General features: G+C 43.6%; 3 protein-coding genes across 7 annotated transcripts; 1 reads left to right on the top strand and 2 right to left on the bottom strand.

The window, feature by feature from the left end:
- Window positions 1-299: 299 nt before the first annotated feature.
- On the bottom strand, window positions 300-12,469 carry TMEM109 (transmembrane protein 109). Of its 5 annotated transcripts, none has more exons than XM_089520714.1 (4): window positions 12,404-12,469; window positions 8,541-8,779; window positions 4,796-4,898; window positions 300-1,659 (listed from the first exon to the last, which is right to left on the bottom strand). In XM_089520714.1, exons 2-4 carry the CDS (start codon window positions 8,745-8,747, stop codon window positions 1,277-1,279), a joined length of 693 nt encoding a protein of 230 aa, XP_089376840.1. In that variant the 5' UTR covers window positions 8,748-8,779; window positions 12,404-12,469; the 3' UTR covers window positions 300-1,276. The 5 variants fall into 5 exon arrangements, with proteins under 5 accessions (XP_089376840.1, XP_089376841.1, XP_089376836.1 ...); XM_089520715.1 differs by lacking the exon at window positions 12,404-12,469 and adding an exon at window positions 10,461-10,511; XM_089520710.1 differs by lacking the exon at window positions 12,404-12,469 and adding an exon at window positions 9,768-9,896.
- Window positions 12,470-13,271: 802 nt separating this feature from the next.
- On the top strand, window positions 13,272-27,963 carry PRPF19 (pre-mRNA processing factor 19). The gene is made up of 16 exons (XM_089520708.1): window positions 13,272-13,396; window positions 18,798-18,947; window positions 19,785-19,861; window positions 20,555-20,696; window positions 20,796-20,869; window positions 20,952-21,014; window positions 21,234-21,275; window positions 21,686-21,760; window positions 23,220-23,295; window positions 24,453-24,562; window positions 25,016-25,171; window positions 25,530-25,599; window positions 25,758-25,843; window positions 26,517-26,687; window positions 27,230-27,335; window positions 27,483-27,963. The coding sequence occupies exons 1-16, from the start codon at window positions 13,378-13,380 to the stop codon at window positions 27,578-27,580; spliced, it is 1,515 nt and encodes a 504-aa protein (XP_089376834.1). The 5' UTR covers window positions 13,272-13,377; the 3' UTR covers window positions 27,581-27,963.
- Window positions 27,964-36,928: 8,965 nt separating this feature from the next.
- On the bottom strand, window positions 36,929-43,488 carry ZP1 (zona pellucida glycoprotein 1). Its single transcript, XM_089520707.1, has 10 exons — window positions 43,372-43,488; window positions 42,802-42,945; window positions 41,453-41,637; window positions 41,252-41,349; window positions 40,002-40,129; window positions 39,720-39,909; window positions 39,450-39,600; window positions 38,801-38,885; window positions 37,934-38,056; window positions 36,929-37,080 (listed from the first exon to the last, which is right to left on the bottom strand). The coding sequence occupies exons 1-10, from the start codon at window positions 43,478-43,480 to the stop codon at window positions 36,959-36,961; spliced, it is 1,335 nt and encodes a 444-aa protein (XP_089376833.1). The 5' UTR covers window positions 43,481-43,488; the 3' UTR covers window positions 36,929-36,958.
- Between the last annotated feature and the right edge of the window lie 7,236 nt (window positions 43,489-50,724).

Below are 50,724 nucleotides of genomic sequence, written 5' to 3'. Positions count from 1 at the left end.
AAACACTGCAAAAGTGACAGATCAAATCAGACAACTTCTACTCCCATCCTTTGAAAAGAATTGGGAAACCTCCAGATGTTTTAACTCCAATTGAAATCACCCTTGCCAGCTTAATCAATGGGAAGGTATAATGGGAGCAACCGTGTAACAGATATGGTGAATTGAAGCCTCTTCTTTCCTGCCTTGGAGATGGCTGCTAGACACTGGCTAAGCACACACACTCCTTGTGTCAGACATGCTGCGTGTACATCCTTTCTGTTCAGAATAGGTTGAAATAAAAGAAACCACCAAAGCTAAGAATTGATTAAACAGCCTTTATTTGGAAGGATATAACAAAAATATCCATTTGTTTAAAAGTGGCAGCTTAAAAAATATATATTTGGCAACAGACATGAAGTTCACACCACAGAGTATGTTATGCCTCCTTCCCCAAACAAGAACAATGAGGTTTTGTTACATTTGCTAATGGCACAAATCCCATCTGGAGGGAAGAGATATGGTACATTCACTTTGTCAACCACCTAATTTATTTTATTATTTTATTTCAGTACAGGCATGTGAACACTATCTGTCAAGGCACTATTTAGATACTCCTCTTCCCAAACTGTTTATACAGTATGCATTTGGGGGAAATGCTGAGGTCTTTATTTTAATGGGCATCTTTGGCTTGTAGGAAGGCGGGACACATGTAATCCCGATTTGCTGTGCTGCCACAAGCACAGCCATCTTATTTACTTTCAGAGAGGCACTTGGCTTTACTATCACCTGATATGCAACACTACAGAAAAAGGTACTCAGTTTTTAAAAACAAATTCAGCACCTACAGTTCCATCAGCAGTTCTATCATCCTTAAAAAAAAAAGTAGACTACCATGAGCCCTCTGGGAAATAAGAGTGGGAAGTTGGTAGGTCTAGACTCTAGTACAAAGATGGGAAACACAATCAATGGGGTGGAACCAAGACACCAGACCTGCTGAAATTGCCCACTCCTCCTCTGGAAGAAGGGAGACTGGAAAAAACAACAACAGAAAAGAGACAAAGATAAAGTCTTTTGAATAGTGTACTAGAACATGAATTGGGAAGTTAAACAATCTCCAACATTTTCATTTGCCTTACAGAAGTTTGCTTTAGGGCTTACTTGTTCCAGCACAGTTGTGGATGAAGAGCAACCTGAGAGCATCTACAGTCTAGAAAGCAGTCATATAGTACAAGAGGAAAGGAAGAGAGTGGTTGCCTTTTAGGAAAGATACATGGACATCACAGACTCCTCTTTGAGCTCATTCCTCATCCAGGTGCCTGGCAGACCGCCTGTGCCTGCGCTGCAGCTCCTCCACTTGGCGCTCCAAGCTGCGCACTTTGGCTTCCAGCCGTGCCCCTGAATGGTGGGACCCACTCAGCCAACCCAGGAGGACAAACAGTGTGAGCAGAGCCAACAGAAGCAGTGACTGCACAGAGCGGTCAGGCACAGAAGAGACAATAAACATAAAGCAGGCCCCAAAGAGCACTACCTTGAGTCCCCACATGATGCGGCTCAAGAGGGCAAGCAATAGACTCAGCACCAGTGAGAGCACCCAGTAGCCAACGAGAGCAGCCAAGCCCCAGAGCAGCAGCGTTTGGACTGCGTCAGGGCTCAGTTTCAGGAACTGAGTAAAATCGTCCCCTGGAAGACAAAAGGAGAAAGGCAAGGAATAATGTGGACTTACTTTAGGTGACACTATGGTATTTCATCACAATGGAAGGTTGTGACAAAGCATCACCAACAGCCAGAGGGATAGCTATTGGTGATGCTTTGTTACCAACAAAGCATCACCTATAATGGATTACCTTCTCCCATCTCAGCACTATTATTGGCAGACAGTGGAGGCCCACATCATTCTTTCAAAGGAAGATGGTATGGTCACTTACACTGCCAGACTATCAAACACAGGTGAGAAAAGTTACTTTACTGGACTATAGCTCCCAGAAACTGAGGACCATGGTGGCTGTGGGACTCTGGGAGTTAAGTAACTTTTCCAAGCTGGACATAAAGCGTCTTTGCCTGTGCAAATTTTGTTCTTGGTGCATGGCCCAATATATACAGACCTGGGCCCATTCATGCTACACAAATATAGTGCTATATTCCACTTTAACTGTCATGGCAGCTTCCTATGAAATCTCAGGGCTTGAAGTTTGGTGTGCACTAGCATTGTATGGCTTAGAATTCTAAATACTGCTCCCTAAACTACAAATCCCAGCATTCTATGGCATACTGCCACACACTTAAAGTGCAAAATGTTGGTATAATTGTGTAGTGTGCATGGGCCCCAAGTGCCGTTTCATATATTCTACAGTAGCAAACCTGAGTATAGGATTGAAACTATACATTTAAATTCCAGATCCCTTATTTACTTGTGAAAAACATTCATTGAATAATCACTATTCAGGCATATATTAGAAAACATGCATATCTTGTTTATATGCATAAAGAAACAGGAATAAGGGAAACAGCCCAAAGACTGAAATCAGCCCCAATAGAGGAAATCCCCTCTAGCATTGAACCGCAAATTGGAGGGCAAGACACATACCGTATTTCTATTGAAGAAAGAAAAACACCAAGATATTCAATTTTCTTTGCCACATTAATTCTCACAAAAATACTACAACTATACAAAAGCAACTAATGTTGAAATAATATGTGGTCCAAAATGGGCTAAATTCAACGCTGTATTCAAAATGGAACCTTCCCCTAGTATGGCAGTGCTTGGTGCCTCCTGAAAACCAGTTCCAGAGAACTGCCCAGCCCTCCATAGCTGATTTGGGGGTACGTGAGAGGCTGCCGTGTTGAAGGGGAATGCCTCCCCTTTGTGCTTTTACCATTCTTTCAGCAGCTCAACATTGCCCATTAATTGCTCTTGAGCTATCTAAACAACTTGCTCATCATGCTGCAGTCTGGTTTTTGTGTTATCCCCCACTGTTTGTGTGTGTGTGTGTGTGTGTGTGTAAAATTAAACAATAAATTTAAAAAAACATTAACCCCACTACCTCTGAAAATCTCCACACACACAGGGGCTGGCTTAAAAGAGACACTTAAGGCATCCTTTAGGGAAGAAGTATATGCCTAACTGAAGTCTGGACCTCACAAGACCTTAGAAGGCCACCCGCCTTCACTCTTTATCCCCAATATTTGGGGGAAAGCGGGAAATTAAAGAAAGCTTACTCCCACAAGGTGTCCCCCACATGAAAGGCAATTTTACCATGCTCCTATCCCTTATATTCTTTTAGGTTCAGGAGAAGGCCTTCTCTTTCTCTCGTTTTTGCTTTGTTACATAAGCCAGGAAGTGAACCAGAAGTTACTTCCAGTTTTAAAAAGAGACCACCCCATTCCCAAGATGGGCTCAGACACACATGCCCCACACTCCTGAGAGGAAGATGGGCACTGGAGTACAAAATTGGGGGGGGGGGGAGCTTGAAGATCACAAAAATAGGCTTGGGGGGCTGCATATGACTCACATTGTCCCCATCCCTGCTTCAGGACTTGCTTATGCTTAGTGGGATTTAGCAGCGTTGTCTACCACTATCACAAATAGCATTTAGAAAATCCCTTCAGTCGTGAAAGGAGGTTCTGCTATGCGACAGGGTACTGTTGTTTGAGAATCATAAATACAAAATCCTCTTGAGCAAAATTCAGTAACACATGATGTTTTCCTAAGCCAAGAACATTATTACAAGGAATCCATGGGTAATGATCACAAAGGACATGTACTAACATTGAATTATTGGGAGAATGTCTCTACCAACATCTGAGGAACACTAGCTGGGATGCATACAATTGTGTATGGTGTTGAGGGATAGGAAATGCTGTCCTCTTACCTTGTTGTCCAATGAATCTGAGTGTACATACAGTCACTCTCCACTTTTGCAGACTTGGAATCTGTGTCCCTCGACTGTTCGTGGGTGGCAAACGGAGGGAGACAAAATTGGGGTGCGCACCATTATTCAAGCCAATGCAATAGGGCTTGAATATTGGCCATTTTTTATTTTCGCACGTGCCGGGGGGGGGGGGGGGGGGGGAGGAGAGTCCAGACCAGATTCCCTGCGAAAATGGAGGGGCGACTGTAGTTACACTGTGGAGTTCTCTGCTTCAACATGTAGTAATTGCTATTAACCCTGTCAGTCTTACAGTGGGAGAAATTTTACACAAGGTACTGTAAAGCATCAAAGACTTCTAGATAGGATGGCTGAATATCATCTCTAGTGCTGGAGGCACTGTGCTTCTTCTTATTGATATCTGAGTGGCCAGGGTGACACAGGTGCTGGACTACACAGGATTTTGTCTGATCCAACATAGCTTTTCCAATAACCCTCAAATGTTTATTCAAACACTCTGTGTGAAGCTAGCACAGATATTACTCTAAGCTACTTCCAAGACACTTTTCACTGAATTCAACAGGACAGTTAGTATGCATAGGTTTGCGGTCTATGTTAGGTTTGCACTGCAGCTAAACAAGTGAGTAGAATGCATTGTATCTCCCAGTAGTCTCACTGGGGAAGTGCAGGGGTGCGGACCACACCCCAGAAGGAGGGGTGACATCTGGTTAGCTCCCTCCCCCCATGGTCACTGTTCTGCTCCCCATAGTCACTCTTCAGGCTGGCACGGGCGCTCCTTGGGACTGTGCCAGTGCCCCTCCAGCCTACACAAGTACTCCTGTGCACCCCGGAAACCCCATAAGAAGTTCTAGTCCCGCATGTAGGTGTCACCTGGTGTGGGAACACCACTGGTCTCTCCTTTCTGCTATGTCCACATCTTGGTCACTTACCTGCCATGCCAAAGGAAGTTAAGAATTGCCCTACAATTCGAGCCACAACAAACAAAGCTGAAGAGATCCCAGAGGACACTATCCAGAGGAGGGAAGAGAGATTCTGCAAGGAGACAGACACAGACATGGAAGTTGTCCTTTAGTTTGTCCTGTTACCAGCTCTTTGAATTCACAGGGGCTTTACATACAATAATCTTCTCCAGCAGCAATCAGTTAAGAGAGTCTAGCTACTGAAAGTGTGGAAATTAAGTTAACAAGACAATGTGCAGATCTAACAGGTCAACGTATCATGGTCCTGTAGAGTGAACTTTAATGAGGTTAATGTTTTTGTTCCCCAATTTATAAAAAGAGGAGATGGGAACTTAAGGTAGGTAGGTTCAACTGAGGGGTTTCTGGCTAGTGCTGTGAAATTTAGAAAATAATTATGCAGTTGCCAAAAAGATCTGTCAATCTATCAGTCAAAAAGAATATAAAACACCTGAGAGTCTTCTATCCCTAACAGTCTATACTGATTTAAACAAGCCAATGGCACCTTAAAAGATTAACAAGCTTTATATGCCATCTTTTACAGATTATTCAAAGGTGTCAGCCAGTCAGTGGAATGTCTTCCACAGATAAGATTTCCTGGCATTTACAGTGTTTGTGTGTTTTTTAAAATTCTCCTTGGCAATTCAAGATTGTTTTTATGTCAAAGCACGCTTCTGCTTTGCTTCTGGTTTTACTTGGGGTTTATATTCTGCAACTTTTTTATATTTGCTATTGGTTTTATTATATGAAATTAATTATTGCTAATGGCTTGTGTTTTAAGGGTCTGTATATACACTCATCCCCCCCTATTTGCGGCTTTGATTATTCATGGATTTGATTAATATCTTCTCTCTAGGAATCTCTAGGTCCTCCAGTGCAACTCTATGGTCAACCTTAACTAAAAGTTGCACTGAAAGACCTAGAGATTCCTACAAAGAATACTCTATTAGACATTGGTAGCTCCTCCAGTGCAGTTCTATGATCAGTGTCTGTTGGATGTTGACCACAAAGTTCCACTGGAGGACCTAGAGATTCCTAGAGAGGCGTCCTTTCAGGTAAAAACATGGTGTTTTTGTTATTTGCGGTTTTTCCATATTCACTGTGGTCTTGTGCCCCTAACCCTAGTGAATACGGAGGGACAAACGTAGTTTTATTTTTATTGTCTTAATGTGTTTTAGCATTTGATTGTTTTAACAGATACTGTTTTTAAGTGCTTTAAGTGTTTTCAATTGTATTTTTTCTTTTAATGAGTGATACATTTTAATACTGTTCTACTTAATTCTACTTTAATGCTCACTTTTGTACATTTTAATTGTATTGTTCTTTTAATTTGTAAGCTCATTTGTGTCCCAATCTGGTGAAAAAGTGGAATATAAATAAAAAAAATTTTGTCATGCTTTGCGCAGTGACCAGAGACCTTGTGTTACTGGGAAGTTTAAAAGCACGATAAGTAAGTACAGTCATACTTCAGTTTAAAAAGCCTCTGACAAGGAAGCTCCTTTTTCAAAGTCCTTTTGTCTGCCCAACGCCCTTCCCTCCTTGTCCTCTGTCTAACCTGAGTTTGTTTTAGCAGCACTGATACAGGGAAGGAGGGCTGAAAATACACAGACTTCTGGTGTCAGGTTGTAGCAACATGTTTTCAGGAAACAATGCAATAACCTGCTGGAAAATAATGGAAAGTCTAGCAGGTTCCACTGTATGTGTGCCAGCTTAAACAGGCAAGGTAAACAGCAACTGCTGCCAGAATCCCTTACTGAAAACATACATAAACAGCAAAACAGAGAGGAAAATAGATAAGGCTGCATCACGAGCTACCCTGATCATAGTAATAATAATAATTTCTCCCTAAATGCCATCTTCTTCCTAAATTTTGGAAGAAGCTATCAAATAGCCTAAAAGGTTCAAGATATTTTTATCTATTTATGTAAGGCTTACCCAACCTGAAAGCTTCATTCCACATGTGCATATTATTATGTGTGTGTTTGTGCTTTTTAGTCGCTTGTTGACTTATGACAACCCCATGAATTTTATAGGGTTTTCTTAGGCAAGGAATACTCTGAAGTAGTCTTGCAAATTCCTTCTTCTGAAATCTAGACTACAGCACCTGATATTTGTTGGTGGTGTCCCATCTAAGCAGTAACTAGGCCACTAATTACATAGCTTCCATGACCAGATGGAGATCTAGTGCCTTTAGAGCATCTAGGCCATTGTCCATTGCTAACTTCTGATTAAAAGTCTGCTGAAACATGCTCTTTCCCCCCCTGTAATGTAGGAACTTATCCCTATTATTTCTTCCTCTGGTATCACATTTTCTGTTAAAGCAGTAATGCCCAGGAACACTTCTGCTTTGTTAATTAAAGCATTTTAGTCTTTAAAGCATTATAAGACTATGTTGGTTTTGCTGCAACAAACCAACATGTTTTATTCCTGGAAACTATCCTGACCAGAATGACCTGGAAAATTCTAACCACAAAAGTCCTTTCTTTGTGCAATAAAATGCATGAAGTGAACTTCATGAGATGAGGTGGACTCACATCAATGGACTATAGGACCACAGCTCTGTTTAGTCATCAGCACACTGAGGAACAATATCTTCAAGAGAGATGTTCACAGTCAAGATGGGGTTCACAGTCCTATAGACCTTTGAGAGCAGGGCCATAGAAGGTATGCAACCCTGGGGCTGGGGAAAGTGATGCTCTCCCCTGACCACATGGAGATTGCTTCATACAAATCATCTGTGAAGCAGGCCACAGTCTGATCTTAAACCTGAGATTTGGAAGAGTACACAATGAATGGAAGAGATATATATTCTAAGGTTCCAAAATTACGCTAAGAACATGCTCTTGAAAAATGGAAACTTTAGATTTGACTGCATTCTAAAGACTTTTTATCATTTGGTATTATACAGTATTCTGAAGGTGGCAGTTCTGAAAAATAGAACACTTTATCCATTGATAAGCTAGGAATAGCCTATAGGGAAATATCTGATTAACACTTTCCACTGATGGAATACCTTCCTTCTTCAGAAAAGGGGAAGATTCTTCCCTCTCTTTTCCTGGGTACCCTCAAAATCTTATTAGACCACCATCTGGAGCAATTCTGAGCAGAAGGATGTGGGGTGGGGGTGGGACTACAGAGGGAAGAGATGAAGAGTAAGTCTGCTCATATGATGCTGGAATTTGCCCTTACACTGTAGATAAGCAAATCTAAATATGTTCTACAGCTTTTATTAAATGAAGTGGACTTTTGTAGCAAAACCTTAGCTAATTGGCTTTGCATATTATTGCTTCAGCAGTTGACACTGGATCCCATTTAAAAACAATGTACAAGATTCATGAAATTTTACCTCCTAAGACTGGCTTTGAAAAACCAGATTTGATTGGTAGTAAAAGGTTAATCAACTGAGTTTAATATATTATTGATTCTGAAACTGAGGCTTATGATGTTGAAACAGACCCCTATATCATGACACCCTCACACAGAAAACCAGCAAGCAAGGGTTAAGGTCTAGCCTATTACCCTGACATGCTAACTTTGTTTGGAATTTGTTTTGTACAGAAGAGCATTCAATCATGCTGTTTTCATCAACATCTTGAAGGATCCAATCTAGGTTTGATGCATCATCTGTCCTTTCCCCCTAAATATGTAATTCTACTCCTGCCTGTGCTACTGATACCTACTGGGCAGATACATGAACACAGGTTAATATGGATCTTACCTCACTGAGCATCCGGAAGTTGTTTCTTCCAATCAAATCCTCCATGGTCTTCCTTATAGTACGAGACATTTGGGCTAGAAAGTCTGGTTCTGCATGCTTCTCACTCCGGTGGTGCTGGACACCGGTGACAGCCGTTAGTGTGAGAAGAAGCACCATTGCAAAGGCCAAGGCTGGACGCAGCAGGGGCTTGAGGCTGTATCTAGTCATCCCTTCAACTGTGGCCTTCACACCCAGGTAATCTGCAGACATAATTCAGAACAGTGAAAAATCCCAAAAGGTAAATTTATCTGATACTACTACAAACAGGTTTATGATATTCTAGCAACACAAAAATGTCCGTAGTGTGTGTGACGATCGCTAGATCAACTATTTTAGAGAAATTAACTTGAAAAATGAAATGAAACACAAACAGTGAGAAATGCAGAATGATGAGCTTTATTAAAGCTATTATGGTCCAAAACACACTGCAGAAATCACCCAGTTTGAGACCGCCTTAACTGCCCTGGCTCAACGCTAGAGAATCCTGGGAACTGTAGTTTTCTGAGACACTGAGCCTTCTCTGTCAGAGAGCTCTGGGGCCAAAATAAACTACAGTTCCTAGAATTCCCTAGCATTGAGACAGGGCAGCTAAAGCAGTCTGAAACTGGATTATTTCTGCAGTGTGTTTTGGATCTACATATTTTGGACTTTATCTGCAAGAGAATTTTATTTAGCACATATCTAGGACACTTTTACTATTGGCTACATTAACATCCAGTCCCCCCGCCCTCCATTAGATCAATGGTTCCTTAGTTTGGTCCTCCAGATGTTTTGGACTTCAGGTCCCAGAATTCCTGGCTGCTGGCCAAGCTGGCTAGGGATGCTGGGAGCTGAAATCCAAAACACCTGGAGGCCCAAAGGTTCGAAACCACTGAATTAGATCACGATACCATAGATAGTTTTGTGGGACATTTAAGCCTTCCCTGTCAGACAGTGCTCTGATGCCACAATAAACCACAATTTCCAGCATTCCCTAGGCCTGAGCCTAACTGTTTTCTGGCTCAAGGCTATGGAATTCTGGGAGCTGGAGTTTGTTGTGGGCCCACAATAAACTCCAATTCCCAGAATTCCATAGCCTTGAGCCAGAAAACAGTTAAAGCGGTGAAAAACCGGGTTATTTCTCCAGTGTGGATGCATCCCCGGAAGCCCATCATCCCCAGCCACCTGCAAAAGCAACGAGAGAAGAACCTGGCTCCAACCGCTGACCAAAGGAATCTCGAGCCCTCCTTCCTTCCGCCTTATTAGGACCCTCCGCCGGAGGAGATTAAGAGGCGCCAAAGTGGGACTAAGGCGGGGCTCGAGCGAGGCCGCGATTGGCCGGCGGCGGGGAAAGGGGCGGGGCAGACGGCAGACTCCTCCCCCTCCCTCTAGGCTGGGATTCAAATTTAGCTCCAAGCGCCCAGGTGCATTTGGGGAAATGGAGTCCAGAGTCAAGTCCCTCAGGTTTTAGCCAGGAGGATGCTGGGAACTGTAGTTCTTCTCTCTCTCTCTCTCTCTCTCTCTCTCTCTCTCTCATTATTATAATTTTTAATTGAAAAAGAAAACATTTTTGTAGGAAACAATAAAGACCATACAGTGGGCCCTTGGTATCCAGGGGGACCCCCTGTGGATACCAAAATCTGTGGATGCTCTCAAGTCCCATTAAGTAGAATGGCGTCCCTTAAGTTCTATAAGATGACAAAAACCAAAGTTTGCTTTTGGGAATTTATATCTTATGGGAATAGTTTCAAGCCGTGGCTGCTTGAATCCACATAGATAATGAGTTTGTGGATATGGGAGGCCAACTCTAATATAAAAACGTAATTGTGATGTACACTCGTCCCTCCACATTCCCCCGTGAATGTGGAAAAACTGCAAATAAGAAAAACACTGTGTTTTTACCTGAGAGGACGCCTTGCTAGGAATCTCAAGATCCCTCTGCAACTCTGTGGTCAGCATCTGCCAGACACTGACCATAGAACTGCACTGGAGGAGCTACAAAGGTCTAGTGGAGGGTTCTCTCCAAGTCCTTCAGTGTGGCTTTTGGTTAAATTTGACCAAGGAGTTGCTTTCGAGGACCTAGATATCCCTAGAGAGAACATATTAATCAAATCTGTGAATAATCAAATCCATAAAAGTCAAAGCCATAAATGTGGAGGGATGAGTGTATTTAGCATCAAGCCTGCCTTTGCACTTTCTTCTTTGTTCTTCCTTAATAACTGTTCCAAGTCTGTGATGTTTTCTGCCCACGGTATGGTGACCTTCGGCAAGTCACACTCTTTCAGCCTCAGGGAAAGGCAAAGGCAAACCTCCTCTGAACAAATCTTGCCAAGAAAATCCCATGATAGGTTTGCCTTAGGGTTGCCATAAGGTGGAAAACACTTGAAGGCACACAACACACACACATGGTATCATAGGGTATTCTTGGTGAGAGGTTAGCCATGATGTCACTGCTACCAAAACAGTAAAAGAGTTCCCGGACCTTGGATCAGACATCATTCAGGAAGGAGGCTTCAGTCAAGAAATCAGAAAACGAGGGACTTTATCACACGGGGGAAATGGGGGATTTAAAAAGGCATTTTCCTGAGACAGTCACACGATCACAGCAAAGATTTTCACACAGTCACATTATAGAGAGGACTTATCCTGGGAAGAAGGGGAGCGATTAAAGAACTAGACAAGATCCTAAAGAGTAAAGATATACACTTGAGCACTAAGGTTAGAATCGTACAAGCCATTGTGTTAAGGAGGCAGCCCTGCAGCCCCAAGGTTGTGAGTTTGATCCCAGAGCTCCAAGGTTGACTCAGCCTCCCACCCTTTCGTAGGTCAGTAAAATGAGTACCCAGGGGGCAATTGACTTACAAATTGCAAACCAGTTAAAGAGTGCTTAGTTCACCCATAAGAGGTGTACATGCTATTGCTATTGTATTCCCCATTACCATGTATGAATGTGGGAGAGGGAAAGTGAAGAAAGTGGATTAGAAGAAAAGCAATCAATTTGAGATGTGGGGCTGGAGAAGAGTGATGAGGATACTGTGGACAGGCAAAAAGACAAACAAATGGGTTCTTGAACAGATCAGACCTGAAATCTCCCTGGAAACCAAGATGAAGGAATTGAGGCTGTCCTACTTTGGCCAAGTCATGAGAAGGCACGACTCATTAGAAAAGGCAATAATGCTAAGAAGGGTGGAGGGCATTAGAAAGAAAGGACGACTGCATGCTGGATGGATGGGCTCAATCAGGGAGGTTCGTGGGCATAGATTTACAGGACCTAAGCAGAGCAGTAGAAGACAGGGAGTCTTGGAAATGTCTCATTCATAGGGTCACCTTGAGTCTTGTTGTCATAGGAGAAAAAGGCAGAAGAAGTATCAGAACAGGTCCTAAACACTGTCTATCCTTCTGTTTGGGCAGAAGAGGTGCCAAGGAAGATGAAATAGAACTGAGGCAAAAGGCCCAGCCACTGGGAGTGTGTCAGTGTCCTATCAAATTGGTAGACTTAGGTCCAAAACACACTGCAGAAATAATCCAATTCGAGACCACTTTAACTGCCCTAGCTCAGTGCTAGGGAATCCTGGGAACTGTGGTTTATTGTGGCACTAGAGCTCTCTGATAGAGAAGGCTTAAATGTCTCAAAGAACCCAGTTCCCCCAATTCCCTAGCTTTGATCCAGGGCAGTTGAAGGGGTCTCAAACTGGATTGTTTCTGCAGTGTGCTTAGGATCTAAGGCCGCATCCACACTACAGTATCAATCCAGTTTGACATTGCTTTAGCTTCCATGGCTCAGTGCTACGGAATCCTGGGAGCTGTGGAATAAGGGACAAGATACAACTATGGGCTGCTCCTACCTGACAAGTTCAGACTGCTCTGTACAGTTTATTATTATAGTTTGTGTTGAATGGGCTTATATCCTTGTATCTTCAAAGCATTATCCCTGGGGAATCCATCATAAGGCCACGCTGCAGAATTAATGCAGTTTTATGCCTCTTGAACTGCCATGGCTCCATGCTACGGAATCCTGGGATCTGTAGTTTTGCGAGATATATATCCTTGTCTGTCAGAGCCCATAGACTCAAGTCTATGGAGTTTATCACACAAAGGAGATTGGGAGTTTATGCCATGAATATCCTGGGGGGGAAACGTGTAATTACAATGATTTCACACGATGTCGCACAAAACCCGCCATGAAAGTGGTCACAGAGAAGCATTAACACGCATCTTTTTATTTTCAGGATGTTAGCGACAATGCATTTCCGATATCACTTTATTTGTGCAACTGCTTGCAATAACCATCGGCGCAGTTACTCTCCATTTTCGTATTTATTTGCAGGATGCTTCAAATGGGCTTTACTCTCTCTCTTTAATGCCGAAATCAGCCTCAGTGTGACAAACTCCTATTGAGAGCCCATGCTGCCAACTTCTTTCTTTTAAGTTAGTCTCAAAGGTACTACAAGATCCCTTGGCTCACAAATCTCTACAGAGACTTCGCTCTCTCTCTCTCTCTCTCTCTCTCTCTCTCTATATATATATATATATGTGCCCAGGTGCATGCTGGGGCTTGTAGTAGAGCAGGCATCCAAAGCCGGAAGCGGCCGTTTTCCTGTGGACCGTTAGGCCTCGCGGCGGCAACGTCTCTATACTCTGGAAGCGCGCGAGACAAAAAAGGGGGCGGGGCTCGGGTCCCATTTCCGGCCAGCGGTGCTGCCTTCTCCCGCGCGCTGCCCTCCGCTGAGTCTGGGGACCGGAAATAGAACCCTGCGCTCGGGTCTCGTGGCCCGGAAGTAGCCGCCAAAGGGGGAGTTACAGCGAGGAGGCGCCCGCCATGTCCCTCATATGCTCCAGTGAGTGACCCGCTTTCCTCCGACTCCCTTCTCCCCTCAGAGAGGGACTGCAGGGGCTCCGGGAGGGGGCCGGGGTGGGCTCCTTTTGTCCCATGAGGGCACTGCGGTAGGGCTTTCGGGCTGCTTCAGGTTCGTAGCCCTTCCCAGGCTAATCCGTACAACAGCCCTGCAAGGTAGGCCTTGTATAAGGCACAGAGGGCGGCTTCTCTTAGGATAGAGGTCCAGAACACACTGCAGGGATAATCCAGTTATTAGAGACACCTCTAACTGCCCTGGCTCCATGCCAGGGATTCTGGGAGCTGTAGTTTTGTCAGACGCTTAGCCTCCTCTGGTGCCACCACAAACTACAGCTCCCAGGATCCCCCTTGCACTGAGCCAGGGCAGTTAAAGCGGTCTCAAACTGGGTTACTTCTGCAGTGTGTTTGGGACCAGAGAGAAAGGCTGAAGTGGGGTTTCCTTGGCTGGGCTCTAAGCTGCTGTGCTGAGCCTGAACTCCAGCTCTCTTGAGGAGCTTTCCCAGCAAGTGTTGTGCTTAATAATAATTATTATAATCTTGTAATTTATTACAAGCCACCCTCTTCCCCATTTCCACTGTGTGTGGAAGTGAGAGCCAGACAGTGAAGAAAGTCAACTTATTTGGGATGTGGTGCTGAGGACACAGTGGACAGCCACAAAGACAAACAAATGGGTCCTTATGCAGGTCAAGCATGAAATACCCCTAGAAGCCAAGATGATCCAATTGAGGCTGTTGTACTTTGGACACATCATGAGAAGGAATGATTCACTGGAAAAGACAATGCAGAGGGAGGTAGAAAGAGGAAGGCTGCATGCTAGATGGATGGACTCTATTGAGGAGGTCATTGGTATAAAGCAGAAAGAGAGGAAGACCTCACATCAGATGGCTAGACTATATTAAGCAGCTCACCAATATGAAGTTGCAGGACCTAAGTAGAGGTCCTTGCAGGCGATGGGTCTTGGAGATGTCTCATCCACAAAGTAGCCATGAATTGAGGTGGTTAACAACAATAGCAGCAACAAATTGTGGTGTAGTGGTTTGAGTGTTGGACTACAACTCTCGAGGTCAGAGTTCCCAGCTTGGGCATGAAACCCACAGAGGCAAACCTCCTCTGAATAAATCTTGCCAAGAAAACCCCATGACAGGGTCGCCATACGTCAGAAACGACTTGAAGACACACAACAACATTGGATAAAAGGCAGATGGTTGTACAAACCTGTGCCTAAAATGCCACTCTGTGTGTGTGTGATTGAGTGTGTGTGTATAAATGTGTGTGTGTATCTAGATCAGTGGTTCCCAGCCTGTGGGTCGGGACCCCTTTGGGGGTCGAATGACCCTTTCATGGGGGTTGAATGACGCTTTCATGGGGGTCTTCTAAGACCATTGGAAAACACCTATTTAATTACAGTTATGAAGTAGCAATGAAAATAATATCATGGGTTTGGGTCACCACAACATGAGGAACTGTATTAAAGGGTCGCGGCATCAGGAAGGTTGGGAACCACTGATCTAGATAGATAGATAGACAGACACACACACACACAGGCTTCTGTCTTGAGTGAGCTGTAATTGTTTAGGCTGTAAATCTAAGCACTCTTACTGGCCCTGTTGAAGCTATGGAGCTGTCACACATCAGAGGATGGACATTTGTTTTCTGCTGCGTCCAGGATAGGTGCTCCACTAGTGCTCATAAGTTACAAGAGGAAGGGTTTTGGATGAACTCTTGGCAAGACTCAGTAGTTTGAAAACAAGTACTTAGACTTCTGGGATGGTGGGCTTAGCTGGGACTGCATCTGCATTGCAGAAATAAGACACTTTGACTCCACTTTAACTGCCTTGGCTTACTGCTGTGGAATTCTGGGAATTATAATTTTGTGAGACATTTAGCCTTCTCTGGCAGAAAGCTCTAGTGCCACAACAAACTACAAATCTCAGTATTCCATAGCACTGAGCCATGGCAGTTAAAGTGGTGACAAACTGGATTATCTCTACAGTGCAGCTCCAGCCTATGTTAGTCTATGTTGCAGCAAAAACAACAAGGAGTGTTGGAGTAACACATTTTAATTGGAATAAATTGTAGTGGACGACAACCCGCACACATCTGATGAAGGTGACTACACTTTATGGCAGCTTAATAATCCCGTACTACTTAGTTTATAACATACACAAGACTTTGCAATTACCCATTGTGGTGGTGGCCTTTTCCATGCTGCGAATCTTCACAGAGAGACTGGATGGGTGTCCCTTGGGGTGCTTTAGCTCCAGAATTCTTACACTAACTGGGCAAACTAGCCAACCTATGCGGCCAGTATAATCTTATAAACAAGAGAAGGTGCTTTGGGCTCAAGTATTAAAAAATACTCTCTGGTGGAAGAGACCAGCCTAGAGCTTTGAATTTATGCATGGATTCACTTATACACACACATGAACCTGATGCATGCATGCAAATCTTGGATATAATAATAATAATAATAATAATACACTTTATTTATATACTGCCCTGTGGCGAACCAATCCGGGCGGTTTACAACATTAAAATAACATACAGCATAAAAACAATATATTTCCCTCCCCCCTTAAAACATTATTAAACTGCATATCTAAATTAAAACCACAATAACTAGTTAAAACAACAATAAATTAAACAAAATAATACCAACCGATAAACCACTGCAACTTCAGTTCTAAAGAAAAGAAAAGGGGGCTTTGGAGACATTACTGAGGAGGGGGGAGATCCTGAGGCCGGGATATTTTAGTCTGGGAAGGCCTGCCTGAAGAGATCCGTCTTGACAGCCTTTTTGAAGCTGTCCAAAGATGTTAATTGACGGATCTCGTCCGGCAGGTCGCTCCAGAGCCTGGGGGTGACAGCAGAAAAAGCCCTCCGGGAGGTCGCCACAAGCCTCGATTTTTGAGGCTGCAACAAGTTCCTCTCAGAGGACCGGACGGTGAGACTGAGCACCTGACTCTTGAAACTATCCGTTGTACCTTTGTTATTGATCTTAATTGCCTGGAAGACTATTAAGCTATCAAATTGATGGTTAAATAGCTTGCTTATTAGCTTGCAATTATTGTTGTTCTTGCCTTTCACTTCAACAAAATGCAATGTTTTATGTTGATCTGTAAACTTAGAAATGTGTTAGGACCTGATGGCTTTCTTTGTCAACCCCCCCTTTTTTGGGGGGGGGAGATAGACAGTCTTTCACTTAAATCATTTTGCTGCTGGGTAGTCTTTTTAACTTGTTTAGGTCTTTAGTGCAAATATTAAGAAATTATTACATTCTAAATTTAAATAGCATTATGGCTGTGCAAAGGTTTTAATAGTGTATATAGTAACAATGCCTGAACAGCTGTTGCAGGCATGATTTCTTCCATAAGGTGAGTGAGTGACTTGCCCCAAACTGCCAGATCAGTGCATTGCTGTGTTAAGACTGTTGAATGAGCACTTGAAAGGGGGGGGGGGGGGGAATTATATAGGCTAGTTTCATTCACAATTGTCCCCATATACTGCTCTTGCTGAACACATTGGTTTCCAGTGCTGTTCAGGGATATGTGGCAGTGATACATAGTGATTGTGGTGTGCAAAGCTAGCCTGTGTCACCCCCACATTCAGGGTGTGCAACAGAGTAACTTCCTTCATTTCAAACTGGGTTCATATTTATCTAAACAACTACTAGAACACATTTGATTTACATTAGTTACATGTTCATCTTACTTAATTTTAAGCATGCAATAAATCAAGTAGCCCAAAATTATATCGGTAGTGTTCTCATTTTTCCACATGCACCTGCTTTTGATTCACCTTCTTAACCCACTCAACAGATGTTACTACTAGTTCATTGCTATAATTAGAGTACCTTTATCACATCTCTTTATAATAATGCAGTATAAAGAATAATGCCTCCATGAATGCATCAAGAATCCCTTTTATGGTACAGTTTTCCCCCCAGTGATTCTAAGCTCGCTTTTGATTCTAGATTCTGTTTAAATTTATAACTTTACCTCCTGATCATGAAAGCCTTAGTACAATTTATCAACTTGTTTGTAGTACCATAAAAGTTCGTAGACAGAATGTAAGCCTTAAGATTTCTCAACTTTATATCTTTATGCATTTCTTTACGTTAATTAGATTCTTTACAGACCATTTTGACAACCTAGTGATTATCTTTACTTATTACTAAATAAGGAATAAAAGCAGTTACAAAGCTGTGGAATTCTGTAGAATTAACAAGTATGGTGGAGTGGCACAGATGTTATGTTAGCATCTATATCTTCTGTTCCAGCTGGGTGGATCTAGAAAATAAGCTTTCTGAGTTGAAAAAAAAATCTTGCAATTACAGGCTAGGCCATCTTGAATGCATCTATAATTGGATAAATGTTCCATTGTGTGGGTGTGCTTCAATTCTGCATCTTGAGGCTTTAAGAATAGTTTGTGGGTGTGATTTACAAACATGGCATGCACATCTTAAGACTGCAGCCTTTCTAAATCATCTTTGATCAGACACAGTGACTCTTACTCATTCTCCTTGGTGATTATGAAAATCTGAGCTGAATGTTAACTAATTGCAACCTTGTACTGTACAGATGGCAGATACTAAATATTGAAAACAGTTGTTCAATGGTAGTAAAAGTTGGAGAATGATCTATCTCTTGTTTTTGATTATTTCTATGTATGCAACTCCTTGTGTGTGTTCCTTCAAGTCGCCAGTAGACCATGAATTTCATAGGTTTGCTGATGCTACAATGAACAGAATGGGAATGTGGTTTTCTCAGTGCCAGGATCTGATGTGGTCCTGTTCCAAATTGAAAGGTTGACCATTTGAGTCCATTGTGCTGGGAGTCATGTCTGCTTTTGCAGGGATGAATAAATAATATGCAACTACCCTCATGGAAGACATCCTTTTTCAGGGTTTGTACTGTTCATTCCAGAATGCCAAAGCCAATAGTTATGCAACAATATTAGTTCTGTGGTCAAGACTTACTGCTTTTATTTTTATACAAGTGTAGTGTAGTTTGAGTGTTGGGCTATGGAAACAAGGGTTCAATTCCCTGCTCAGCTGTGAAATGTACAGGTCACATGCTCTCAGCCTCAGGGGAGAGCAATGGTAAACCTCCAGTGAACAAATATTGCCAAGAAAATCCCATGATTTTGCCTTAAGGTCACCATAAGGCAAAAATGACTTGAAGGCACACACCATTGGTAAGAGGTATGATGTGCTGCACAGAAAGGTTATCAGACATTAGTGTGTTCATTCTAAATTTCTGAGAGTTGAGATAATAAATTTTCTTTGGCACTAATATATTTTCACTCGCCTTTCTGACTGCTATGAGAGATGTGGCCCTTTATATGTCCTGCCTGTTCTTAGCTGTACTTTCTTTTTCTTACAGTTTCAAATGAGGTGCCTGAGCATCCCTGTGTATCCCCAGTCTCAAACCATGTCTACGAGCGAAGACTGATTGAAAAATATATTGCAGAGAATGGAACTGATCCAGTAAACAACCAGCCATTGTCTGAAGAACAGCTCATAGATATCAAAGGTGAAGAGGAACAGAACAGCTAGAACCGAATTTGCCATAATAATTTAATAATTTGTTTTATTTATATACCACTATTCCAAAGATCATAGCGGTGAACAGCAAGTAAGCTAATTAGCAAGTAAGCTAATTTGCCCCCAACAGTCTGGGTACTCATTTTAGCGACCTCGGAAGGATGCAAGCCTGAGTCGAGCTTGGGCCCTTTTGCTGGTCTTGAACTCGCAACCTTGTGGTTTTGAGTGAATGGCTGCAGTACAGGCATTTACCCACTGCGCCACCAGGGCTCCATGTGTTTGATATGTTGAGAGTGGAGTTATTAATCTTTATCTTATTCCTCTTAGATTTGGGGTTGATTTTTTAAGACTTGGTTGTTGGCTAGGGTAAGGATGCTATACTTGAATAGAAAGGATAATTAGATAAAACTACTTAAACCAGAATGTTACATCTGTTCATATCTGGATAAAAATAAATATAAATGGTAGTATCTTAAAAGCTGGGCTAGCATATAACAGAACCAGGAAAGGCCCTCCCCCCCTCACACACACACCTTTTATCCTCATTGTGCATGCTGCTTTTTCATTTGGTTCATAGTCCCCCCTCAACTGCATTTTGTCCTTCTCCCCCAGTTTTTCATCCTGCATGACTGGTATGAAAGGAGTGGATAAGGGCCAGTGTGTAATTATTTAACTGTAACTGTAGGTGGTGCCAAATGGATGTGCTTACAATGGATGTTTAAGGCACACTTGCTCCTAACAGTTTGGTAGCACTGGCAAGCTTATGAGACAATAAGCTTGATGTGGGAAGTTCTTTCTAACATTTCTATGTGCTTGTCATTTTTAGTTGCCCACCCAATTCGGCCAAAGCCACCTTCTGCAACTAGTATTCCAGCCATTCTTAAAGCACTTCAGGATGAATGGGTAAGTATATATTCCCCCTCCCTTCAGTATTATGTAGCAGAACTTTATCTTTTGTTCACAAAAACGAAATAACTGAAGTGTTCTATGTGCCTTAAGTCACTCCTCCCTGGCTTCAGTTGTGTCAAGCTTTTTTCTTTGCTTAGAGTGGCAGAAATTAAAAACTTATTAGGAAACTTGAGTAGGGTTGGAAAACTTGAGAAGGAAGGAAGCTTCTGAACTAGGAGTAGCTTTGCTTCTTCAGTAAAATTGATAGGCTTGCTATGCTGGTCACTTTTCCACTTTTGGCAAAATATAATTTACATGTAAGTTGGCCACATTTATACATAGTAATCCAGGGTCCTTGGCTTATCCTGGCTTGCTATAACATGAGCAACATGATGATGCATGCAGCCCATTTATTTCTGCTTTGTTTTTTCCTGTCACATGAGCAGGATAGTCAACAAGCCAGGATCTGTCATGAAAAAAAAATCAGTATTTGTGGTCACCTTAGGAATCTTGGCTTATGTAGAAACAACAATCCCACATTCAGATATTACATGAAGGTTTCTGTTCCTTTTGTGCAAACATGAAGACAAAAAATAAATGTGCTTCATAAACCAGCATACTGCTGGTTTATGAAGCCTTGTTTATTTTTACATATGGACCTGGTCAATGTGCTGTAGATACAACAATATACTAATATGCCTTGTGCAGGATGCTGTTATGTTGCATAGTTTCACACTGCGCCAGCAGCTGCAGACCACACGCCAAGAACTGTCTCACGCCCTCTACCAACATGATGCTGCCTGCCGTGTCATTGCCCGTCTCACCAAAGAAGTCACTGCTGCAAGAGAAGGTAAAAATGCAGTGGATTATGTGCTCTTGGGTAATTTCCAGAAGAAGAGTTAGTTGTGCCAGCTGTCTAACCTTCCAAATCATGTGTGTCTCTTCACAGCTTTGGCAACTCTGAAACCCCAGGCCGGTCTCATCGTTCCCCAGGCTGTGCCTTCTGCACAGCCGAATGCAGTGGTAAGTTACACCTGTGTATCTGTTGATTCTCTCCTTCATTTTCTCTCTTTCTCTGAACTAACAGGTTTCTTTCCATTTTCAGGGTGCTGGTGAACCAATGGATCTTGGAGAGCTGGCAGGAATGACTCCAGAAATTATCCAGAAGGTACAAAACACCCTGACTCAGGCTTTTCTGTCCACTCCTTGTTCCATATATTAACTTTTAGATCTGGCTATGTTTATAAAAAGACTTATGTCATTTCCACACCATTTTGCCTTTCTTCTTGCACAACAGCTGCAGTACCTGACATTATAACCTGTCAATCTGTGTTCTAAAATGCCAATTTTTGAACCTGGCTTCTTATAATGCTGTTCTGTTTTGCAGCTTCAAGACAAAGCCACAGTGCTGACCACGGAGCGTAAAAAGGTAAGTCCTTCTCTAAAAAGCTTACTGTTCAGAAGGAGAGTGTCAGTTAATTCTGGTGTGCGCATTTATTTATAAATATTTCATTAAAATGAAAACTGCAGAGGTGCAGCCCATTGTGTTGGATTGATGAGATCCATCTGGCTGAATTTTATCAAGATGAAATAGGGTAGGGAGGGGGTATTACTTAAAGGTTGTATACAGGTTAGAGCAAAAATCATTGTTGAATAATCATGATGTACTGAAAGATACTATATGTGGAGTTATAAATATGATTACTTTGGAACAATTTGTAAGGCTGATAGATGTTATCATGTAACTGGAAAGTATAAATGGAATTGTATAGTTGTAAGAGAATACATAAATAAAGCTCACCTGAATAAAAAAAGAATTTTATCTCGTCATTCTGGTAGAGAGGGAAGACTGTACCGGAGGAGCTGGTAAAGCCGGAAGAATTAAGCAGGTACCGGCAGGTGGCTTCACATGTGGTGAGTATATGCTGATCAGGATCAGGAAGTCTATTTTGTTATTTGCTGTTGTGATGGAACCTCTATCCAGAGTGCCTCACACTTTCAACACTTGGGCTCCTGTCACTCGTCATGCCCTTTTGTCCCAAGATTCCTTCCTGGATCTGGTACTCAGACCTCAAAGTGACTACTGTTCCAGACAAGTGGCTGTACTGATTAGTGGGTTCAGTGTGACAAAGTGTAAGCACTTGTCCTAATCAGCTTTTTTTTAAAAAAGGTACAGTTGTAGAAAATAAAACCACTAAAGATTTATTCTATAACAAATAAGATAAACATGAACTTCCTGAATTCTTTCCATATTCCTCAAATCCTGTTCAGATTTTAGCAATTTCCTTCTTCCAAACTGGTCTTCCCTCTGCCTGTGACTGCCCTCACGAGCATCTTAAGTCATAATCCCTCTCCACAATAGCCCCCTACCCTCACAGTAATCCATGAGATGTGATTGGCTGGTTCTTGCCCAGATTCTCACATGCAGTTGTCAGATGTTTCGATTTACAGCAAACTTATGAGTAAGAGACTTCCAAGTCATCAATTTACATGCTTAAGACTTGGAAAAAACAGAGCCATGGCTTTGTTGACTGTGAAATAGTCTGCTTCTAGTGCGGTCATCCTCTTTTCCTATAGGCTTCCACTTTACCAAGGATTATTGTCTTCTTCAATGAATCATGTTGTCTTGTGATGTGTCCAGAGTATGAGACCCTCAGTTTAGCTTCTATGTTTTGGCTTCTGGGGAGAGTTCATGCTTGATTTTCACTAACATGCCCATTTTGTTTTTGTAGCAGTCCATGGTATATGTAGAACTCTCCTCCAGCATCACATTTCAAATAAGTCACTTTTCTTCCTGGCTTAGGTCTATACCTTCTAGAATCATATGTTCCATCTAAATAACTCTTGTTATTGCCTGACAATTACCCCTCAGTCATGCTTCACATTAATCTGACCAGGATTGAGAAGGTGCTTAGCTTTTGTCACCTTTTGCAGTAAATGTTACTGTGATAACATGCCGCCATCAATCATTAGTACTTGGCTGTTTCTGCGTCCAAGGCCAAACTAGTATGATGTTACAGGTTGAGGATTTTCTGTCATTGTCCTAATTTCTGAAGTAAATTCATGCTTGCTTATTCTACTTCATTATAGGAGGGAATTAACTTGGCCTTGCTGTTGAGATTAGGATTCCTGGGGGTGGGGTGCATGAGGCTGCAGGCTTGGAGCTGGGTATGCAGCGATACATCTGCCATAGGTTCTTGTCAAAAGGAGGAACTGCTTGTTCTCTCAGAGACACCAACACAGAAAAACCTGAGATAGAGCTAGCTGTCTAAAGACATCCCTTTTTGGAAGAGTTTCCCTTCCCCCATGTTGCCTGGCTTTTTCCCTACTTGAATTGGTTAGTGTTAATGCCAGCATTATTGCTTTTGAACAGGGATTGCACAGTGCCAGTATACCTGGCATTCTGGCTCTCGATCTGTGTCCTTCCGACACCAACAAGATCCTCACAGGTATGTGAAAGCTTTTGGGTCAGAGGCTTTCCAGAATATCGCAGTATTAGGCTAGTGTCAGCCATGGTGGACTTTGCCTCTCTGTCAAAAGCACATGTTCTGTTTACTCCATGTTTAGATTGGGAAGTCTGGGGCAGTGGCCTTTCCCCCTCTGATATTTTAGAGCTAGGTTCCTTTGTTAGAACCAACTGAAATAGGTCTGGTCAATCAATGGGATTTCCAAAAGTGTTCAGTTATCAAGTTCACATTGATTTAGTATGCCCATCTTGCCTTGGACTAAAGGTTAAATTTTACCCAAGGGTGGGTTGATAACCTGAGGTCTAGGAACTAGAATTGCCCCTTGTCAAAAGAATTCAGAATGACCGTGTTCCCCATTGCATTTTACTGCTGAATTTTATAAAGCTTAAGCATCAAAGCACAAATGCCCCCTACACCTTCAAAGTGAGTATATATATGGCTCTCTACCCTGCCACCGCCACCACCGCTGTTTTAGGTCCAGAAGAAGCTTTTTTCTAACCAGGAAGTAAACTGAGAATTGCTTCTCTTTCTGAACAAAGCCCCTCACGCCAAGGCAACTGGGGGGTGGGAGTGGGAAGGACATGGTGAAATTGCCCTTTTTAAAGAGTGCAGGGGTTTTAAGTTTTTTAAAAAGTAAAAGATTTTCAGAATGCTGCATACACCTCCCCAAAATTCACCAGATGAGATGTATGCAGCCTATGGGTAACATTAATATGGCTATGAAGCCATATTAATAATGGCTTTATAGCCATATAATGGTCAGCACAGGTACACGGGCTTTGGAGGAGGAGATAGCTGCACAATACCACAGTACTGTGGGATAAGGTAACTGCAGGCACTGTGGTGGTTGGGAAGGGGCAGCCTGCAGTTAAAGCTGTGTCAATCATGAGACAAAGCTACCATATTGGGTCCAAAACAGCTTTCTTTTCTGAAAAGAGATGGGGTTTGCAACTGTTCACTCCCTATCCCCTTGTGGTCCAGTATTTCAGAAAGGGCTTACCCTGGCATCTGCTGAAGTCACAAACAGTCCTTGGCTGTACTTTGCCAACAGATCCTGAGGGCTGAAAGGGCGTAGGGCATTTTCTTGTTCTTGAGTGCTGAGCCCTTTTGGCTTCTCAGGTCGTGCTTTTGTTTTCCAGGTGGAGCAGATAAAAATGTTGTTGTTTTTGACAAGAGCTCGGAGCAGATCCTGGCGACTCTAAAAGGTCACACTAAGAAGGTCACCAGCGTAGTGTTCCATCCATCACAGGTAAGGACTATCGTTCATTTTACATTATTTATAACTTTATTTTAATCTGTAAGCATGGTATCCTTGGCTGCATCTGCACTGCAGAAATAATACAGTTTGACACCACTTTAACTGTCATGGCTCAATGCTATAGAATCCTGGGGATTTTAGTTTTATGAGACATTTCGCCTTTTCTTACAGAGCTGTGGTGCTGCAACAAACTACAGTTCCCACAATTCTATAACCATTGCAGTTAAAGTAGTGACAAACTGGATTATTTCTGCAGTGCAGATGCAGCCCTTGACTGCTTGTCCATTTACCTCTCAATTAATTGTGTGATCTTTCCAGATGGAATCAATTCATGTTTTGTAGTCTAAAATGACAATTCAGGATATGGATGCTATTTTCCTTCTGAATTCAAAAGAAAAAAAATCTAGCTTCAGTCTAATTCTCAGTCTTCCCTTTCCCCTTTAGGAACTAGTGTTCTCAGCTTCTCCAGATGCCACTATCCGGATCTGGTCAGTTCCCAGTGCTTCATGTGTGCAGGTTGTGCGTGCCCATGAGAGTGCTGTGACAGGGCTGAGTCTCCACGCAACAGGAGATTACCTGCTGAGCTCTTCTGATGACCAGGTGAGATCTGAACTAGAGGCTCAGACTGTGCCACTTGTCAATTCTTTGTGCTCAGGGTATTGAAAAAGAGCATCTGCAAAATGAGAGGGGTGTGTGCCATTTTCATATTTAATTTTTATTGTAGCTAGCTATCCTTCTTTTTTAAAAAGGACTTTCCAAGTATCTCTCTCACCTGAGATAGAAGATGGCAATAATATAATCTAAGCCATAGTGAAGAAAACATAGATATCAGTTTTTTAAAAACTCCCAAGAGATCAACACACACAAAAAAACCCCAGAAATAAGTCAAAAATTGCTGGAACAGGTTTTGGCAGAGAAGTTTTCATAAAGCCAAAACTCAGCCTTTCCTCTCTTTCAGTATTGGGCTTTCTCTGACATCCAGACTGGTCGTGTTCTCACCAAGGTCACAGATGAAACTTCTGGCTGTGGTAAGGATTTTGTATTTCATACCTAAATTTAGTACTTCATGAGAGAGATTTGAGAGAATGCAAGGTTTAGTGTGGTTCATGGGGAGAAGCAGGCTGGTCGGAGGCTTAACAGTATCCCTCTCAGTTTTGTGGTGATCCAGTATTGTCTCTCTTTGTAGCTCTCACCTGTGCACAGTTCCATCCTGATGGGCTCATTTTTGGAACTGGAACTATGGACTCTCAAATTAAGATCTGGGACTTAAAGGTAAGAAGATAAACAAGATGTAGGTCCTTAATCTGTTTTCCAAATTTGGTTGTAATGATTACAGACAATGGATGTGAAAGGTGTAAAAATTTAAGTGTGACATATACATGCAAAGCACTGTTAATATCCTTGTGGGAAAGTTGCATAGTGACTGGTTTGCACTATTATATTGGCAGAGAATGCACAAAAAGTGCTGCTTCGGTCCTGTCTAGAACCAAACTAGATACAGAATAGTTCAAGAGTCTACTGCCATCCTCTGGATGCTCTATGTCACCTTTCTTTCAGAGCAATATATCTCTTTAAATTTAGTGTTAAATTTCATTGCAAGAATACCTGATACTGTGATTGATACTTACTGTTGACTGCAGCTTTTGGGTCAGTAAATACAACTGTGTTATGTGGTGATGGTTAAAGCCATTTTATAGTGATGTTAGGGGGAACCAAAACATTGCTGGGCATTATCCACTGGGAAAACTGGAAGGACAGCAAGCCCCCCAGTTCCTCCAGTCACAAAGATAAATCACAGGCAGTGTATTAATTAATTGCACTATCCATTGCAACAAGTCTTATCTTCAGGTGTGCTGTTTGCAAATTCTTGTACACCAAAAAAATAGTTCCAAACTATTTGTGGGCTTACTGTATCTAACAGTGGTGACTGACTTGCTTTTCTTAGGAACGGACCAATGTAGCAAACTTCCCTGGACATTCAGGACCTATTACAAGCATTGCCTTCTCTGAGAATGGCTACTACTTGGCCACTGCTGCTGATGACTCCTCTGTCAAACTCTGGGATTTGCGTAAACTGAAGAACTTCAAGACACTGCAGCTGGACAATAACTTTGAGGTTTGTGTGTTCCACTGGTCTGGATTCCTAATCTTTATTTTGCATGTAGCTGCTGGAATCCCCACGTGTACCCATCTTGAGTCCTTTACCCTGCTTTGAATCCTTGGGAGACCATTGCATACCTTTTCAATGGCTGGCTAAGCTATTCATAGATATTTACCCTAGCTTGGGATACCTCACTTTTTTTTATTGGGACACTATTATTGAGATGGTAGGAAAATTTGCTTTGGCTGCAATTAAGATAAGAGCTAGATATCAAAAGCATTAGTTTTAACAGTAAAGAATTTTATTGTTACACTTTTATAATGTTGACAATTTTTTGTTTTATCATTTCTATTTTATATTTGATGCCATATTTTAAAGTTATTCTACCATTTGATTTTTATTTACGTATATGGAATTGCAACAGGTCATAGCTTTTAGCAATGAATAACAGTTCAAAGTAGTATTGCGGCACTCGTGACTGCAACTTTCCAAGACATTTGGCTGTAGCCTGCTTCTGAACCAGAGACATCTGCATCTGTAATATGTCTTCTCTTTAGGTGAAGTCTCTCATATTTGATCAGAGTGGCACATACTTGGCCCTGGGTGGCACTGATGTCCAAGTATACATCTGTAAACAGTGGACAGAGGTTCTCCACTTCACAGGTGAGGGACGAGTGCGCTTTATGGCATTCTTGAGAAGCTCTGTATTATGTCCAGAAAGTTGTGCTGGTGGTTAGTATCAATATTTGTTTTAAGGTTGGGTTTTCTTGAATTGGTGTCTTTTCTAACTGTCTCCTCTTCTTTCTGCAGAGCATAGCGGTCTGACAACAGGAGTAGCCTTTGGGCATCATGCCAAGTTCCTTGCTTCAACAGGCATGGACAGAAGCCTGAAATTTTACAGCCTGTAGCTCCTCTTTCAGAATACAAAGGGAGTGGAGTCTATTACTTGCAGTAGTATTAAGATGTCAGGGTAACCATGAAGCATATGGGATGGGGGTGGGGTGAGTGGGAAATAGAGTACATCATAGCTTTTAATCTCAGTTCAGGCTGCCTGTAGAATGGAAAGTTGAGCCCTGTGCTGAATGATTTGTTTTTCCTCTTCCATATTTGTTCTTTTCCAGCTTTGTCTGTGCTGTGATTGTAACTGTATTGAGCCAAACCCATCCAAGTGTTGGCCATCTAGTGAAGGGTGGTGTCAGGGATGAGGATAAAGAAAGGGATGGGGAGATGTGCAGTTTTTTTTTTGTATGCAGCTCTCTAGTTTGATTAAAAAAAAGACTATTCAACTATACATTTTAATGGTACTGCATAGTATCTGTTCATCATTTTAAAACATTTCTTGGCTGCTCCTCAGTTTGCTAGAACTTCCATATATCTAGCACATGCATTTTTATATGCCTAAAAGTGTTTGAGGTGTTACTCTAGAAGGAAGTTGTTTTCAGATCAATTAATGGAAAGGGAGATAGAAGGTAGGTTCTTTAAAAAAAAAGATCAGCCAGGTTTTGTCTGAAATTGTCAAAAGAGTTTGTCAAAAAGTCACATAAGTGTGGAAGAAGCAAAGGTCTGGCAAAGGCTTTGCTTGCTTTCTGGAGAAAAAGGAAATACATTTCTTGTCTCTTTTCCTCTGACATCAGTAATTACACCATGATTGCCTCTATAAGAGGGCTTTTCTATATTCGCTTTAGGCCTAGTGCTGTAAGACCCTTCAGAAAGAAACTGGGAGTGGGTGACAGTCTAGCCTCTCTGGGACTGGAGTTCTAGAGTCTCCCTGTAACTAAGGAATGTGTCACCATAGTCGGATCTGACATCTCAAGGAATAGGCACAGCTGCCACCCAAGATTTAATTGTGCTTATTCACGTCTAGCTACCATTGAAACCTGAGCTTTCAAGCTCAGGCTTACCAAGCGTGCAGACCTGCATCTTCAGAGGAAGTTTAATGCTATCCCGCACAAGTGCAATTCCTTTCTTTGATCTGCCTTTCAACTGACTAGGAGCATCTCTGTCTTGTCTGGATTAAGATTCAGTTTGTTTGTTCTTACCCATTCAATTACTAGTGACAGACATTGGTTTAGGACCATAACAGCTTCCTTGGCTTGTGGTGGAATGCAGTAATAGAGATGGGTGTCATCCACATACGGATGACACCAAACCCTAAAACTACAGTCACCCTCTGCCAGCAGTTTCGTGTACTGTATATGTTAAAATAGCATGGGGGACAGAACCAAGCCTTTCTGCAGGCCTGCAGCCAAGGGGTGGGCCAGTCCCCCAGTACCATTGCAGGGTTTGCCCCTGCAGAGTGGAATGAAACCAATAAAACAGTACCCCCAGGTCTCATCTCAGCAGAGTGATCCAGAAGGATTCCATGGTTAGTTGTTTTGAAAGCTGCAAAAGATTCAGCAGCACCAGTGGACACACTCCTTCATTTAGTTCCTGGCATAGGTCGTCCACCAAAGTGACCAAAGCCATATGTCCCATAATCACGCCTGAAACCAGACTGAAATAGATATCTCAACTAGAAGTCCCTGGAGTTGGGAGACCACCACCCTCTCCAGAACCATGTCTAAAAATTGAATGTTAGAGGCAGGCTGATAATTATCCAGAAGGTTGGGATCAAGGGAGGGCTTTTTATGGTGTATAACTGCTTCCTTCAGGCAAGCTGGAACTCTGTCTTGTTTTAGCTAGCATTAACCACTGTCTACCCACATAGCCAGTCCCCATTTCTAACTTTTTAAAAAAAAGCCAGGAAGGGTGAGGATCTAACATATAGTGGCTCGCATATCTCCAAGAATCCTGCCCACATCCTTGGTTTGCACAAAGAGGTTTGCACAAATGCACAAATTGCCACACAGCCTGGCATCAGTACCAGGAAAGATTTTGGAGCAGATCATGAAGCAGCATATAAGTACTTAGAAAGGAATGCTATGATAACTAAGTCAACATAGGTTTCTTAAAAATGGATTATGCCAAACTAACCTCTTTTTCTGATACAGTTACAGACTTGCTAACTTGATTTCAGTAAAGCCTTTGAAAAAGTCCCCCATGATACCCTTGCAAAAATGCTAGTAAAATATTGGCTAGACAATGCAACTGTTAGGTGGATCTGTAGTTGGTTGACTAACCGACCCTACAGGGTGTCCACCAATGGTTTCTCTTCATCCTGGAGAAAAATTACTAGCTGGATTCCACAGGTTCTGTCCTGGGCCCAGTGCTGTTCAACATCTTTACCATTAACTTGGATGATGGAATGGAGGAAATGCATATCAAATTTGCAGATGACACCAAATTAGGATGGGTAACCAATACCTCAGAGGACAGCATCAGAATTCAAAATGACCTTAACAAATTGCAGAACTTGGCAGGAAAAAATGTAAGGTGTACTACACTTAGGCAGAAGAAAAATGAAATGATCAGACAGGATAGGTAACACCTGGCTTTACAACAGTACATGTGAAAGAGATCTAGAAATCTTAGTAGACCACAGGCTAGACATGAGTCAACAGTGTGATACGGCAGCTAAGAAAGCCAGTTCAGTTTTAGATTGCATTAGTAGGAGTATAGTGTCTAGATTGAGAGAAGTAAATAGTGCCACTCTATTCATTGGTCAGATGTCAACTGGAATACTGTGTCCAGTTCTGGGTACCACAATTTAAGAAGGATGTTGACAAGGTGGAGCATGTTCAGAGAATGATGGCCAAAATGGTGAAAGATCTGGAAACTATGCCCGATGAGGAATGGCCTAGAGGACTGGGTATGTTTAGGAAGAGAAAGTTAAGAGGTGACATGATATTTATGTTTAAATATTTGAAAGAATATAATATGGAAAAGGGAGCAAGTTTGTTTTCTGCTGCTACAGAAGATAGGGCATGGAGAAATGGATTCCAATTACAGGAAAAGTGATTCCACCTAAACCATCGGAAGAACTTCCTGACAGTAAGAGCTGTTCAACAGTGGAATATGCTGCCTCGGAGTGGTGGAACCACCACATATGTTAAAATAAATGGAATCGGCCTGCATAGGAATAATGGAGGGGGAGGGAGAGACACACACCACATGTATGCCAATACAAAAAATGGTGCAGCAACACTGCACTGCAAAAATAATGTAATTTGACACCATTTTAACTGCCATTAGCGGCTTTGAGTCCCTACGTTGGGAGAAAGGCAGGATATAACAACAACAACAACTGCTCCATCCTACTGAAACCTGGGATTTGTAGATATGTGAGGCACCAGCACTCATTGGCAGAGAAGGCTAAAGACCTTATAAAGCTGCATATGCCAGGATTCCATTGGATGGAGCTACAGCACTTAGTGGTGTCAAACTGCATTATTTCTACAGTATAGATGCATCCTTAGGTTGGTAGTCTGGATTCACTTAGTTGTTTGCTCATCTGTATTCATTCCCTGGGTGAGCACAACAGATAGCATAGTGAGTCTTTGACATTTAACAATCAGAGACTAACTTTCCACTACCAAGTCTTCCTTTGACAGTACTTGTACATTTGCCAGATGCATCTTTCCAAGGATCACAACTGGTCAGTGGCGTCACTAGGGTTGGCATCACCTGTTGTGGTAACTCATGGTGTCACTCCCCTCATTGATCTCCTCCCATACCACACTAACAGAATCCTTAGTTTAAAAAAAAATTGTACCGATGTTACTCAAAAATTGTAATTCCCATATATCACTGAATGTAATGCCAATAGTAGTGACATAAACAAATAGCAAAATTAAAATGATACCTTTAAATTACAATATCATAAGCACAGTCTAAATGTATTTACATGTACATATTCATATGATTAAAGTTAAAATTTGGTAAAATGTGATGCTTTTGAAGAAAATTTAAAAAGAGTACATTTAAAAACAAACCCCGAGACTCTTCTTTCTCCGCTCACTGAGCCTTGTCCCACTCAAGCGGGGCTCTGCCTGTGCCGTCATTAGCTTCGCCTAGAAGCCCCAGCGGCCAAACCGCGAGGCTTCCCGGCGCAGCTGAAAAGGCGGCAAAATGGTGCTTCTCTATGCGTTGCAGCTATGACGCCGCAAAGTGCCAATGGTGCACTCGCGGCGTCATATCTGCCACACAACGTAAAGATGGCAGCCCCCGTGTGGAACAGACACCACCATTTTGTACGGACTCGGTCCATACTAGGGTTAGGGGAGTCCGGAAGTGACGCCCCTTTCTAACCCAATACAGACTGAGTCCGTACTATTATGCCCGTCTGTAACGGGCCTTAGAGTCTTCTTGGCAAATTTCTTTAGAGGGGTTTGCCCTCCTTTGAGACTGAGAGCATGTGACTTGGGTTTCCATGGCTGAGCTAGGATTCAAACCCTGGTCTCCCAGTATCCTAATCCAACCCTCCCAGTGTATCATTTAAATAAACACAGCCATCCCAGTGTATCATTTAAATATGACATACTTACTGCATAAGCCTGCCGGAAACTTACATAAAGGTGTTTGCTTGGGTGATAGTCAACTTGTCTGCTTTGGATGTTAATACCAGAGATTTTGATGGAGTTTGTTCCTAATCATCTAAGACAGATGGACATGAGAGTTTACGTGGACTCTTGCTTCAGTACTGAGAGGCTTTTCGCTGAGTAGCAAGGGCTGTCAAGTAGCCTCACTTGAACCATTCCATCACAGAAGAAGACCAGGAAACACCCAATTTTCCTGAGAGGGTCACATCTTTTTGGTCATAGGAGAGCCTGATCTTGTCAGGAACAGGAGGCAGTCCAACACATATAGCCAGAGGCTGTGACCATGGCAACTGTGAGGCATAAAGAGGCAATTATAGGACAGACCAAACCAAGAGCATGTCAGTCAATATTTCTGACTATATATCTTTACAGTTAATTCTAGGAGACAGATCACACTATTCCAAAATACTGAATATACTACTCAGAATGGCTTGGAAAGGTCACTTTTCTGGACTATAACCCCCAGAATCCTTCAGGCCAGTGAGGGTTCTAGAAACTGCCATCCAAAAATATAACTTTTTGTAGCTGCAATCTAACTACTGTACAATGATACAGTTTCACCTCTCACAATACCAAAGGATAGGAAATACTCTACATACGTGAGATTCACTGAGGTGGTCACACTAATGGCAGGATTTAGGTTTCTGAATTGGACAGCAGGATTTTATCTGTTTTGCCACAGTTAACAGGAGGAATGCAGGTCACATCAGTCCCTAGTTTGGATGCTTGGCCATAGACATTTGCAAAAGGGATTTTTATACTCCAGACTTGGCATTTTTCCAGTGCAAGCTGGGAATCTAGGACACTCAATGACAGTAGTTGATCAAACATCTTTCATTAATGCATTGAGAAAGTCTGCTCAGGAGCAACACACCATTTGATGGACTACAAAATTTTGGACGCTCTGACTTTTACTGCACACCCTCCATTCATTTCATTTCACTTCACATACTTTATTTATATGCTCAGGACCAGCTCTAGGTATTTTGCCACCCTAGGCAAGAAATATTTTAGCACCCCCTGTTGCCACTCATAATTATTTTCACTCCTTGATTTCCGCTGTTTCGTTTGTTAAAGCTAAACATGACATAAAACCTAGGTTCCACTATCTCATCGTAGTATTGAGAATTAGCCAAAAAGCCAATTAAAAACCATACCACAGACACAGGGGGGCACACATTTATGTTTTGGTCATTGTACATAGAATCCGTTATATAGTAGCTTGCTTTTACGGTGCTTGCTGTAATGAGTTTTCACTTTAATATTGTTTAATTATGCAAAAAATTATACAAAAAAAGCCTCTGTGCCACTTCTAAATTTTGCTGCCCTAGGTGGCTGCCTAGTTCACCTATATGGATGAGCTGGCCCTGTATATCTTAACTTTCTCCCAGGATGGAACCCAAGTCTATTTTATAAGAGCACATGTTAGCACTACATCGTCCATAAAAGTAAGGTAAGATTTTTGCAACTCTAACTTAAGTGTTTGAAATCTGAGAAATATAGGTTTGGAAAGTTAATCAGTTTAGATAAAAAATTAGCATGCAAATACTGTGAGGCACTGGTTGGACAAGGGCTGCAGCACTGAGTGGCTAGACATTGTTCACTGGTGCCAGGACATGTTCTTATTCTCTTCTGTTGTTGATTAGTTCATCTACAAGAAATCAGAGGAGTTTGCAATTGTTTATAAGCAAAGAGCACCCAAGAATAGAGATTTATAGTAGAGGAAGAGACATGGTTGTGAAACTGATGAGCAGCATTGCACCTGGAACAGACAGGTCCCTTGAGGGGTAGTGTCAGATGTGCAAAATTCAGGCTGAGGAGGAAAATATCTAATCCATGCTGTTCATTAGCTATTTCTGGTATTTCTCTGTGCATTTATTCTTTCACTTGCAGCCATTAATTTTTCTCCTTTGTTTTTCAATGACTCTCTCTCTCTCTCTCTTTCTTCATCCATCTACTTCCTCTATAATGTCGTGAGTACTGAAACATTTTCAAAATATTCCAAACCCTTACATGCTTTATTTTGTAGTGTCAAACTGGGAGATCATTGTGAAACTCAATAGAAATTGATCCCAAAAGCAGAGAACTGAGCATTTTGTCTTCCCATGGTTAAGTGTGCTTCTGTGTAGGTTCCTTCTTCTCTTTTTTGCACAGAATATGTTTAATCCAGGCAGGAGTCACAGAATTACAACTTCTGTGGCATATTACGATGCCTGTATCCTTTTCCTAACCTTTTTGAGGAAGGGCAGTTGTGCTTTAAGAAGAGGAAATTCAACAGATCAACCTGTTCCCAATTTGATGGAGAAAAGCAACATTGCCAGTTTATATATATATATATATATATATATATATATATATATATATATGCATGTGCCTTGACAAAAAGTTGCAGAAACCCATAATGTCAAATGTTTATTTTATGAGGTGTCCCAAATACTCATTTGTTTATTGTTATCAGTTAACACCTGATATTTAGATGTGATTCTAAATACAAATTCTTGGAATTGTAGTTGCTTTGAGAGATAAAACCATGTTGTTGAGATCATCCGTTGTGGCCCTTTTAATTCTTTTCAAACTGCAAGTTTCATAACACATCACAATTGGCTTGGGTTTCTGAGAGTTTCACAAGTTTTGGGTTTCACGAGCATTTAGAAGGCTACAGATGTGGTAGAAATACAGCATACTGAGTAATATAGTATGAGTACCTGTTCCTAAAATTAAGCAGAGTGAGTCAGGCGGTAGATGTTGGGGACAGGGATGTAGCCAAGGGGGGGGGGGGGGGTTCTTGGGCTCTGGACCCCCCCTTCCATTAGAAAAATGAATGGTGTGTGCTGCTGCGCCGCCACACTCAAGCCCCATTATAATGGTGGCACTTAGTCTGGACCCCCCCCCCCTTCCTAAAATCCTAGCTACGTCCCTGTTGGGGAGCAGCAGCTAGGTGCTAAAGGACTGGGTGTGCTGCATAGTATGCCCCAAACTCCCTTAACCAGGCTACTGACTTCAGGCTGTGGCATACTGTATCCTGGGAGATGTTCTGTTCCCAGTACTGAATTAAGAGTCCTTTGCCAGTCTGATCAACCTCTATACGTGGAAGGACATGCATGTGCATGTATATCTTGTCTTAGGCAATAAAATGTTAGGCCAGCCTGAGGGAAGCCATGTCCCATTTCAAATCTGTTCAAACACAAGTGAATTCGCTGGATATTCCCAGCCCTATCTGAATTCAGGATTACGGGGATAGTAATAGTGGCCTATCTTTGAGGACTATTGCGGAAAGGTTTAAGAAGTACTTACTGCTTTACTTGGCACCAATAAGCTTGTATGCATAGAACTGATTCACTCAGTGCAGAGTCTACTTTAAAGCTTCAATACAATGCAAATATCCCTGGAACAAATTCTGTTGTTCTCAGTTGCTTCCAAGCAGAGGGGTGCATATTTGGACTCCATATATTCAGGGGTGTCACTGGGGGTGCAGTCCACACCAAGTGACACAACTGCTCTCTAAAGTGGAGTCTACCTTTTGGCAGAAATGGGCTGTGCTATTCATTTAATCGCATCCTTTTAAAACATAGCTCAGTGGAAGAAAAGGTGTGGGGTGAGCAAGTGAGGACTCTTTTTTTCTGCCCACTGAGTCTTGAAGGTGTGGAGTGAGGAAGCTCAGTGGGCAGAGAAAGCACAGGCCTTGCTTGTGCATGCACTTTCATGGCCCTGCCTTTTTTAGATCATGTGTCCTCTATTGGTCATGCATCTTGCTCATTACCTCTGCACATACAGCTGTGAAGGAAGAAGGGAGGAACACCATGAATTGCTATGTTAGATTTGCAATTAGCTTTTCAATTATTCAAGTGTTTATTCATTGTATTTTCCTTATCTTCTCATGACAGCCTTCAGTAAAAGGATGTTTTTTTGTTTTTCTAATTCTGTTGCCATTTTGAGCTTCACTGCTGTTGTGGGCATAGTTTTCTTCTAATTTGCAGTTATGCTTCCTTGTCCTCAACACCCAACAAGATGTCAGCAGGGACTGGGCTCAAAGCAAATAATCTAGAATTAGATTTAATTCTTAACAGCTTGAATATTTTTCCTACCAAGAATATTAGGCACAGCTCATTTCTGCAATTTTCTCTTCAGATGTAAGGCATAGTGGACAAATTTCCTGGACAGCAAAGTACAGTTCCATGCAATAGCCATTCTCTCTCCCTCCTGCTTTTGCAACAGGAGGTGAAGGCCTTTTTTATGGAAGTCCTCTTATCGCGTTCAAGGCGTACCTAGGGCACTGGTATAGAAGACTCAATGAGAAAAATATACATGGTTTAGTTGATAAGATCTGCTAAGGCAGCATCTTCCAAGGCAATTCATCAGACCAACTGAACAACAGAAAAATTGTGTAACATTTGTACTTGGGATCAAATCTAAATGTATTAGGTCTGTTCTAGGTGTTTGATTTAGCTCCCTTTCATCTCTAGCAATAAAACTTCCTCTGGAAATAAGTTCTGTGCTTAGAGCATCTGCCATGGTAGATCAAAAGCTCTTGTTTTTCCATGCTTAAAAGACCATATACTCTTTTTAAAGCAAAGGATCCACACCATAAGGAACCACATGCAAAGCAGATGGTGTTACCAGAATTAGTTCCCTTACATTTAACTGTAGGAAGTGTGATGGTAGGCAGTGTGTGATGGTAAACATCTTCTGTGGGACAGAAGTTAAATGGCTTTGTCATGTAGTCAACACAGTTACTGATATGCCATATCAAAAGTTCTACTGAAAACCACTGAATTTTATCACTTTATTTTTACATTTTCTTCAACAGCATTATAGCTTCGTTGTCCTGCTTTTCTTCTTCCAGAGCACCAATGCAGCAACAAATAGGATAATACCCACCAAGGGTAATGCCACCAAAAGTGTCAAAGTCAAGTCTTCACTGGAAGTCATGCCTGCAAAACACACCAGAAAGGCTAAGAGACCTGTAGTTGCACGTCATGAGGCAGTACTCTGTGAACCATAACTTCCCTGGCCAAGAGGACTGAACACACTTCACTCAGTGTATTATGGCTATCCTGTGGGGATAAAGGCAGTTGTTGCCTCTGCGTAAGACCAATCTAGAAAATAGTATGCACATTTGATATGGAAGGGTTTACTTGACATTATTCTTTGAAAATATATTTTAAGGCAAACTACTCTGGATAAGGGCTCAAATTTTAAGTCAATATGACAAGCCATACCCCAGTTTTCAGTGCTATGTAAGGATGAACCAGGAAGTCTCTGGTTCATCTTTACACACAGCTCAGGCTGTCTATTAGGAGAATACTGTAGGCTATTATCCCCATAATTGCCAGTGATGAGGGCAAATTTTAAGAGGGCAAATTTTGTGGCCTTGTTAGCAGCAATTGTCAGATTACATCCTTCATACTGGGCTCGCATTTTCCCAAAGCAATGCTTTCAGAGAAAGATTTGTGCTTCAAGCATTTAGCAGAGACAATAGACTACATAAAATGAAGTGTAACAGACACAATATTTATACAGTGGGTCCTTGATATCTGCTGGGGTTTGGTTCCAGAACCCCCCGTGGATACCAAAATTCATAGATGCTCAAGTCCCATGAAATATAACGGCACAGTAAAATCGTGTTACTTATACAAAAGGGCAAAATCAAGGTTTGCCCATGGGAATTTGTATATTTTTAAGTTATTCTCAAGCCGTGGATGCTTGTATCCGTGGATAAAAAATCCGTGGATAAGGCGGACTGACTATTCTTAGTCATTAACTGACCTCCTCATAATCACTTACTTTTGTCCTGTTTGACTTCTTTCTCATACAACTGACTGCTCTCTTGAAAGATCACAGCTCCATAAGTGCTTACTAGGTCCAAGGATTCTGTCCCATTGCTCACCTCCACAAACCGACGGCCTCCTATGAGACGAATTGATAAGAGAAAATGATTATGGTCTGTAAGTAGAGCATCTTGGGTGCCATGTATGATTTGGGGCAAATAGGAAAGGAGAAACAGCATTAACCATCAGAATGTTGTAACTGAAAACCATCAATCAACACGTAGCTCAAGAAAGAGATTTATATGGCCAGTGACTAGAGATATACAGTAGCCCCTCCGTTTTCGCCGGGATCCATTCCGGACTCCCCCGCGAAAATGGAAAATTGCAGGAATTCAAGGTCTGCAAACGGGCGAGGGATGCAGATTCAAAGTCTGCAAAAATGGAGGGGTGACTAACTGCAAAATGGTGTCAGCAACAGCATTAATAAAAAATACTGCTTTGGAGAACCCTTTATTTTTATTTTTAACCCTCTCCCCTTTTCTTCAGTATTGTGATCAAATGTATGTTTCAGAAGCCTACTACAGGATTTGGCTTATTTTTTATAAAAAATGTATTATGCTGCTGAAAAAAGTATTTACAGCTTCTTTTAGATATCAAGTTGTATTTATTATTAGATTCACCCATTGTCTCTTCATACATGCAGTTCCTTAGCTCTTAGTTCCATGCATTTTAACCCTCCCCCTATTTCCAAGTTGATATTACCAAAATTTATGTTTTGTAGGCAAGGCACGTTAGAGTCTCTCGGCTGTGCAACAAGTGCTACTGGCAGCCTGAACAGATTAAAAGATCCTTTAACTATGATAGCAGAGACATTCCAACTTACTTGAGGCCACTGGCATTTGACATGGGACCCTGCAAGGATCTAGCTGAGAGGGATAGCAGACAGACACACTGCAGAAGAGATATACCTGGAAAGAAACATTGGCTTTCATTAGGAGAGGGTGCAAGCAAAGGCATAGACCACTCTCATAATTGCAGGATTTCATTTTTTTTAGAATCCTTCTGCTTCATTCATTTAATTTAAACTGACATAATGCACATGCCAGCTAAGCATAATTCCAAGTGTGTATTTCTTAGTATTGGGTTAGACAAACAGAGACCTGCGGGTTACTGCGTTAAACAAACAGAGACCATGTCCTCTTGTCAAGCTTTGTGGGCCCCTCGCTCTCCTGATTCTCCCTCCAATTATTCACTACCTCATGGAAGGGAATTTTATCATTCTAGCTCAGAGGCTACTGACTGGCCATTTAGATATTTGTGGCCTACAACTAATCCCTAGTCAGCATAGCTAATAGAGAGGGATTAGAAGAGTTGTTGTACTGCTGACTTTGGCCCTCTAGGTATTTGTGGCCTATAACTAGCATATGCCCTAGCCAACATAGCTAATGGTAAGAAGTAGTAAAACACAAACATTTGAAGGCCATATTCACTCTAGCCTGACTACAGTTAAGACATCTTCCCTACAGTCTTACCAATCCATCAAGCACCAGCTGGGGGGAAGAACCCACAAATGTGAATGTAGAAATGATGAAGCGCTGGTAGTGGGTTGGAAAGGGCAGGTCAGATGTGGCAGGTCCCATGGGCACCAGCTGAGTTTGGTAATTGTCTCCTCCAAATGGGCACCTGGGAAGGAGAAACACTTGTCATTAAAGCCAGAGAACAAAAGTAAGTCATCCACAAAGGGATGACAGTTCTCTGCCCAGTCCCTATAGGACTAACCCCTTCCCTGCCACTCAACTCACCCATTAACCAGGATTGGCCACTGCAGAGGCTCAAGTGGATTAGTGCTGGGGGTGGCCCAGCACTCATGCAGAACCAGAACCAGGGATGGGTCCATTCTTTGCAGGAGGCGAACCTCCACATGCACAGGCTCCCTCAGCACCTTCAGCACTGGGTAATCTGCATCCGAATAGTAGAATGTGTAACTCGAGTCTGGGGAAAAAGACAAAGCAAAGGGTTTATGGCTTTTCAAAGCAAAGAGCTGGACAGCAGTCTTTGCAGAAGGAGAAGAGAAACACACTTACCCGTTGCAATGCGCAGCTCCAATCGGAGGGGCCCCACCTGCAAAATTGGAGCTGGGGTGGGAGGTGGGAAGACTTCAACCTGAACAGGCAGGAAGTCAGTGGCATTATAGATGCAGCGAGCATGTAGGCTGAAGAGGAATGAGAGGAGGAAGAGATGATGGTGATGGTGCAGAGTACTGCTATAGGCATTAGCCTTATTTACAAATCTGATGTTTCCGAAATAATCCTTACATTTTGTTGGACAACAAGGCAGGCTGTTTCTTAAAAAAACCTAAAACACTACTAGATTCTAGTTAACTTTGCATTACCCTTTTATGTCATGTTTCAAAACAAAGGGAGATGATCAGCTTTGGCAGAAGTGGACAACTGTAGCAGGTCTGGGGGCCGTTTATGCTCCAGAATCTGCCAGGGGCCATATGAACTACAAAAAACAAAACAAAAGAATAGTGGCCAGAAGTCCATTTTGGGCTTTCAGTACAGGGAAACCTGCAGCTTATTTTAATTGTTGTATTTGCAGACATCCAGAAGCAGCAATTCATCTTTTTCTTTTGCTAGAAAAATGTTGGTCTGGAGATTCTGGATGAGTTGGGGACTACAAAAACATATGGGGAAACATGTGGCCCCTGAACTGCACCTTCCTCACCTATGAGTTATCTCTCTTTGTGCCTTCAAGTGACCTGTCAATTCATGGCAACCCTATGAATTTTATAGGGCTTTGTTAGGAAAGGGATACTCAGAAGCAGTTTTGCCAATTCCTTCCTCTGAAAAATAGCCTAAAGCACCTAGTATTCATTGGTGGTCACCCACCCAAGTACTGGCCAGGCTGACCCTGCTTAGCTTCTTATATCAGACAGTAACTGGTACCTTTAGGCTATTTAAGCCCCTAAGCTATGGTGACAAAAATGCTCCAAGGGTTTTAATAATTCACATGCCTCCTTTTTAGAGTATGCTGCAGAACATGAGCACCTGCTGAAGTATTTTTTGCACTTAAAAAGCAGAAACAATTTCTTAAGGCAGGAACTGGGCACTTGTAGCATCCCAAATATTGTTGGGCTCCAGTCAGTGTAAGGGATGATAGAAGATATATTCCCACTACATCTGGAAAGCCCCAGACTGCCCATCCTTGATACAGCAATATACAATTTGACTGGAAAAATTGACACACTCAGCTCTCCTGATTAAAGGCCAGCTTCTAGAACTAAAAACAAACAAACAAACAATTGTGTTACCAAAACTGAAACTGAACTTACATGAAAGTGCTGTCTCGTGTAATGGAACCATCTGGCCCCCTTAAAATGTCAATGCCAGAAACCAGCTGATTTTCATATATCAGTCTACCACCAGCTATCTAGAAAAATAAAACGCACATTAACTTGTTTTAGTGGCCATCTTGAAGGACCTCCAAAATTCAGGTGATACTGCCCTCCCCCCCAATAAGGCTCCATCCTCACCTGGACTGTTGTGCCACACTGTGTGAGGGGGAAGCGGAAGACCAGGAAAGATTCTGTTTTCCTGGTAGGTTCACATCCACTGTGGGCATAGGAGAGCCTGACACTGTCGAGGATGATGGGGTAGTCCAACATATCCCTGGAGACAACCAAGATGAAGTGCCCATCCCTAAGACACTGAACAGTGACTGCGAGGCAGAACAGAACACAAAGGTTACAACTGGAGAGTGCCACCATTGAAGGCAGAAGCTGAGAACCCTTAGCTCCCAGTTATGTGTAGAAGACAGAAGGAAGTTCAGCCTTTAGTGCATGATGTGCACAAACAATCCCTCGGGCTGTGGGTGAGGGCAACATCTCCAGAGCCTTGACAGTGAAAAGACAGTATATTCCGAAATACTCAACATCCCAGAGCAGCTATAATGTCTGTTGCATTGTATGTTTTATGAATCTATGAAATTTGAAGGGGTTGCTGGAAAAGAATCACAAGGTGCACTACCTAGCATGACAGATGTGGTTCTGTCTCAGGTTTGAGCAAGCATCTTGAAGCAGCTAGAACAAGTTTTTACTACGGTACGGTCAGGGTTAATGTTCTAGCTAGAAAGACTATAGAGACACATATGCAATCTAGAACAGCAGGAACATCCCTCCAGATATCACCTTTCAGTCTTCTCTTCTTCAAGCTAACTATATCCAGCTTCCTTAGGTTCCCTCACAGGGCTTGGTTTCCAGACCTTGGATCATGTTCACTCTTCTCTAGACATGTCCCAGTTTATCAATATCCCTCGTGAACTGTAGTGCCAAGAACTCAATACAGGATTCCAGGTGAGGTCTGCCCAAAGCCGAATAGAGTGGCACTATTTCTTCACTTGAACTGGATATTATGCTCCAGTTGATGCATCCTAGAATTGAACTGACTTTTGCAGTTGCTGCATTACACTTTTGAGTCATGTTTAGCTCAGGGTCTGCTAAGACCCCTAGATCCTTTTCACAAGTACTGTTTTTAAGCCATGTCACCCTTCCTACATTTGTGCAATTCATTTTCCCTTCCTAGATGCACTATTTTACAATTATCCTTGTTGAAATTAATTTTAGTTTTAGTCCAGCTCTCCAGTCTACCAGTCGTTTTGAATTCTGATCCCATCCTCTTGGATATTAGCTGACCCTCTTAATTTAGTGTCATTCATAGATTTTCTGAGCATGCCCAAGGGTTGTCAATGTATTTGCTAAGGCTGAATATAACAGTGTGTATCTTGATAATATTTATTATGGTAATAACTGGATGCCAGCTTCATTTAACAGCATGACTCAGGACAAATCTGTAGCAAGGAGCTGAGGTCCTTTTTTCCTTTTACCTGTGTTGCCATAGTAACATGGGGTTCTTTGATCCTGGTCATCATAGCAGCATCCAGTCTGGTAACAGGCTGCTGGTCCACGTGCATCTGCACAGGGAATCCTTCCGGATGAAACTTGGCATTGCTTTAGTGTTAGTGGGGAACCTAAGATAGTAAAAGAAGAGATCTAGAATTATCTGGTGACTGACAAATTATACTTCTACACTATACAATATTTTCTCTCTTATAAGACACTACAAGAGCTGTACAAGCTCTTCTCATCTGTTACCCAGTGCTAAAAGCAGACCAGACTCTTTATATAACATAAATAAAGGATTGTTTATCCTTCCCATTTATCTTTTCCTGGAGGTGTAATGCAGTGTTCCTAAACATACTATATGTTAAGCTTTCTTAAAAGATTATAGTTTATGAAATTATATTTGCATGACCATTCTCTATATTTTTCACACATTCTCCTTGTGCATATTTCCTGCAAAATCACTTCAGCTGTAGGCAATACCAGTTTCTACTTAGTGAGGAATTGTCTTTTGTATAACCATATTATTGTACACACTAAAAAAGATCACATACCTATGCTATGTACTGCCACCATGTCAGGCCGAGGCTGAGCTTCTGGACGCACTAGACCAGGAACAGGCCAAGGTTGAGGCTGAAGGTTTGAGTGCACGATGCTGGGCATGGGCCGGGGCTGAGATTCTGGACGCACAAGGCTAGGCTGAGGCTGAGCATCTGGGTGCACGAGGCCGGGCACGGGCCGAGGCTGAGCCCCTGGGCGCACAAGGCCAGGCAGGGGCCGAGGCTGAGCCCCTGGGCGCACAAGGCCAGGCATGGGATGTTGGTCAGATTCTGGGCGCCCTAGACTAGGCTGTACCACACCAGGCATGGGCTGGAGCTGAGCCTCTGGATGTATGAGGCCGGGCACGGGCTGAGGCCGGGCCTCTGGGCGAATGAAGCTGGGCATGGGCCTTGGCTGAGTGTCTGGGCGTACAAGGCTAGGTAAGGGCTGGGGCTGAGCTCCTGGGTGCACTAGACCGGGCACAGGCCGAGTCTGAGCCTCTGGGCGCACTAGAATGGGCAAGGGCTGAGGCTGGATCCCTGGGCGCACGAGGCTGGGAATGGGCCGGGGCTGAGCCTCTGGACGTATGAGGCCAGGTATGGGCCGGGGCTGAGCTTCCGGGTGCACTAGACTGGGCACAGGCCGAGGCTGAGATTCTGGACGCATGAGGCCAGGCATAGGCTGAGGCAGGGGCTGAGCGTCTGGGTGCACTAGACTGGGCTGAGACTGAGCCTCTGGGCGCACTAGACTGGGCAGGGGCTGGGGCTGACCTCCGGGATGTACAAGGGCAGGCATAAGATGTTGGTGAGATTCTGGGCGGCCTAGACTGGTCTGAAAAACTGGCTGTACTACGCCAGGCAAAGGCAGGGGCTGAGGCTCTGGACGCACGAGGCTGGGCACAGGCCGGGGCTGAGCCTCTGGACGTAGGATGCCCGGTATGGGCCGGGGCTGAGCTTCTGGGCGCACTAGACTGGGCACAGGCCGAGGCTGAGACTCTGGGTGCACTAGACCAGGCACAGGCCAAGGCTGAGCCTCTGGGTGCACAAGACCAGGCTGAGGCTCTGGACGCACAAGGCTGGGCAGAGGCTGGGGTTGAGCCTCTGGACGTAGGATGCCAGGTACGGGCCGGGGCTGAGCTTCAGGGTGCACTAGACTGGGCACAGGCCGAGGCTGAGACTCTGGGCGCACAAGACCAGGCTGAGGCTCTGGGCGCACAAGGCTGGGCAGAGGCTGGGGTTGAGCCTCTGGACGTAGGATGCCAGGTATGGGCCGGGGCTGAGCTTCAGGGTGCACTAGACTGGGCACAGGCCGAGGCTGGGACTCTGGGCGCACAAGACCAGGCTGAGGCTCTGGGCGCACAAGGCTGGGCAGAGGCTGGGGTTGAGCCTCTGGACGTAGGATGCCAGGTATGGGCCGGGGCTGAGCTTCAGGGCGCACTAGACTGGGCACAGGCCGAGGCTGAGACTCTGGGTGCACGAGGCCGGGCATGGGCTGAGGCTGAGCCTCTGGACGTATGACATTGGGCACGGGCTGGGGCTGAACTTCTGGGCGCACTAAACCAGGCACAGGCCGAGGCTGAGCCTCTGGGCGCACTAAACCAGGCACAGGCCAGGGCTGAGCCTCTGGGCGCACAAAGCCAGGCTGAGGCTGACCCTCTGGATGCATGAGGCCAGGCATGGGACGTTGATGAGATTCTGGGCGCCCAAGACTGGTATGAAACACTGGCTGTACTATGCCAGGCACAGGCTGGGGCTGAGTCTCTGGATGAATGAGGCCAGGTATGGGCCGGGGCTGAGCTGCTGGGTGCACTAGACCAGGCACTGGCCGAGGCAGAGCCTCTGGATGCACAAGGCCGGGCATAGTCTGAGCAGGCGGCTGAGCCTCTGGGCGCACGAGGCTGGGAATGGGCTGGGGCTGAGCCTCTGGGCGCACGAGGCTGGGCACGGGCCGGGGCTGAGCCTCTGGACGTATGAGGCTGGGCACAGGCCGTGGCTGAGCCTCTGGACGTATGAGGCTGGGCACAGGCCGTGGCTGAGCCTCTGGACGTATGAGGCTGGGCACAGGCCGGGGCTGAGCCTCTGGACGTATGAGGCTGGGCACAGGCCGGGGCTGAGCCTCTGGACGTATGAGGCTGGGCACAGGCCGGGGCTGAGCTTCTGGGCGCACGAGGCCAGGCTGAGGCTGAGACTCTGGGCGCACGAGGCCAGGTACGGGTTGGGGCTGACCCTCTGGATGTATTAGGCCAGGCATGGGATGTTGGTGAGATTCTGGGCGCCCTAAACTGGTCTGAAGCACTGGCGGCAGAGGTTCTGGGTGTGTCAGGCCAGGCTGGGGACTGGGGCGTATGAGGCTGAGCTCAGGCTGGGGTGGAGGCCCAAGGCGCATGTTGTTCTCTAGTACGGGGACATATTCTTGTGGCCTGGGGCAGATCATATTGATGTCATGGGTAGCAAAAACTCTTCTGTTCCTTCTTAGTTCCTCCAGACGGACCTTTAAATGGTTTCTGCCATCCTAAAAAGACATTGATCCAGATTAATGTCAATGTTTTAAATTTTTTTTATCATAGATACATTTCATGTAAGTGGCAGGAATTGGAGTAGAGGTTTTAAGACATTGGAGACTACAGTATTTAGATTATGGGATCATAACCATGCTATGATTTTGTGAAATCTATTTTAGTAGACTTTAAAAAAATGGGTGGATAGTGATATTTAACCTGCTGGAGTAGATTGTTTGGTACCAGACAGGAAGGAGTCTCCTAACATACCATGTCTAAATGACACTAGTGGGCTATAGCTATCATAATCTGCAACTAACATGGGAAATGTCTGAGGTTAACAGGCATCACAGTCAAACACATCTGAAAGGTACCAGGTAGGAGAAGGCCGTCAGGAAACTTAATCAGATTAAATTTTTCTGGCAGAGGATATCTCACTGTACTAAAATAATAATAATAATAATAATAATAATAATAATAATAATAATAATATAGTTTATTTGTATCCCGCTTTTCCAAAACCTGATCAAAGCAGCGAACAACAGCATATAAAAACATTCCAATAAAATCAGTTAAAAACAGTATTAAAAGCAATACAACAACACTAACAGCAAAGGGCCAGACAAAAGGGGGAAGTTAATACATACAATCCAGGGTCGTCAATGAAAAGGGGTTAGGGAAAGAATGATTTTCATGGTGGGAAGGCTTGGGAAAAGAAATATGTCTTCAAGTTCTTTTTAAAAAGACCTAAAGATGTGGTGGAGCGGAGCTCGTCTGGGAGACTATTCCAGAATTTTGGGGCCATGACAGAAAATGCCCTCTGTGAGGTCCTCACATAGTGTGTCGCTGGGACCTCCAACAATTTCATCCCTGTTGACCGGAGTGTGCGGGGCGGATTATATGGGGAGAGGCGGTCCTCCAAGTACCCTGGGCCCAAGCCATTTAAGGCTTTATAGGTCATTACCAACACCTTGTATTGAGCTCGGAAGCGAATAGGCAACCAATGAAGATCTTTCAAGATGGGAGTTATATGGTCAGATCTGGAACAACCAGCGACCAATCTCGCTGCCATATTCTGCACCAACTGTAGCTTCCGGGTTTGGTACAAGGATTGCCCCATGTAGAGCGCATTACAGAAATCCAATCGAGAGGTTACCAGAGCATGTTCTACAGTTTCAAGGCCCCCCCGATCCAGGTAGGGACGCAGCTGGCATATCAGTCGAAGCTGATAACAAGCGCTCCTGACGACCGCATCCACCTGAGATGACAACTGGAGCGAAGAGTCCAAGAGCACTCCCAAGCTGCGGACCGAGTCCTTCAAGGGGAGCGTGACCCCGTTCAGGACAGGATGGCAAATCTCACCACCCAGATCCGGGGAACCTATCACCAGTACTTCCGTTTTCCCTGGATTCACACTGAGTTTGTTTCCCCTCATCCAGCCCATTACCGACTCCAAGCAGGCATTTAGAGGAGAGATGCCATCCCTAGTCACTGCATCAGTCGGAGACACAGAGAAACATATTTGGGTGTCACCACGCCCCGTGTCTCCGGATGATCTCTCCGCGCGGTTTCATGTAAATGTTAAATAGCATGGGGGACAAAATCGCTCCCTGAGGGACACCAGATGTAAGGGCCCTCTTATCAGAACGACAGCCCCCCAGCTGCACCATCTGGAATCTACCCGAGAGGTAGGAACGGAACCACTGGAGCGCAGTGCCCCCGATACCTAACTCCCTCAGGCGTTCCAGAAGGATGCCATGGTCAATGGTATCGAAAGTCCAAAAGCACCAACAGGGACACGCTTCCCCTGTCCATGCCCAGACGGAGATCATCGACTAGGGCAACCATGGCAGTCTTAACTCCATAGCCCGCCCGGAAGCCGGTTTGAAATGGGTCCAGAAAATCCGTTTCATCCAAGATCGATTGAAGCTGGAAGGCCACCGCTCTCTCGATCACCTTACCCAAAAATGGCAGCAGCGATATAGGCCGGTAGTTGTTATGAGTCAGGGAGTCTAGAGAGGGCTTTTTTAGCAGGGGTTTGACCACAGCTAATTTTAATTTTGATGGAAATTGTCCCTCTCTTAGAGATGTATTAATTATGCAGTGCAACATAGTTAGCACCGCATCCCCCCCTGAGCCGCCAGCCATGAGGGACAGGGATCGAGAGAGCATGTCGTCTTCCTAACGCTTCGAAGGATCTTGTCCACTTCCTTGGTTCTGACAAACTCAAAGTGATCCAGTATAACAGGGGCCACGGAAGCTCTGGACACCTCTCTAATAGATTCTGAAGAAATACTGGTGTAGAGATCAGCCCTTATCTGAGAGATTTTATCCGCGAAGAAGTTGTTAAATTTGTCACAGCAGGCTTTAGATGGTTCTAAAATAGGGTTCAGGGAGGGGGGCAGTTGTGTCAGCTCCCTCACTATCCTGGGGTCCGCCACCCCCAGGGGGGCTAGAGGTAGAAGCCTTGATTCGAGCCTCAACCAGAAAATGATCCGTCCATGACAGGGCAGAGATATTAGAGATCTCTGCCCACAGAGACTCCATGTCCGTACTAAAGACCACATCGAGGGTATTACCAGCGCAATGCGTGGGTCCCGAGACCAATTGGGACAGGCCCATGGCAGTCATGATAGTCATGAGCTCTCGAGCTGCACATGTTGGAACATCGTTGGCCTCAAAAGGGATGTTGAGGTCCCCCAAGACAAGAAGCCTAGGGGACTCCAACACCAGTTCCGAGACCAGCTGTGTCAGCTCGGCCAGGGAGTCTGTTAGCGCACGGGGTGGCCGGTAAACCAACAGAATCCCCAGACTGTCTCTGGCCTTCAGGGTCAGGTAGATACACTCGATGTAATCCATTTTCCGGACAGGGTTCCTGGTTAAGGAGAGAGTGTTTTTATGAATCAAGGCAACACCACCACCCCGCCCACCTAACCTGATCTGGTCCTTGACTGAGTACCCAGCTGGGAGGGCCTGTGCCCACACAGCCTCACTCTCAGGCCCAAGCCAGGTCTCAGTAATGCACGCCAGGTCGCAGTTTTTATCCTGCAGAAGATAATAAATTATGTGGGTCTTGTTTTTTCCCCTGTATCCCTTTCTAGTGTGCAAAAATATACTGTTTCCAATGCTTGTACTGTCAATATACTCTTCTACTATACCCTGCATTGTATCCTACAATCCTGTTGACATAGTCACTCAAGGAAAGACTGAAGAACTACAAATGTGCAGTTAGGCCAGAGACTAAGAAAGTATAGCAGTCCAAATATTATTGGACTGCAATTCCCAGTATTCTTCACTTTTGGTTATGTTACCTAGGACTGAATGAAGTTACAATCCACCATCAGGGGGACATACTGCTTAGTTAGGCCTGCTGTATGTTCTATACCTCAGGCTATCCTAGGTTGTCACAGCTAGATCAGATAAAACTGGCTGGAGTACCAGTTTAAAATCCTTGCTCAGCCTCAAACCTAACTGGGCATCTTTGGATCAGGCAGTCTTTCAGTAACTTTTCTGACAAGGCTCTTGTAAGAATGAATGAGGCAGGAAGCATCCTGAGGAGCCCCTCACACATGCATGATCAGGGTATAGAATGTGAGGGGACAATATCACTACATCGTTCAGCATTGCAATACAGAATTCAGTTTATAGTTCCAGTCCCACCACAAGCCTCACCTTCTTTAGTACATGGCAGCCATTATAGCCAGCTGAGAAAGTAACAGAGCCATCATTAGATGTGATCCAGTGACGACAAATGGAGCAATTTGAAACTTCAAAGGCTGTCCCAAACTCATCTGTTGACAAGAGTTAATTCATCAGGACATGTTCACTTAGGAACTTCATCATGCAAGTGGGCTAGACAAAGTAACTGTTACATGGATTTGTAATTGGTTGACCGGCCGAACCCAAAGGGTGCTCAACAATGGCTCTTTTTCAGCCTGGAGAGAAGTGACCAGTGGGGTACCACAGGGCTCTGTCCTGGGCCCAGTGTTATTCAATATCTTTATCAATGACCTGGATGACAGAATTGGGAGCATACTTATCAAATTTGCAGATGACACCAAATTAGGAGGAATAGCTAATACTCCAGAGGACAGGATCAACATTCAAAATGATCTGAATAGACTAGAAAGCTGAGCCAAAGCTAACAAAATGAAATTCAACACAGAGAAATGTATGGTAAAGCACTTAGGGCAGAAAAATGAAATGCACCGATATAGGATGGGGGACACCTGGCTGAATGAAACTACATGTGAAAGGGATCTGGGAGTCCAAGTAGACCACAAGTTGAACATGGGTCAACAGTGCGATGCGGCAGCTAAAAAGGCCAATGCAATTTTAGGCTGCATCAATAAAAGTATAGTGTCTAGATCAAGAGAAGTAATAGTGCCACTGTATTCTGCTTTGGTCAGGCCCCACTTGGAGTATTGTGTCCAGTTCTGGGCACCAGAATTCAAAAAGGATATTGAGAAACTGGAGCGTGTCCAAAGGAGAGCGACTAAAATGGTGAAAGGTCTGGAAACCTTGCCCTATGAGGAACGATTCAGGGAGCTGGGGATGTTTAGCCTGGAGAAGAGAAGGTTAAGAGGTGATATGATAGCCCTGTTTAAATATTTGAAAGGATGTCATATTGAGGAGGGAGCAAGCTTGTTTTCTGCTGCTCCAGAGAACAGGACGCGGAAGAATGGATGCAAGCTACAGGAAAAGAGATTCCACCTCAACATTAGGAAGAACTTCCTGACAGTAAGGGCTGTCCGACAGTGGAACACACTCCCTCGGAGTGTAGTGGAGTCTCCTTCCTTGGAGGTCTTTAAGCAGAGGCTAGATGGCCATCTGTCGGGAATGCTTTGATTTGGATTTCCTGCATGGCAGG

The sequence above is a fragment of the Sceloporus occidentalis genome, unplaced genomic scaffold (assembly GCF_023333645.1).
Source record: "Sceloporus occidentalis isolate IW3139 unplaced genomic scaffold, rSceOcc1.0.p SCAF_4, whole genome shotgun sequence".
Classification (NCBI taxonomy): Eukaryota; Metazoa; Chordata; class Lepidosauria; order Squamata; family Phrynosomatidae; genus Sceloporus; species Sceloporus occidentalis.
The sequence above is the reverse complement of the archived record's forward strand: the minus strand, read 5'-3'. Positions and strand labels throughout refer to the sequence as shown.

What these genes read in the sequence shown, in the direction of transcription:
- TMEM109 (XM_089520714.1), bottom strand. Translation starts at nt 8,747, where the DNA reads ATGACTAGATACAGCCTCAAGCCCCTGCTGCGTCCAGCCTTGGCCTTT. An exon ending in ACTTCCGGATGCTCAGTGAG is followed by an intron (nt 4,899 to 8,540) that starts GTAAGATCCATA and finishes GTCTCCTTGCAG; the next exon opens with AATCTCTCTTCCCTCCTCTG. An exon ending in AACTTCCTTTGGCATGGCAG is followed by an intron (nt 1,660 to 4,795) that starts GTAAGTGACCAA and finishes TTTGTCTTCCAG; the next exon opens with GGGACGATTTTACTCAGTTC.
- PRPF19 (XM_089520708.1), top strand. An exon ending in CTGCACAGCCGAATGCAGTG is followed by an intron (nt 20,870 to 20,951) that starts GTAAGTTACACC and finishes TTCCATTTTCAG; the next exon opens with GGTGCTGGTGAACCAATGGA. An exon ending in CACCAACAAGATCCTCACAG is followed by an intron (nt 23,296 to 24,452) that starts GTATGTGAAAGC and finishes TTTGTTTTCCAG; the next exon opens with GTGGAGCAGATAAAAATGTT.
- ZP1 (XM_089520707.1), bottom strand. Translation starts at nt 43,480, where the DNA reads ATGCCCAGCATCGTGCACTCAAACCTTCAGCCTCAACCTTGGCCTGTT. An exon ending in GGAGCTGCGCATTGCAACGG is followed by an intron (nt 39,910 to 40,001) that starts GTAAGTGTGTTT and finishes CTTTTTCCCCAG; the next exon opens with ACTCGAGTTACACATTCTAC. An exon ending in TGGCCAATCCTGGTTAATGG is followed by an intron (nt 39,601 to 39,719) that starts GTGAGTTGAGTG and finishes TCTCCTTCCCAG; the next exon opens with GTGCCCATTTGGAGGAGACA.